At 43.6% G+C, this 71,741-nt stretch overlaps 2 protein-coding genes and 1 non-coding gene across 3 annotated transcripts; 2 read left to right on the top strand and 1 right to left on the bottom strand.

Annotated features, from left to right (window-relative positions):
* Positions 1-5,070: 5,070 nt before the first annotated feature.
* Positions 5,071-6,192, bottom strand: LOC124076517 (nucleophosmin-like). The gene has a single exon (XM_046420493.2). It carries the CDS (start codon positions 6,167-6,169, stop codon positions 5,390-5,392), a length of 780 nt encoding a protein of 259 aa, XP_046276449.1. The 5' UTR covers positions 6,170-6,192; the 3' UTR covers positions 5,071-5,389.
* Positions 6,193-18,301: 12,109 nt separating this feature from the next.
* B4galnt2 (beta-1,4-N-acetyl-galactosaminyltransferase 2) lies at positions 18,302-56,962 on the top strand. Its single transcript, XM_046420505.2, has 11 exons — positions 18,302-18,525; positions 28,964-29,143; positions 29,858-29,989; positions 34,789-34,895; positions 37,803-37,840; positions 41,207-41,387; positions 42,746-42,832; positions 48,172-48,359; positions 49,204-49,344; positions 53,198-53,417; positions 53,955-56,962. The coding sequence occupies exons 1-11, from the start codon at positions 18,512-18,514 to the stop codon at positions 54,158-54,160; spliced, it is 1,494 nt and encodes a 497-aa protein (XP_046276461.1). The 5' UTR covers positions 18,302-18,511; the 3' UTR covers positions 54,161-56,962.
* Positions 56,963-65,830: 8,868 nt separating this feature from the next.
* Trnaq-uug (transfer RNA glutamine (anticodon UUG)) lies at positions 65,831-65,902 on the top strand. The gene has a single exon. It is a non-coding gene; the product is annotated as a tRNA-Gln (tRNA).
* The last annotated feature ends 5,839 nt before the right edge of the window (positions 65,903-71,741 follow it).

The following is a 71,741-nucleotide window of genomic DNA, read 5'->3' as shown; positions in this document are numbered from 1 at the left end:
AAACTTGTACTGTCAATAGGAGAGGGGCCCTGCACCCTTGATTCTTGATGAACTTTGAGGTGACACCAGCTCCCTGTCTCTTTCACTGCAGGTATGCAGAGTCCCTCCTCCTGTCCTGGAGCATTAGCGTGCACCTGCGTGTCCCTCTGGACATTCAGCCCTATGAAGTTCATCAGAATAGGCTCAGGCATAACTGGACAAAGCCAACACTCGTCTTGTTCCTATCTTCTAGGCTAGTAGCTACGCCTCTGGTCTTGGAATCATCTACACATTCTCACAAACATGAATTTATTCTTCTTATCTTTATCCCAATTCTGAGTGTTGATGGGAGAAGAAGGAATAGACTTTAAGAGTCCCTGCATGGGGCTGGGGTTATGGCTCAGTGGTAGAGCGCTTAGCTACCATGTGTGAGGAACTGGGTTCGATCCTAGCACCACATAACAATCAATCAATCAATAAAATAAAGACATATATATATATATATATATATATATATATATATGTCTTTGCATATTATAGGGAAAGAATGGGGCCCCGAGAAGTGAAGTGGCCTGCCCAAGGACACACAGAGAGCTGGAGCTGGAGTCTGAATTGGGTCTCTCACATCTTGGCTTAGGACTCTGCCACACTTACTCTGCTGACACTGATCACTGATCGTCCCAATCAGAAACTGTGGAGGCTCCTGAACTCCTCTTTATACTTTACTCTTTCACTTACTTCATGTCTAGTGTGTCATCTACAGATGGATATCTAAGAGCTGGGCCAACTACAGGGTCATAAAAATGAAGTGCTTTTTTTTTTTTTACATCTACAATTAACACCTTGCTTAAATAGCTGAACAGCTGGGTCATTGATATGGGCTTTGCCTAAAGCTGGGGATACCTGTTCCTGGAAGGTGTGGTGACTCTCAGGAGAGCCAAGCTCAAGCTGTTCTCCCTCTGAAACACCCAGGCTGGTGTTTCTTTTCATCACATAATGGCTAAGGCAACAGGTCCCTAGATGGGGAGAGTGGGGGAGGGGCTCATCACCTCCACAGAGGCTGAGGGTCTCTCTTAATCTGGGAGAATCTTTCACTGGAGCCCCCAGCACACTTTCCCTAAGCTTCTCCCTAGCCTCAGGCCAAGCAACGTGGAAAAGTCTGGTCCAAAGAGAGGAGCCCTTTCTTTCAGCGAAAGTTTCAAGCTAGGATTCCAAACAATTTCAGGCATTCTGACCCAAGGTTAGAACTGTCAATGCTTGCTTCAAATGGAAAAAAATGATGTTGCCCGAATCCTGGAAGCCGCCTTCCTATTGTAAGGTCCTTGCTTAGCATCTGGACAGCCATCTTAAGTGACAGCTGACATTTTAAGAAGAATTTTGCTTCCCTGACCAAGGGCATTTCTGAGAAAGGCTCACCACCCCCTCATACCCAACCCTTCAGTGCCTGCATTAGGACCCACCCAGCTCTAATCCCAGAGCCTGCCCCTTAAAAGTCCCAAACTGCAAACCTGTTTTGCCTCTCTCCTTCTGGGGAGAGATGTGCCTTTATTTGACAGCTCTGACAAACTTGTGTGTCTCTGCCTGGTCTCCGTCTTTCATTTCTCACTCACCCATCTCCAGGTTCTTTGCTTTCCTTTCACCGAGGAAGATCTCATTCTTTGTTTAGAAATGAGTATTAGTAGAAAAATCTAGAATGATGTTATTCGAATCTGGGCCATTCAGCTCTTGTACTCTGTGATTCAAACCATAAACCTCATCTTACTCTGAGAAAATGCTTTTTCCAAGGTTGTGTAAGTCCAAGCATCTCCTAGGAGATGCAGGTTTGATCAGGTGCGTTCAGGCCTAGCAAGAAAGGGAAAAATGCACATTTAGAGACAGTATGAGAAAATGACATAAGAAGTGAATGAAATAGCTTTAAAGAAACTTTTAGAGATTAACAATATAAGTCTCCACGGAGGCTGAGGCAGCAGGATCCCAAGTTTAAGGCCAGCTTGGGTAACTTAATGAGACCCTGTCAAAATAAAATAAAAAGGACAGTGGTAGAGTCCCCACAAATTCAATTCCTAGTAGTGAAAGAGGGTGAGTCAACCAGGGAAAATCAAGTTTAACATTCCAGTCAAAAATTCCCAGGTCCTAGCATGTGGAAGGCCCTGGGTTCAATCCCCAGTACCATCAAAAGAAAAAAAAAAAATCTCCTTGGCTATAATAGGCAACTCAGACTGCAATGGCCAACCCAGGTATTGCTGGGCACAGAGAAATTTTTTTCTTAGTAATTAAGTTGATTTATCCCCAGGAGAGCATGGAGTTAAATATAGTGATGATAAATCAAATACATTGTACTAGTATTTCTTTGTCACATCCAAGGAATAATTTATTTATTTATTTATTTATTTTTAAAAAATATTTATTGTTTAGTTTTCGGCAAACACAACATCTTTGTTTGTATGTGGTGCTGAGCATCGAACCCGGGCCGCACGCATGCTAGGCGAGCGCGCTACCGCTTGAGCCACATCCCCAGCCCAAGGAATAATTTATGTATGAATAAGCAATAAAGTAATTGATGGACATTGAGAGCACTTTGCCCTATAAAAGTCATGACAACTGTCCTTATATTCTTTGAGCATCTGGATCAGCATCCATGTACTTTCAACAGGATCAGTAAATACTTTCTAAAAATTCTGAGAGATCCTCATTTGCTTCTTACTGGATTGATTGTACTTTGTAGAACTTCTCTGCTTAGGCACCCCTTTCCTTAATCCTTATTTTAATTCTAATAAAATAAGCATCATTTATCATGATCTAATTGAATCATCATCCCTCCATCTTTTGGGTTCCAATTAATGCTCTTAATGAAACAGCTCCTGAAGGTCTGGGTGTTCCTGTGGGATCTTCCTGATGGAGATTCTGTGCCTCTGCATTGGGCACATAAGGCTCATGTCTAACATGTGCCTTCTATAATTTGCAGTCAGTGAAACATTTAAAAGATCTTGGATATGCACCCAGGAAGGATGGTGAGTGGTCAAAGTAGAGATAAACAAATTGGTCATTTTCTGCGAATTACCTTTTTATTGTAGATTAGAATTTTTTCAATTTAACAGATCTGAAGTTGAGAATGGAGGGTAATTCTAATAAAATTCTGCTGGCTGGCTGGTCTGGTTCTATTCTCTGATGGGAGCCTGTCTTAGAGGATGTTGACCCGCCCTAAAATGGGATGCTCTCTGGCCAAACACAGTGTCCTGTTGAATCTTTTTTTTTTTTTTAAGTTATCCTCCATGTATACAATGTATGTAAAAATATATTCTATTGTCATGTTTAACTAAAAATAACAAAAAAATTTAAACATCAATTCACTCAACACAAAATATGACTCCTTTCCATACGCCTCAATAGGATCTGAAATTTCTCAATTTTCCCAGGCAAGAGAGGTGTTCCCAAGCAAGGGCAAGCCCTCAGCTGTGCAGGTCTGAGATACAGCTCAGGGTGCTGTGCTGAATACCTTACTCCATTCTTTTCATCTGGGGCTCTGGGAAATACAAATCTAGGTTTGTAGCTTCTCTGAGTGATGCATAATGCAAGGGAATTTTGGATTTGACTTCCTGTTCCATCATGCAGTTTCCTGAATGCTTATATCTTTAGCATTTTTGTCTTGCTATTTTAATTTCCATGTTTCCAATAGCTGTTTCTACGCATTGCAGAACAGGCCAAGCATGAATACACACTTAATGTATGTTTATCATCTTCTCACAACACTTACTGGTTGTTGACCAAGTCTCACTGAGAGAGTCTTTCTTGTGGTGTGACATCAGGATAATAGATGTGATCAGAAGGATCACTCCAGGGTCTTTGACAGAATGTCTTCACCTTGGAACACTTTTTTTTGTTGTTGTTGTTGGTGGTGGTGGTGTTGCTGGGGATTGAACCCAGGGCCTTGTGCATGCATTCGAGGCAAGCACTCCACCAACTGAGCTATAGCCCCAGCTAGAACACCCTCTTTTGTTCAATAAATCTATAGTAGTTCTGCCTTTAGGCTCTGGAGAGCATTCCTTATAAGAACTAGTTATGTGAATTTTCTTGCGGGGGTTACTAGGGATTTAACTCAAGGGCGCTCAACCACTGAGCCACATCCCCAGCCCTATTTTGTATTATATTAGAGACAAGGTCTCACTGAGTTGCTTACAGCCTCACTAAATTGCTGAGGCTGGCTTTGAACCTGAGATCCTCCTGCCTCAGCCTTCTGAGCTGCTGGGATTACAGGTGTGCACCACTGCACCTGGAGTTATGTGAATTTTTATGTAATGTAACTTTGTGTCCTGGGTTTAGTTGTTAAAAATAGGCTTTAGGTTTGAGGCTATAGCTCAGTTGGTAGAGTGCCTGCCTCTCAAGCACAAGGCCCTGGTTCAATCCCTAGCACCACACACACACACACACACACACAGACCTTAAAAGCACCCTTGTTGGGGCTGGCCTGTTGGGTCTTAAAAGGGGAGAACATTCCTGCCTCACAGTGGGATGGTCAAGGGATGCAGCTCCAGTGACCCACTCCTTGTCCATTGATCTTGTTGCACCATTTGGAGGGAGGCAGATTTAAAGCATTAAAAAACCAATTTCTTCATTTTCCATTTCCTCCTGAGTTTTACTATCTGGGAAGGGGAACTCTTTTCCCTTCCTATTTGAATAATCAATCTATTTCCTTCTTCATTGGAGTGCTCATTACGCAAAGCCATGAAAACTTGTACATAAGGGATTTCATACTATTTACCTGATCTTTTTTTAATATTTATTCTTTTAGTTTTAGATGAATACAATATCTTTATTTTGTTTTTATGTGGTGCTGAGGATCGAACCCAGTGGTTCACATGAGCTAGGTGAGCACTCTACCACTTGAGCCACAACCCCAGCCTCCTGATATTTTAAAATATGTTTTGATCTTTTAAAATATCTTTTAAAATATGGACACAATACTTTGTTTTATTTATTTTTATGTAGTGCTGAGGATCGAACCCAGCACCTCGAACGTGCTAGTCGAGCACTCTACTGCTGAGCCCCACCCCCAGCCCTACTTGCCTGATCTTTTTTTTTTTTTTTTTTGATTCATTCAAATATCTATTGAGCAGCTAAGGAGATACAAAGGTGATTAAAACATGGTCCAAGAGATGATGAGGCATATGCACAAGAGAGAGCAATATATAAGGTTCAACTGAATTCACAGCAGTCAAAAGTGCTTTAGGAAATCAAGAGATTGCTTCCAGCCTGCAAGTGGGTGTGGGTGGCAAATCAGGAAAGGGGATTGAGACTAAAATAGAAGACTTCAGCCTGGATTGTTGATGATACTCAGTATGGACTATATTTGTCTCTCCTTTTCCTTTCTCCCCATCTTTGGGCTTAATTTACCAGTAGTGCCCAGGGCTGTTCAATGTGCTTTTTCTATACTTGCTTGCATTTTTGCTTTAATGTCTTCTACAGAACTAGGTCCTTTTGGTGTTTTAGGAGTTTTTTCCTGTTTTTTGAAGGATTCTTGACCTTTTGATCTTGGTGTTGTTGGTTTTGAGTCTTTTCCATTCTGGTTCGCTTTTTGTGCATTTTTGGCTGGAGTATCTCGTATAGATTTCTTCACTGGAGCTTTTTCTTCAGTTTCCTCATCATCAAAATCATCATCATCATCATCTTCGTCATCATCATCATCATCTTCATCATCATCGACATCTTCATCAGCAGCAAGTTTTACTTTTTTCTGGGGAACCTTGCTACCACCTCCAGGGGCAGATTGCTTTCCAGATACACTTAAGAGTTTCACATCCTCCTCCTCTTCATCTTCTGACTCAGCATCTTCCTCCACAGCTACTAAGTGCTGGCCACTAATATGCACAGGCCCTGAACTGCACTTCAACCTTAAGACCACAGGTGGTGTGATTTCAAAGCCCCCAAGGGAAACCGTTGGCTGTACTGACATTTTCAATGTTGCCAGTGTTACTTTAATTGGACTGCCTTCATAATTCATTGCCTCTGCTTCAACAATGTGCAATTCATCCTTTGCACCAGCCCCTAAACTGACCGTTCTTAATGATAACTGGTGCTCATTTTCATCATTATCCACCTTAAAGTGATAATCTTTGTCAGCTTTTAGCTCACAACTGAAAAGGTAGTTCTGGGGCCTCAGGGGGCTCATGTCCATATCCATCGAATCTTCCATGGGGTGGTAGCACGCACTTAGGTGGGAGAAGGCGGACGGAAAAACGGGTGGCTGCTCTAAAGAGACGCGCAGGACGGAATCATGCCAGGCTTGCCTGATCTTTGACAGAACAATTCCTATTGTAAAATAGTATATAATCTGAAGATCCATGAAGCTGTCATTTTTTCATCAGAATCTAGCACATATGTGGGCCAAGCAGTGTTGCGATGGAGTTCCAATTCTTTTTAGTAAGAGGATTATAGCTATAAGTTGTTCAGTCAGCTAGCATGTGACCCAGAGGACAAGTGGTTATAAGACAAAAAAAGAGAAAAAGTCAAACAAAATAAAGGAATACTCTCCAAAAAAATACATTTCTCCCAAAGGAGAACCTGGGAATACAGTTCTTAGACTCTTATCTGACATCAACTGGTACTACAAATGACCCATGCATTGTCCAAATGGCTACTTAAGTCTCAACCAGGGGAGACAGAGGATTCCCAGTGTGCACACAGGTGTGATTTTCCCATCTTGTAATCCACTGACTTCCCCAAAAGATCACAGACTGTTCTCTTCCATTTATAGGTAGCTGGTGCCCTAAGGAAGAGAGAAGGGAAAACCCCTGAGATGAAAGACTCTCAAAAGTTGCTGGGAAGTCCCCACAATCCCAAATATGTGGTCCCCTTGTCACACATGAGCAGCTGAATTTTCATGAGCAATCATCATTCCTCGTCATAGAAACCAAGAAGGCTGTGCTGCTCAGGAGGCACCCTCCTGGTTGGCTCACCAAATTTGTTACTGAACCCAAGTCTGGAGGTCACCACTTAACAGATAATATTACGAAGACAAGAGTTGGTATGAAGGAAATCAGTTTTATTTAAGGGTTTGCATCCTAGGAGATGGAGAGGGCTGTCCTTTTTAAAGCTCCATTTTGTGGAACTTAGGAATATGAAAAGGATTTTATAGGGAGAGAAATAAAATGCAGAGGGTAGTGGGCAAGATTTTTGTCATCAGGGAATGTGTCTCCTTTTTTCCCCTTTCTCTGACTGGCATCCCAATGGACCTTGACCTCCTGGGGCTAGCCTGTAGTTCTTTAGGTGGAAGTATTACTTTTCTGCAAGCTGAACCTCAAAGCAATTTACATGCTTTCTGTTAGTGAATGCACAGAACTAAAGACTAAGGAGGGGTGTTATATATTGTACTGTAATCCAGATATTCTGGATCTGTCAAGCTAAAGAAAGACTGTTGAACTGTAAACATTCTCCTCATGTTGGTGTGATTAGTCTTTAGAATTTAGAATATCAGGAAGGGGAAGTAACCTTGCAAAAGGTAACTCACCAAGGAGTAGTCACTTGATATCATATGCAGGGGCAGGGATGGTCTGGTACAGGTGGTCAACTACTGACAACTACTCCTAAACTACTTTCTTTGGGAGCCAAAATTTGCCTTGGGAACTTACTAACCACACCCATTTGAAATCCTGCCTTTTATGTTTCTTTTTGTCTTCCTCTAAATAGGAGGGGGCAAATTAGTAGAGAGGCAAAGAAGGGATTAAAGATAGTTGGGAACTCTCTCTGGACAATGCTGCACCTTTAGCTGTAGCATGGGCTGCCTGGTTTTCCTTTATTATATCCTTTATTATTTCTTTTTTTAAAATTTCTTTTTGTAGTTGTAGATGGACAAATACCTTTGTTTTATTTATTTTTATGCAGTGCTAAGGATAGAACCCAGTGCCTCACACGTGGTAGGCAAGCATTCTACCACTGAGCCACAACCCCAGCCCCTCTCCTTTATTATTTCTGAATCTCCATTCTGATGTTCTTTAAAGTGTACAACATCTACCTTTTAGGGGTGTTTACTGCTTGAAGGATTCTGAGAATTTTCTTTTCATTTTTTTCCCTTGCTGGTATTGAAGATGCCTCTGTCTCTCTGTCTGCCCTTCTCTCTCTCTCTCTCTCTCTCTCTCTCTCCATATTGTTCCATGAACATGGATCACTGAGAAGGTATATCTAGATTCCGTATATACATTTAGTAGCTTTTCTTTTTCTAGTTCCAAGCCCCAAGTCAAAGCTATTATTTCTCCCTTTTGAGCAGAGATACAAGGGGGAAGGCTTCTTGCTTCCATGGTCCCATGGAGAGGTAGCACAGGGTAAGCAGCCCTCTGTGGCCATTTATTATGGAGTTACTTCTGTCTATAAACCATATGATTTCAACATTAGGCAGAGGCTCACTTGGTAGGTCTCTCCTGGAGCATACCTGACTGACCAGTTCTGAGCAGTCATATATTCATGGTTTATGGGATGCAGGCAGCAAGATGTTAGGGTTAAGTATCTGGCAAAGTTTTAGAGTTGGAGTGGGAGGAAGAGTCTAGCAATAGAGCCTGGTACTGTAACATTCTCTTCTCTGTCAACCAGGGTGACCCTTGGTCTCCAAGGTACTGTTGAGTTGGTGTGGGGCAAGGACCTGTCCCAAAGTCAGTTTTTATACTTCCTTAATAAGCAGGAAAATAGATGGCACTTCCCACAGGCAATCTGGTCATCCTTTGGCAACTGTATCTACTTATTTAGAAAAATAGGCTGTCACTCTCTTAAAGGGGTCCAGGGTTTGGGTTAGTACCCCCACTGCTGTCTCCTACTTCTTATTTACATACAAACCAAAAAGTGGAACTTCCACTGGCAAATCCTTCCTTCCTTTACTTATTTTTCAATCTGGAGATTGAACCCAGGGCCTTGTGCATGTCAGGCAAATACTCTACCACTAAGTCACGTCCCTAACCCTTAAAAGTCTGGATCTGATAGTTCATGCCACTCAAAGTAGTCAGCCTCTTTATTTATAATCTAAGGGTTTAGCTATTAAGCCAAAGTTAGAGACCCAGATGCAGCAGAAAACAGCCTTCCCCAAAAACCTCTTACCTACTTTCAGAGTTTTGGTGGTGACATTTGGCAATGATCAACTTTCTTTCCTACGTACGCTGAACTGTTCTTGTGAAATAATAAACCCTAGGTACCTGAGAGTTTCCTTAGGTGTCTCTGCCTTTTCTTTTGATACCTTTTACACTCTATCAGCCAAAGAGTTAAGAGCCTTGATTGTAGATATTTTTGGAAGACATTGTTAATGTACATTATCAACAAAGAATTTTCCGCCCAGAATATAATAAAAATGCCTATAAATCAATTAAGAAACAAAATGTCAAATAAACTTTAAAATATATTTAATTATTAAAAAACTGTAAATGAAAACCATAAATATATATTAATACATACTTACATCCTTACTAGGTTGACCAAATAATTCTTTTTTCTTTTTTCTTTTTTTTTTGTGTGTGTGTGGTGCTGGGGATTAAACCCAGGGCCTTGTACATAGGAGGCAAGCACTCTACCAACTGAGCTATATCCCCAGCCCTGATCAAAAGAATTCTTATTATGAATTTTTTTTTCAGTACTGGAGGTTTACTTTACTACTGAGCTACATCTCCGCCATCACCCCCTCTTTTTTTTTTTTTGTATCAGGGATTGAACTCAGGAGTACTAGATCAATCAACAGATCCCCAGCCCTATTTTGTATTTTATTTAGAGACAGGGTCTCACTGAGTTGCTTAGCACCTCACTCACTTTTGCTAAGGCTGGCTTTGAACTCTCAATCCTGTCTCAGCCTCCTGAGCCACTGGGAGTACAGGCGTGGGCCACTGTGCCTGGCCATCATCACCCCCTCTTTATTTATTTATTTTTTAAGAGAGAGAGAGAGAGAGAGAGAGAGAGAGAGAGAATTTTTTAATATTTATTTTTTAGTTTTTGGTGGACACAACATCTTTGTTTGTATGTGGTGCTGAGGATCGAACCTGGGCCTCACACATGCCAGGTGAGCGCGCTACCACTTGAGCCACATCCCCAGCCCAACACCCACTCTTTAAAAAAAAAATTTTGAGACAAGTTCTCACTAAGTTGTTTAGGGCCTCACTGAGTTACTGAGGCTAGCCTTGAACTTGCAATCCTGGCTCTGCCTCCCAAGCAGCTGGGACTTTAGACACTGACCACCATGCCCAGCTGGCCAAAAGCATTCTAATATTATCTTAATATGTTCAGGATGTTCAGTAATGAGAATTATCACATGATTTTAAGGTAAAATAATTTGGCAAATCCAATTAAGTTGAAGATACACATACCTTATAAACTTAACTTTCATAAATCACTTTCCCAAATTTCCCAAAGATAGTGGAGGAATTTTTAAAGCCCTGTGGTAGGACAGTCCAACAGTACTGTTGTCTCTGACACATCTTGAGGTCCTCCAATTTAAACATAAATAGCTCCTAAGACTTAGGATCTAAGGGAATCAAAAAAATCAACCCTTCAAGTTTATTACAGGATAAAATCTGCTTTCTCCAGGCAGGTTGGCTAGCAAAATATAAGGATTGGAAACCATGGGGTGTATGTCCCATGCCGTTCCCCTTCAGCTCTGAAATTCTGCACAAACTCATATTCCTCATTTTAGGCTTTTTTTCCTGGTAATATGGAGGTAATATAGGGGATCTGCAGGGTCTTGTTAATCTTCATGCCAGCAACCTGTGGATACAAGCAGAATGCCCTCAGTGACTTTGGGCTTGAAGGGTATTATTTTACCTGTGGCCATTTGTCTATGTGTTTTAAGCCTCACTGGTTGGATATTTATGGCTCAGCATGCTTGTCCCTGTGACCATATGTTGGGGTTAACTTTAGCCAAAATCTCCTTCAGTAAGTGGTGTAGGCCTCTATTCCCAGTGGCTTGGAAGGCTGAGGAAGGAGGACAGCGAGTTCAAAGCCAGCCTCAGCAATTTAGTGAGGCCCTAAGAAACTCAGTGAGACCCTGTCTGTAAATAAAATACAAAAAAAAAAAAAAAAAAAAAGAGCTAGGGATGTGTCTCAGTGGTTGAGTGCCCCTGGGTTCAATCCCCATTACTGCCCCAGCCATCTCCTTCAATATTAAGGATAGGGCTGAGAATTTCCTTTGCAGGAGGACCGTAAATTGCCTCCCCTGTTGGTAGGCACTTGTTTTTCTAACTTGTTATGTTGCAGGTTTACAGTAGCTTCTAATTTAACCAGCAAGTATCTTTTCAACATGGGATTGGTCACTCAGGCACATATAAAAAAGAGTGCTTTCATGTCCTAGTTCCCAGTTCACAGTTGCTCTACAAATCACTGGGTCTCTCCTCTTCCTGATACTTCTTTTATGTTACATCTCTTGTCAGTCAAAGAAGGCTTTCTGGTCACCATCACAGAATAAGTGACTCTTTTTTTTTTCTAAAGAGAGAGAGAATTTTTTTAAAGAGAGAGTGAGAGAGAGAGAGAATATTTTAATATTTATTTTTCAGTTATCGGTGGACACAACATCTTTGTTTGTATGTGGTGCTGAGGATCGAACCCGGGCCGCACGCATGCCAGGCGAGCGCGCTACCGCTTGAGCCACATCCTCAGCCCATAAGTGACTCTTATATTAGGCAAAAATTTAATTTTCTCTCTAGCTTTATCAAATTAAACTGGTTCTACTTGGGAGAGGTTATGATAGGTCTTAGTGAAACCACAAGTCCCCATCAGTCCTTTGGGTAGATCAGGGGCAACTGGTAAATATTAGGTCTGGCCCCTTCCTTCCCTTTCTGGGGGCAGTTTGGACACTTCCATTTCCATGTCCCTCTCGTTTACAGTAAGCACATTGGTGAGACCTCTAACTCTATGGTTTGGATCTAGGAATGTCCCCTGAAAAACTCATGTGTTAGGCAATGCCGCAGTGTTCAGAGGTGAAAAGATTGGATTATGGAGCTGTAACCTCATCAGTGAATGCATTCATTTGATGGATTAATAATCTGATTAGACTACTGGTTGGTAATTATAAGCAGGTGGGCATGGCTGGAGGAGGTAGGTCACTGGGTGTGAGCCCTTGGAGACTATATCTTGTTCCTGACCTCTCTCCCCCCCCCTCCTCTCTCCCTTTCTCTCCCTCCCAGCTGCCATGAGATGAGCAGCTCTCCTCTGCCATGTTTTTCTGCTATGATGTCTCTGCCTTGGATGAGGATGGAATCTCTGAAACTCTGAGTCAAAATAAACTTTTCCTCCTCTAAGTTGTTCTTTCCAGATATTTTGGTCACAGCCACAACAAACTAACACACCAAACTTGTTGGTGGTTCTCAGGTCCCACATTGGAGGCTAAGAGTATTCACCTAGGGCATCTTCCTGTCCCTTTCCGGAGTAATCTGGAGGCAACAGCCAGCAGGGAAGCCTGGTTTTTCATTTTTTAAAACTTCCTTTTTATCTTCAGTTATATTCCTGTTATGAAAACCTTTAAGGGCCACCTCTATCAATAGGGAAGAATCAATATCAGGCCCATGGACAACTTTTGCAGTTTCCTGCCGATATGTGGATCACTCAGAGATAGAAGCACCCAACTAGCTGAGGCACAAGGGTCCTGCTTGAGACACTCCCTTAATCTAAGAAGGCAGAAGAGTTTTCCTCCCTTGGTTTGCCCAAATTTACCCAAGATCTGCTTATTTTTCTCACAGCTCTGGGAAGTAGCCCTTTGTAATGTTCTCATAACTCCCTGTCTCCGGTCCCAGTTCCCTACTTTATCACTCTTGATTCCAGACTGTTGGCACACTTCATCGGTTAGTTTCTTAGCTGTTGCCGAAACTGCTGACATTTCCTCAGCCTTGAAGAGGGTCATCTAAAGCCTTTGGAGATCTGCCCAGATGGAGTTATGAATGGAAAAGATTTTATCGGAGCGATGAAGTCCTCAGGATTTGTTCTTGTTCCCTGGTCCGGGCTTTCCAATTGTATAGACCTCAGGTGGTGAAAGGCAAGTGCACTTTGATTAGATTTCTATCAGCATCCAGTATAAGTATCCCTCGTGCCTATTGTAGTTGTACTGTCAGGCAGGGGAGGGCTGGGGCAGTAAAGGATTAGGTTCTATCTGCATGGGAGTTAGGAGCTGTGGGTTTGACAGCAGAGTCTGGGGAATAGGTGGGGAAGATTTCCCCCGTACCACTTGTCTGTGGTAGTACTACAGGTGAGACAGAGGCTGATTCATGGGAATCAGAGATTTTTTTTTTCTTTTTTTGCCTCTGTCATATAAAAGCTCCTCCTTATTCACAAGGCTTTCTAGCATAGGAAGTTTAAACTCTGAGCTTAATAGCCCATTTTTTTTTCAACCTTGATTCTGATATATAGCCATGAAGCTCTATATAGAAGGGATCTTGATTCACTTTCCTGCCCTTTCATGGAGTAAATCAAGCTGAAATATATTATAGTTAAGAGATTAATTTTCTGATCATTAAAAAAAATTTTTTTTTCTGGAGAGTACTGTGACCAGGCTGTGATACAAAAGAAAATGATTTGCTTTCGGGTAACTGGGAGTACCTGAATATCTTCCAGTGTTGGAGGATATACCCCAGCAGGCTCTCCTTCAGATTCAATTGCATTTCCGACCCCCCCCCCCGACCCCCACCAGACTCCAGGGTCTCTGATTAGGGTTTATCTCCAACTACCTAGAGGAAATCTGACAAGGTTGGTGTTTATAATAATCTTACAATTCTTAGCTCAGATCTGGTTGGATGTACATCTGATTTGTAAGTTCAGCAACTGTATATGAATTCAGAGGTATATATTTTCTTAGTCTGTGAGCCAAATACCTGGGTATGTTCCAACCCATGTCAAAATGTCACAAAGCCTCATCCTGACTTCTTAGGCTACCCCTTTGCCTAACACTACCACTAAGCTACCTAGACCCCCAGGTCCCCTTAGATACCCTTCACAAGCCACAGATTTTTTTACCTGTACTTCCCAGAATACCTTCATTGGGTTTGACTAATTTGCTCCAGTGGCTCACACAACTCAGGGGAGCTTTTAACACTTGTAGGTTTATTATAAAGGATATTACAAAGGATACAGATGAAGAGATGTATAGGGCAGAGTGTGGGAGAAGGGCATGGAGATTTCATGCCTTCTCGGGGTGCAATACCCTCTAGGAATTTCCACATGGTTAGCTACCTGGGTTTCTCTCCTTTTGAGTTTTTAGGGAGAATTTACTACATATTCAACTCTAATAGATTGGGTGGGAAAAACCAGCAAGCCTGTCTGTTCAGATTCTTCTTGATCTCTCTGCATAGCATTTCTTATTCCTGGGAATGGGACAGAATCCCTTTGGAAATGGGGGTCTTATCTACTATCAGACAAAGTAGACCAGAAAAAGGGAGGAAAGATAATGTTTCTAGAAGTCTCTATAGGAAAAATAAATTTGAATCTCAATCACCTGCCTTGGGAGGAAGTTATGAGCGAGGAACTGTGAACAAAACTAAAAAAATATATATACATCATAAAATCAGATGTTGGGGCTGGGGTTGTGGCTCAGCAGTAGAGCGTTTACCTAGCCCGTACGAGGTGCTGGGTTTAATCCTCAACATCACATAAAAATAAATAAATAAAATAAACGTATTTAATTTTTTTTTTCTGGAGAGTATTGTGACCAGGCTGTGACGCAAAAGAAAATGATTTGCTTTCAGGTAACTGGGAGTACCTGAATACTTTCCAACTACAACTAAAAATAAAAATTAAAAAAGTTAATCTTCTAAAAAAAATCAAATGCTATTTGTACCGCACATCCATAGCTTAATCATTATCCTTGAGCAAGTGACATTGCTTCCTTTTCTTAAGGATTATCACAAGTCAGGGCATTTTGTCCTTCAGTCCTCTGAAGAACATACCCTTGATGAAAAACATCACCCTGTTTTTTCTTTCAACATACATTATTGAGCATCAGCAAGGACTGGATTTGGGGAAGAAGAAGGGTTAAAGACTATGTGTTAAGAAAACAACCCCATCACTCCTGGCAGTTATTCATTCAGTCAATCAATAAATGGTGCCCACTCTGAGTCAGATCTGTGCAAGTCTCTTGGAGTTGAACATTGACTCAGAAACGTCCCACTCTCGGGCCTGGAGATGTGGCTCAAGCGGTAGCGCGCTCGCCTGGCATGCGTGCGGCCCGGGTTCGATCCTCAGCACCACATACAAACAAAGATGTTGTGTCCGCTGAGAACTAAAAAATAAATATTAAAAATTCTCTCTCTCTGAAAAAAGAAAAAAGAAACGCCCCACTCTGGACTGAGGATATAGCTCAGTAGAGTGCTCGCCTCCCATGCACAAGGCACTGGGCTCAATCCCCAGCACCACAAAAAAACAAAAATAAAACAAACAAAACTCTTTGGTGGTATGGCAAAAATCATTTGACTTCCCTTTTTCCGCCCAAACACTTTTCTTGGTAGAAAGTGCTATCTTAACTGGACTGGAATGCAAAGCTAGTTTATTTGATCTTCCAAGAACACCTGTCAGAAAACTCAGTCACAACACCAGGATCTGCTAGATGGATCTGAGTACCATGCAGGCCACTCGAAGTTTCTCCCACAGGAACAAGAAGACAGGAGCCCAGCTGTGAAAGACAAGGTGTTTGACCTTACTAGGCATGGTGGCTCATGCCTGTAGCTTCAGCTACTCAGGCAGCTGAGGCAGGAGGATCCCAGGAGTTTGAGACCAGTCTGGGCAACTTAGTGGGGCAACATTTCTTAAAAAATAAAAAACTGAAAAAAAAAAAAAAGAAAGAAAGAAAAAAGAAAAAAAGAAAAGAACAGAGTTTGCCCTTTAACCTAGCAAGATCAATGTTAGAGGCAGGTGTTCTGGGCCCTGGGAGTAGCTGAAATTACCCAGGCAATTTTCCAATTACTTAAGAATTTGTCAGTTTGCCAAGGTGAGAGCCAGAAATGCCCACAGCCTTGCAGAAGTGGAAGTCTTGTTATGGTGATACATTACTACCAGCTATAGCGATAAGGAAGCCACTGAGAGAGGCTACCTGTGGGCTGATCCCAGAGAGTGACTAACGGGATGTGCACAGACATGGCAGGTTTGGGGCTCCAAGTGGTCTTGAAGCCACTCTAGTCCTCAGAGCAGCAGCAGTAGATACTGCCTGGCTCTGGGAGGGCAACTGGCTCTGTCATGGAGAACAGATGCAGAGTCCCTGTTCAGGCAGAAAAAGAACAACCTCACTTGACCTTCACTTTCTCTTCTTCCCTGGAGCAGGAAGAGACTTTGAGGTAGAAGTTTAGAGTTGAATTAACCCCTTCCCCACTTCCAAGTCACAAGAAGAGGTGATAGGGCAAAGAGCTTTTCTGTTTTGACAGTGCTGAGCCAACACTGGTTGCCCTTTACTGGCCAACACTGGTCCCTTCACTGGCCACAAAAATCCAAATGAATCTTACAATCTCTCACAGGTTGGGTCTTCCCTGGCAGCATTATTAGGTGTGTTGAATAACAAATAATGTTAGGGAAAGCCTTTGTAAGCAAGGAGGTCTTGCACGAACATTCTTTATTTAATGCACATGGTCAGTACAACATTTTGCTGATTGCTCTTGTCAAAGAGAGAATAACATTCCTCTTTCAGTCCAGAGCCGCGAAATTACTTATCTGCAACTAGGACTTCCAACTCCCTTCTAGCTGGATATCTTGTCTGCTGGCTAAAGAGAAATTCCCAAGGGATTCTGGAACTCACTGGCACCAAGGTTTAGATCATTCTGGGAACTTTTCTATTGCACTCATTCCAGACTTGGTTAACTTATTGATTGCCATTTTTATCTTTTAGTTACACTACCTTGTATTTTATGTTTCATCTTACATCCTTTTTGGGACACTGGCAAGGTATAATTAAATATACACATGGGAGCATGGCAATGTTGCATACCATCATTGTATCTACTTGAAAAACAATCCTGTTTTCCACTTAGCTGAGTCAGAGTAAAATACAGAACAGTCACAGTAGAGATGGCTTTTGGAACCCCCAACACTGAGCTGGCTTATGAAAAGGGTCCTGAAAATGCTCATTTATTTTTAATACATTTTATTTGTTTTAATTAGTTATACATGACAGTATAATGCATTTTAATACATCATACATAAGTGGAGTATAACTTCTCATTCATCTTGTTGTACACGATGTAGAGTTACACGGGCATGTAATCATATCTACACCTAGGGTAATAATGTCTGATTCGTTCTACTATCATTCCTACCCCATGTCCCCTCCCCTCCCTTCACTCACATCTGTCTAGTCCAAAATACCTCTATTCTTCACCCCTGCACCCCCGCTTATTGTAAATGAGAAAATGCTAATTTCATCTAAGATTCATCACTCACTCTTGCAGGCATATAGGCATTATGTGGCTGCACAGGTCCCTTTTAGAAGGATTCCAACGCACTTCAGTTTTCCACTCGGAGTGTCTTTTGCCCAGATAGCTTCCGTGGAGTGTAGGGCGAAGAGGGTGGAGGTAGGGCAAAGGACGAATTTGGGCTGTGGGCGAGGCTGAGAGATGGGTGGGCCACGGACCCAGCCTAGCCAGTAAGGACAGGTAGGCGCCGCAGGGCAGGGAAACTAGGAGTGTGTGCCGGAATTGTTTCTTTGTAAAGTGGAAAGGGAAACCCATTGACCCGTAGATAACGAAGCCTCTGGTAGATACGGGGTCAGGCAGAGTAGTCACCGAGAAGTGGGGTCAGGCAGAGTAGTCCCCCGAGAAGTGAGGAAGCTGCATAGGCGCGGGCGTTAACCGCTGGGTGCGACTGGCTCCCGAAGCCTGGGGCAAACGCCTAGAAGCAACAAAAGAAGGAAGGTGACTTGTGGGAAGTGGGGACCGGACCGTGCTGCCTACCCAGTCTCACCCTGTTCCTCTCGATCCTGAGGTTTGGGAAATACTTGGAAAACACGCGGTCCCCAGCAGAGAGTCCCCGAACTTTCCACTCAGACCACTAAGCAGAGTGAAGGCGTCTTGTTTTCTTAGCCCTGGGTCCGAGGGACAGAAAGGGCTCGGCTTGCGGGCTTCAGGGTCACCCAGATTCGGTTTAATCCCACTTACTATCCGGTTATCCCACGTAGCCTTAATTCCCTCAAATGAAAAATGGGGCTAACATCTGTCCTCACCGGTTAGGGCTGTTGTAATGAATAACTGACAAGTGGACAAAGTTTTTAGGGCCCTGTCCACTACTGTCTAGTAAATAGCAGAAACAAGGTCAGCGATCATCGTCATTACCTTATGGAGTTCTGTCGGGCGTGGGCCAGTGACGGCTCTTTGCACCGGGAAGTCCAGCAGAACCAATCCAAACAAGCACAAAGATGTTTCCACGAGCCAGGGAACAACCTGGGCGCACAGGAAGATCCAGGACCTGGGCGTGCACCGCCCCAAGCTCCGGCGGCTTCCGACACCTGCCGGGCCTCCGGAGAACCTGCTTGAGTCTGTACCAGCCCTGGGCGGTCGGTGGAGTAGCTGCCTAGCCCCACGATCTCGGCCATCGGAGAGCGGCGTGATTCGGGATGACTTTAAGCAAGTGAGTGTCCCCGAAGCAGAGAAAAGTGGGTGCACTGCGTCGGAAGGAGCAGACTTGGGCGCAGCAGGCGCCGGGCAGTCAGCGGGGAATTGGTGTTAAGTCCAACGCGTCTCGGGGGTAGGTGGCAGCCTCAGTAACAGGGGACCGCGCGTTTGGAAGCGGTTGCAGTCCAGGTTGGGTCCCCAACGCGGCTCCCGCAGGAACGAATAGGGAACTGATTTTTCCGTGAGAAAATTCGATATGGAGGTAACCTCTCATGGCCAGGAACGCATTGTGGAGGAATTAGAGCATGGCATTCGGCCTTGGAGGCACTGGCTACCCGGCTCGCAGCCTGGAACCCACAAGCGTTGACCTGGGCTGGGGCTTCTTTCCGGTGCCGAGGACCAAGTGGCGATCAGAGGGATACAGTCCCTGGGCGCGCGGGCTCTGGGCAGTCCAGGAGCTGGTTTTGTCCCTTCTGCAGCTTTTGAAAGCATTTTGCTCAGAACCTGGGATTTTGAAAAATCGGTTTTCAGATCCAGGCGCACATCCACAAGACAGATTGAGAGTCTGCTCTGTAGCTGGAGCGCTAACCCGTCTTTAAGAATTAGCATAATAATTAACGCAGAAAACTAGTCTTGGAAGTGTAAATTAGTTTTATAGACTGTGAAGAAGTCGTTTGCGGGTTTTTGTTTTTCCCCAAAGCATACTTTCTTTATATTTCTCAAAACTTTAGAACAATCATTAAACACGGACAAGGAAGTCATCTTGTGAAAATGCAAAAAAACGCGTTCGTGAGGTGACATTTTACAAACATTAGAAAGAAGCACACGTTGAACACAGGATGTGGGGAATGAGGGAAGGAAGGCAGCGGTTGCATTTACTCATGTTCCTGGCTAACTTTCATTCTAACATTCCCCCAACATTTACCACGTCCCATTCCTAAATTGGTGACTGAGGAGGAAGCTGGCACTCAATGCCCCAGGCTCCAAACTCAAACTGATGCCAACGAATCAGTTTATGAACAGTTGGAATCAGGCACAAAAATCTGCAGGGGGATGGCACAAAAGGGCCTCTTTACCACTACATCCCCAGCTTATTTATTTATTTTAAAGCTTTGGGACAGGGTCTCCCTAAGTTGCTAAGGCTAGCCTCAAACTTGTGATCCTCCTGCCTCAGCCTCCTGACTCGCTGGGATTACAAGCATGTGCAACAGAGATAGACTCCTTTCGTTGTTAGACAATTAACAATTAAAAATAAATTACAATACTGGGCCCATGGATAAGACCTGTACTTCCAGTGGCTCTGGAGGCTGAGGCAGGAGGACTGGGAGTTCTAAGCCAGTCTCAGCATTTTAGTGAGGCCCTAAGCAATGCACTGAAAGCTATCTCTAAATAAAATATATATATTTTTTAAAAAGTTGGGGGATGTGGCTCAATGGTTAAACACCGTGAGTTCAATCCTTGGTACCAAAAAACAAAAACAAAATCAAACCAAACCATGAAGTGCAGTGACACTTTCTCATGTTATCTGAAGGTTTCCAGGATGCTCTGGTTCTATAAATCTAATGAAAGAGATTTAGCAATTAACCTCTTAACCATGTAGGTGTGTCTTCTCTTTAGAATTAGGAGAGGACATCAAAAGGATTAGAAATGGAAACAAATGAAGAGGAAGTCAAAATAACGTTGCCAAGGACAACTCCCAAATGATTGTTCATTGTTACTGGAAAGTGCCACCGAAAAGGAAGCTTTGTGCCTTTTATTGTCTAATTTTAAAAATGGCATATACTATGTGCATGTTGGTAACAAAGGCTAAGGGCCACACAAAGGTGTGAATCCCTGGAGGCAGAGCTCTTTGGGAGCCTCCTTGGAGGCTGCCCCCCCTCACCTCAACTATCTTGGTAGCCTTCTGATACCTTCACAGGTTATGTGTGTATGTGTGTGTGCACGTGCACACTTGTGCATGTTCCAGCTTTTCTAGTTGTCATCAGTGAGGACATTGGTCTGCATTGCCTGGTTTACTGTGACTGGAAGCAGAAGGTCCCCTTAACTCCTAAGGCTCTCAGATTGTAACAGTGCTCCACTCGGTGCTGTGAATATAGTCCTTGCTGCTCTGCCACTGTGACTTGTTTTAAAATAGACATGCTTCTTTCTCCTCCTCTCTCCCTGCTTCTCCCTAATCTCTCCCCTTCCCTAATCTCAGGGGAAACTGGATTACCTTTCTTCCCCAACCCAGGCAGAGTTATTTGTCCCTGAGTACACATTCACCATAGGAATTAGGTAATCCAGACTTTGGGGGTGATACCACAAGATATCAGAAATGACTATCTCCCAAATTAACAAGTGAATGACAACTCCAACAGAGAATGCTTGTGGAATGTAGCCTTTGAGTCACCTCTTAAAAAACCCCTGTTCCTGCTGATAGGCAGAATCACAGCCTCTGGGACAGGAGTCCCCTGTGTTTCTCCTTTGCTAGCAAAGCAATAAACCTTCTCTTTCCTTTTTCTCAAAACCATGGCCTCATTATTGGATTGGCTCTGGGAACAAGGACCAAGCTTCCAGAAACAAATTTGGTATCCCAGGTGAGAACCGAGAGCAGCCTCCACTCCAGCTTTCTTGGGCAGGCCTGTCTCTCCAAGGAACCCCACTTCCATGCTGAGCGTGCTGGTGAACTTGTTGAGAGTCAACTGCAAGAGTTAGGAGATGGGTGAGTTTGCCTCAGGTGGAACCAGAGGAGCTGTTCCTGTGAGCAAAGGAGGGACTGGGGGACCATCCCAGCAGCTGCCAAAGCTCCTTTTGCCTTGGGGAATGCCTGCCTTCTCTCCCTAAACAGTACAGTTTTCTCCCTCATGGTCCACTTTGAGAAAAAGGAAACTAAACTCAAGAAAGTCACACCCTTGGCCATTTGATGTGTCCTGGTGTACACGCCAAGACCCCTGATTCCACACATCTGGTCCCTCTTTCTGGGAACATTTGTGTATGTTCACACATCTACACGTCCACTAGAGTAGGAGAACCCACACCAGTAGGTAGTACTTCTTTCTGGTCTGTTCTAGGTTCTCATGTGTTTGTTGGCCTTGAGTTTGGGAATTCTATGATGGTCTATGTTTTTGTTTTATTTGTATCTGTTACTACCCCTTTTAAAACATGGCTAATACTGCATTGATCCTATAGGTAGACTTGGAAAAGATCTTGGCTGCTCAATTTAAAAGTTCCCATCTGTCCGGCCATGGTTTTGGGGGTTCCTCTCTGGTTGTATCTCTCAGTGTTTCTCTTTTGTACAATCTTGAAATTGGAGTTGCTCAGAGGTAAGGTGAGTTGAAGAAAGGGCCAGCTAAAGGTACAAGCCTGTCTAAGACAATATTTTACTGTAAGGATCTGGCTTTTGAATAGCTTTCTGGATTATTTTACAATGTTGTAGTTGGAGTTGGTCTATCAAAAGTAAAGCAAGTAGCGGGGTAGCGGTGGTGCATGCCTGTAATCACAGTGGCTTGAAAGGCTGAGACAGGAGGATTGTGAGTTGTGAGATCCTGTCTCTAAATAAAATACAAAATAGGGCTGGGGATGTGGCTCAGTGGTTGGGTGCCCCTGAGTTCAATCCCCAGTACCAAAAAAAAAAAAAAAAAAAAAAAAAAGTAAAGTAAATAGAAGAAATTTGTATCTGCAGGTCTGTTTTAAAGTTTCCTATCTGTCAGCCCTGGTTTGGACGATCCTCTCTCATCTGAGTAATTTTTTATTTTTTTTCAGCTGTTACTGTCTCTTTAAGACACGGGTCATGCTACATTGATTTTTAAAAAATATTTTGTTTTACTTGTAGTTGGACACAATACCTTTAATTTATTTTTATGTGGTGCTGAGGATTGAATTCAGTGCCCCACATATGCTAGGTGAGTGCTTTACCGCTGAGCCACAACCCCAACCCGTGCATTGATTTACCAGTAGTCTCTTGAGCAGAGGGATCTTGGCTGAATGGGCCACCTAAAGGCATAAGCCAGTCTAGAGAGAGACGGTTTGCTGTAACACAGTCTGGCCTTTAAATGGTTTTTCTGGATCACATTGCACAATCTTGACATTGAAGTTGGTGTGTCAGGGGTCAAGTATATGGAAGAGAGTCTGTGTGTACAGGTACTTATGCAGTTGCGTGATAAGGGGTCTGATGTCAGGAGCTAAGCTGAAGGTGCCCAATGACACTACCTATGGTGTGCAAGGATAGCAGGACACCAGAAGAAAGGGTTACAGAGATTTAAATCTCTTCAACCCAGTGCTGGTGCTCCCAGCACCGATTCTCAGCCTGGTCCCAGGCAGCCGCAGATCAACTCACTGTGGTCCAGGACATCAGCCCTAAACTGGAAAAAAAAAAAAAAAATCCTAGAAAAGTTTCCTGGGATGTAGAAAATGGCTAAAGAAAACCTGGTGTCACTGTCAGGGGCAGGAGGTGCCTGGCAGGTGGCCGGGGGCTTGGTGCAGCCATTGGCTGGGGCACACTGCTACAGTGTGGGTGTGTTTCTGATTGGCTGTTCCTCACCATCCTGCCTTGTGTGGCACAGTATGGGCAGTGCCCAGCCTTCTTTCTTACCTGAATGTGGTGGGCAGGTGAGGGTGAACTTTTGGTGCAACAGGAAAAATAACACATATGCAAAAACCCTCCCCACAGAGCTTCACCAGTGGGTCCTGATGTCAAGGCTTTTCTGTCTCGTGGCCTCTGGGCTGTGCCGAGCCCTGTCTCCCAGGATGCAGAGTGGGGCATGTTCAGGGCAACCCTGCCTGGGCCTCTGGTTTGCCCAGGCCTGGCTTGGCTCAGCTCTGCCCAGCCCTACTTGAATGTAACCCTCAGCATCCACAGAGGTGATGTGGGTCAGTGGTACTCACAGTATGGGTTCAAAGATCATATGCCCCATGTATAAAAATGTATGGTTTTCCTTGCAGTACTTGAAATGTCACCACTGTTCTCGGACATATGAGAAAACACCCCACCCTGGTCTCTCTCATTGCCCCTTGGCTTCCCTTCTGCATGTCATGTGTTAGTATTTATTGCTTTATGCCGACTGGAATCCAGAGCCAAGGCAGACTGGTGCGCGGGAGGCCTCACCCTGCTTGCTGGTTCATCCTGGCACTCACAGTAGTGGCTGCATGTGCTGTGAGCAGATGCTGTTTCCTTGAGGTGGTGCTCAGGCCTGTGTCTTGTTAAGGTTAATGTGAGTCTGCCTCTCACCTTGTGTCCTGTGCATTGAGGGAAGTCAATTTTTGGAATTACTGGAAAAAAAAAAAAAAAAGAACCTGGCCTTTGCCCTGCCTTCCAGGCCCTCTTGCCTGTGGAAGGTCAAGGCTGCTGGCCACAAATGATGTGGCAGAGGGTTTCAGCACTGTTAGTTTATGACCTGGGGAAAGGAGCAGTCTCCCCTCTTAAGATGTGACAGGATACCCCATTTGACCAAGGGATATCCATCACTGGGGCAAAACAGTTCTTGCTGTTAATAGTATCCCATCAAACTTAATTCCTGGGGAGATTGGCAGAATAAATAAGTGCACCCAGAAAAGGAAAAGACAAAAACTAAGGCCAATCTGTGTTTTGTAGGCAGCCTCTGCATGTCAATGTACCTATATAAGAAAAAGGCAAAGGAGCCTTTGTGTACAATTGAGAGTGGGGAACTCACTTAAGTTGATGGCATCATGATACTGGTAAGGCAGACAGGTCAGCCTCAAAAATATCTTGTGCTCCATCCCCAACCCCTTGAAAGCCATCAGGGAGAAAAAAAAAAAAGATTAAGGCATGGTTTTTGTAAGTACCAGATTGTCTGATCCCTCTCCTGTGATGAAATTTGTTGTGGAAATTACATGCACAGATAACATTCATAAGGATTGTTTCAGGCTATAAATTATAGAAAGAGTCCGAAACTAAAAAAGATAGAAGAAAGTTATAGGTATGGAAATATTTTAGTATGGGAAGTTAGAAGGTAAAAGACATGTTTCTAGATGAGAAAGTATTTCATCTGGTAATATTGTGCTAAAGTCCAAGACGAAAGATAGAACAAAACTAAGGATGTAAAGAAGTTATGATTGTGGGAGACCAACCTTACACGTGACCCGGGCTAGGTGCTGAGGCCTTCAGTCGCAGAAATGTGGCGGAGCTTTCCCCACCCTTCTTTTTTTTTTTTTAAAGAGAGAGAGAGAGAATTTTTAATATTTATTTTTTAGTTATTGGCGGACACAACATCTTTGTATGTGGTGCTGAGGATCGAACCCGGGCCGCACACATGCCAGGCAAGCGCGCTACCACTTGAGCCACATCCCCAGCCCTCCCCACCCTTCTTGGGTTCTAGGGTCGAACACATGCCAGGCGAGCGCGCTACCGCTTGAGCCACATCCCCAGCCCATGTGGCGCTGAGAATCGAACCCAGTGCCTTACACATGCTAAGCAAACACTCTACCACTGAGCCAAACCCCAGCCCTGAAGTTGTGAATGTTTAAGTTGCATAAGACATAGAAGCATCTTGCCACTTTTTCCACAAAAAGAAAGTGAAAAGCTCTCTTAGTTTTTGTTTGATTCATGTTTTAGATGTAATGTTGTAGTGTGCTATCTGTCAAGAGCCCCGCCTTACCTGAGATAAGACTATGCCTCCCACCTTACTCCATGTTAGAATGGCTCCAAAATAGGCTAGACTTGAGCTCATTTAGAGTTGTATTCAAAAGAACAAATTTTGTTATAAAGATTACTGAGATCTCAGAATACAAAGGGCATATAATATATAATGAAGTAAAGTTTAAGATTATAAAAATCATTTTTCTTGGTTCATAGTTATTACACAAGTATTTTTTTTCTCTGTTAATTTCATTTTATATTGTTAAGGCAAGATTGCAATATGTCACCAAGTCGATCTTAAAGCAGGAGACAGAAACTGTATTCACCAGTGTGTGGTCTGGACCTACCAGCTGGTGGTTCAAGGGGTAGGCTGCAAGTCTACACCCTTCGACCCCTTCTCGGGGTTTGAGTATACCTTTTATAGTTCAAAACCACATTTATTATAAGTGGCTGTTATTGTGATTCAAAACCATAAACAAACATCATGAGATCTAAAATCATAAGCAGAAAAGGGGCCAAAATGTCCCTAATTGAGTACAAGTTAAAGAATGGTTACTGGGCTGGGGATGTGGCTTAAGTGGTAGCGCACTCGCCTAGCATGCGTGGGGAACTGGGTTCGATTCTCAGCACCATATAAATGTGAAATAAAGATACTGTGTCCACCTAAAACCTAAAGAAATAAATATTAAAAAAATAAATATTAAAAAAAAAGAATGGTTACCAACATCTAGACAATCAATCTCTGACAGGGTACATAGTCCAAGAAAAATGGGAAACAGAGAGAACACTTTTACATTGTATAAGAATTGCCATTTTGTGTTGTCAAACATGCTATGCTAAGCAACTGATGATGGGTACAGAGGCAGGGCTTTCCCATGGGAGAAGCATTTCTTATGTGGCATGGAGTCTCAGCAAAATGGAGTCTGTTGGTCATTGCCCATAATAGTATTTTCCTTGTACATTTTAGAACTGTTGCCTACTTCTTCTCCCAGCCCCCGATGCCCAAGACAGAGACCTATGACTCATGGTCAACTCCTCCGACTCCAGAGACTCTGCCCCCACCTGAAACCCTCCCTGACCCCTTGCATGAGATTCTGGTGTGTAGTGTGGTCTTTGGACTTTGTGTGGACTCTACAAGTGTCCTTTCAATGGGTAACTGTAAAACCATAGATATTGAAGTCATAACCTGTTACTCCCACTTTAAGAATGGTGAAACTAACCTGCTGGGTGTTTAAAACCAAACACTTGGAGACCAAAGTCAAGGAAGTAAAAGGACTGAGGAAAATGCAGCCAACATTTTGGGCCTTGCCCTTACTTTGGCCCTAAGCCAGAATTCAGAAAATGAAGGAACCCCTCTTTGGGCCCTGCAACTCTCATGAGTCACCCAATCTGCTGATCCGGAGGACCCTAGAGAAAAAAATAGAAAAACAATTGAAAAGATATCTTCCCCCCCAAAAAAGGAAGGGACCATGGAAGCCAACCAGTGCACATTCTGCAAAGAAGACTGTCATTGGAGATGGAAGTGTCATTGATGCTTCCAAGAGAAGTCACTTATGGTTAACAAGACACTGACTCATCCTGGAAGATGGCACCACTGGTTAAAGGAGCCAAGAGACTTCTCACACATTCCCAAGAGTAATCTCTGAGGAATCTCACTGACTCTTTTTTTTTAATATTTATTTTTTAGTTGTAGTTGGATATAGTAACTTTATTTTATTTATTTATTTTTTATGTGGACCTGAGGATCAAACCCAGGGCCTCATGCGTGCTAGGTGAGCATTCTACTGCTGAGTCACAACCCCAGCCCTCAGCTGACTCTTAAGGGTAGATAGGAACAAGGTCAGTTTTGACCAACCTGGTCTTAAACACCTGACAGGAGAGTACAGGCTGAGCACAGTCCTACATGGACATTTCAAAGGAAAAACAATGTTTTGTTTGTTTTTTAATGTAACTTAAGAGGTACACTTGTGTCAGTCCTACCAAAAGTAAGTGGTAATGACTATCTCCCAAATTAACAAGTGAATTACAACTCCAACAGAGAACAAGTAGAATGTAGCCTTTGAATCATCTCTTTAAAATCCCCCTATTCCTGCTGTTGGGCAGAATCACAGCCTCTGGGACAGAAGTCTTCTGTAAAACAATAAACCTTCTTGTTCCTTTTTCTCAAAACCGTGTCCTGGTTATTGAATTGGCATTGGAGACAGGGACCAAGATTTTGGCAACATTACTCTTTTTTACTTCAGAGTTATTTTTCACCATGCAGATATCTTTAAAAGTTCTGATGCATATTTAAACATCTAGACTTCCCTATTGAAGGGAAAGGGAGAAAGTGGGAAATGGGCGAGCAAGTAATGAAACACGGAGACCAGCCAGAGATACACATGAGAGAGTTTATTTGTCAGAGCTGACAAATAAAAGCAACATCCCTCCATAGTAGAGACAGGCAGCACAAGCTTGAGTTCTGGGACTTGTTTTTTTTTTTTTTTTAATATTTTGTCTCTAGTTGGGTTGGACCCAATGCCTTTATTAAAAATATGTGGTGCTGAGGAGCCAGCCCAGCGCCCTGCATGGGCTATTCGAGCCCTCTACTGCTGAGTCATACCCCAGCTCCAAGTTCTGGGACTTTTATGAGAGAGGCTCAGGCATTAGAGCCAGGTGGGTCTGAATGTGGGTGATTAAGGGTGAGGTTGGTTTGAGGAAGTGGTAACATTCCCTTGGGCAGGAAAATGGGGGCTGTTACTTAGGATGGCCACCCAGATGCTAAGCAAGGACCTCACACCTATTAAAGGTGTTTCTTTTCCTTCCTCCTCCTCCTCCTCCTTCTTCTGACTGGAGGTCTCGCTGTGTTGATCTTGAACCTCATTCTCTCTGGTAGCGAGCTGGGATTACAGGTGTGCATCACCACACCCAATTCCATTGTAGATGTATCTGTGCTGTCAAAGTGTCATAAATCATAAAATGAATATAGTGACAAAACACACAATCAGAAGGTATCTTTGTTTTTCTTTGTGCTGGGAATCAAATCTAGGGCTTTGCACGTATTAGGCGAGTATTACCAAAAGCTTGCTTCTTGTCCCTGATGCCCATGCAATAACAAGGACAAGGTTTTGCGTAAAAGGAAAAAGAAGTCTTATTGCTTTGCTAGCAAAGGAGGAACACAGGGAACTCCTGTCCCAGGGCCTGTGATTCTGCCCATCCAGGGGAGCAGGCAGTTTTTAAAGAGGTGACGCAAAGGCTACAGACCATATGTTCTCTGTTGGAGTTGTAATTCACTTGTTGATTTGGGAGACAGTCATTTCTGAGAACTTCTGGTTCCATCCCTAAGCCTGAATTACATTGGTCCTGTGGCATGTGTGTGTGTACAGATAATTCTGCCTAGGATGGGGAAGAAAGATAATCCTGTTTGCCCATGGGATTAGGGAGGATCTAGAGAGGAACAGAAAGAAACATGTCCATTTAAAAAATAAGTTAGAGTGTCAGAGCAGCAAGGGCTATATTCACAGTATAAAGTGGACCACTGTTATATTTTTTTCTTCATTTTTTGGAGACAGTTTTATTCACTTTTATTTGAAATGTTTCTGAATACTTTTATTGCAACTTGATTCTTTCACTCTCTATCAGAAACCAATTTTGGTGATCAGTATAAGAAGAAGGTTCAACTTGCATTTTTCCTCAAGTTACTGTTCTCATTTATATCATGTAACCATGCCATTTATTATGAAGTTTAAAAAAAAGAGATTTTAATGAGTCTGGGGATGTAGCAAGAGCAGAGTCCCTGGGTTCCATCCCTAGCCGCCCAGAATAGAAAATGGAAGTGGAAGAGGAGGAGGAGGAAGAGTTGTTAAAGTGTTTTGCTTTTTTATATTTCCATCATCTCTAGATATTTGTGGCTCCTCAAGGCGTCAGCCTTCATCTTGGTACTCAGCATTGTCCTAGTTGTATTCAGAAGTGTGTCCCTTCCAGTAGCATTCGGCAGCTTCAAGCCAGAGCATGAACACCTGCCGCTGAAACTTCTTCCTGAGGAGCACCTCCGGAAACTGTTTTCCTATGATGGAATCTGGTGAGCCATTGAGTGTTCTCTCTCCACCCTCGCCCTCCTGCTCTCTTCCTTGCCTCTCATATGGGCAGAGCCCCGCTATGCCCAGTGTACAGACAGCTCCCTGCCTTCCTGAACCTCTGCTGATCTGCTAAAGTGATTCCTAGTTGTAGGAGCCAGGAGAGAGCCTGGTCTACAGAGCACAATCTCTGTTCTCTGTAGCACTCAGCAAAATCCCTTAATACTTGGAGGACCCAATGGGCCAAGACTAAAGGGAGACATTTCGTTCCTATTGCTTTGCCCTCCCCTCCTCATGGGACTGGGACATTGCTGAGGTTCCTGTGGCTCTCAGGATGAAAGAGGCCAGGTGAAGGGGACAATTCAAGAGAGGGAAAGCCAGATGCTGAGGTTCATGCCTGTAATACCAGTGACTTGGGAGGTTGAGGCATGAGGATTGCAAGCCCAGCCTGGGATGGATGGGGATATATATATATATATATATATATATATATATATATAGAGAGAGAGAGAGAGAGAGAGAGAGAGATCAATGTCAATATCATGAGAGAGAGGAGGGAATCTTCAATCCTCCCTTCCCTCCCTACCTGTGTCTCGGCTGGAGGATTCCAGGATCTCGAGGGTGTGATAAAGGAGATCCTTAGGGCTAAGGACACACTGAATTGGACCTCAGGTTCCCTCCCACCCAACCCAAGTTTACAGCCCTCTTGCTTCCTCTAGGCTGTTTCCTAAAAAGCAGTGCAAATGTGAAGGACGGCAAGGAGGTTATAACTTTCAGGATGCCTATAATCAAAGCGAACTCCCAGCGGTGAAGGCAAGGAGACAGGCTGAATTTGAACACTTTCAGAGGAGGTAATGCGGGCCGGGGGGATCATGGGTCTGGGGAGAGTTGGAGTGGGTCTTAAGAGAAAAACCAGGATTTCCTTCTCTTGGCAGGAGCTATCGGGAATAAATGAGAAGGGAATTGAGGACATGGTCCTTAAGAGAAGTTTTATAGAACATGCATAAAATATTTCATAACAGAAGAAGAAAAAGGAATGGAGGTATTTTGAAACTAGTTGTTAGGGTGATGGTGGGAGAGCCTCCATGCACCCAGGCATCTCAGCGGGTCGCTCTGTACTCATCACCAAGTTGCATTATTTTATTCATTTGTATATTGGGAACATACAGTTCACCTGCCATATGTGAAAAGGGGCATGTCACTTTTTTTTTTTTAATTACAAGAGGTGCAAACACTCAGTGCGTGTATCAACCAAGACTATTAGTTGAAAAGGGAAGAAATTGATTCTCTGGCTGATATCAAGAGGGAATTGGTGGGAAGGATTCTGGGGTTTCATCAAATCCCTAGATGGTAAGATGGGCAGGCTGGAAGCTGGACAAGAGCCAAGGGGACACTAAAGGTCTGGTCAGGCCCCAGAGCCATCTGGTGCCTATGTTGTCATTAACTCTGCAATATACTGTCCCCAGGTCATTGCCTTAGTGTTCTGTTGACTGAGCCAAAGTCATGAATCAAAAGTAAGAGAAGGACCCAGTCAAATCCCTCTGTGTTTGATTTTTGGAGTGAGCCACTATCCCCAAATCACATGCAAGTAGAGGAGTCCCTGGGAGAGAGATTCAGGCACCAGTAGGAAGGGAGTGCTGAAAACCACATAGCCAATGGGATACACAGGTGATTCTGCCATGGATTTGAACCTGGCACATCTGACTATGTGCAAAGCAATGGGGCTGGGGCATGGGAGGCAGGCCAGCTGCACTCAGGTCCTATAGCCTCCACCTTCTGCTAGCGACCTTGGACAATCTGCTTAGCCTTCTCTGTAACACAAAAATGGTACTTAGCTCTTAGGGTCATCCTAAGGATCTAAGGAGTTGATAGATGGAAAGGGCTTAAAACTGTATCTGCTTTGTAATATGATTGAACACCTTCATCATGATCATCCTGTTCTCTGTGAGATTATAGGACAGTGGGGAGATACGAAAAGGGCTGAAGATACAGCTTAGTGGTGGGGCACACACCTCGCATATGTAAGGCCTGAGTTCTATTATCAGTACTGCAAAATAAATAAATAAACAAATAATAACAATCTAAGTATAGAGATGGCCATACATTGGTGTGACAAGTTCTCACCTTGAGACCATTTGTCTGATCGTCTCCCAGTTTCTCTCTGGCACTGATTCATGACATTTCTGTACACAGAGACTCCAGACCTGAGACAGTGGCTGACACAAAGAAAGACTCTGTAAACATGCATCAAATAAGAGAATGGTGTAAGGGGAGGCACAGGGGACATGCTCCTATGGTTAGTCAGCTTCTGTCTCCACCCTGGGAACTGTTGGTTGTCACCAGGAGGGAATATCTCAGGTGGAGAAGGAAAGAAAAGAGAAAGGTATTTGAAGAGTCCCAGGGGGGTGAGATGGGGAGAGCCAGGGGAAGGTTAAGGGGTCCTGGGTGGAGTGCTAGGGTGGAGGGAGCTGGGCAGAGGAATTATCAGAAGAGACTGATTCCAAGCAGGGAATGCTATGGAGCTGGAGAAGTTCCTGGGCATGTCCGCATCTTCCCCTTCTCCCCCTGTGGAAATGCCCAGTGTTCTTGGGATTATACTAGACAATATAGGAATGAACAAAAGCCAACAGAGCCCAATAATAATGGTTGACTTGGATGGTGGTGAAGACAGGTATGCATCAAGCAAAGCCTAAGTGGTCAACAGAGGGATAGAAATAAGGCTGTAGGAGACATATCTGTGACAGAGGAGAAACAGACACATTGCTTAATACATTTAAATATACCGAGAGACTTATACTATTGGCTCAGACTTCCAAGGTCAAGTATCAATGACGTACAGAAAGCTTTTAGGCAAACAAGGAAGTATAAGTTTGGCAAAGAAAATGTAGCAATTGGCAAAAAAACAATCTATGGCTTATTCATGATTAATGTGAACATAGTTACAATAATATACACAATAAATATTATTCTATACCAAAATCATGATGTAATTATTATGTGAGGAAAGAAAGTAAAAATTAGCTGGGCAGAGAGATGCTCAGTTCAGCTCCTCCATGATGTTCCTCACATCTTTCTTTCTTTTCTTTTTTGGTTCTGGGGATTGAATTCAGGGGCACTCGGCCACTGAGACACATCCCCAACCCTATTTTGTATTTTAATTTAGAAAAAGGGTCTCACTGAGTGGCTTAGGGCCTTACTTTTGCTGAGGCTGACTTTGAACTCAGGATCCTCCTACCTCAGCCTCCTGAGCCGCTGGGATTACAGATGTGTGCCACCACACTCAGCTCCTCACATCTTTCTTATTTAACTCCTGAAATACAGTGAATGCCTGCTTTGAGCAAGGTGTGAGTTAGGTATAGAGATAAATCTAATGCAGACCCTGCACTCAATGAGCTTATGATAGTAAGTGCATCCTAATCCATAATCAAGTGTCTATTCACATTAACACTCCCTGTGTGCCCCTATAGCGACAGAGTGACGGAACCCAGTGTTGAATTGTGAGTGAATGTGAACAGTCAGTGGTCCATGGAATGTATTTAACAAGCTGGGTGGAAGCTCAAGAGTTCAACTCAAAGCTCAGTGTTATCATAGTAGTGAGAGGGAGTGACATGGAAGATCTTGGGAGGGAGAATGGATTCCATATCTGATAATTGACAAAAGAATATTCGAGAACAAGGTTCAGTCAAAGCCCAGCTTTCTCTTTGTTATTGAAAAGATGGCTTAGTATTCTCATTATTGGCATCTGGGCCTGGGTCTGAGTTCCCATTCTTCCAGGAAAGGGGCTTCGTGTATTTCTGTGACTCCAGTTTAGCACAGGCCTGGCAGACAGGACGCTATTAAATAATGTGGGACTCTGGGCAGAACTCTTAAGTGTGGTTCACTTCCAGCACAGAGGAGCAATTCTGAGGACAAAAGTTTCAGGTAGTAAAAGGAATTTGGTAAATCTAGATGCATTGGTAGGGAACAGAGCTCTATTAGGTCAAAAAAAGCAAGATGTAAGAAGATTGCATAGTATACCATCATTTGTGCTTTTAAAAGTGTAGAGGATATTCATGAGTGTGAGTGTTATTTCTTGAGGGTGTTGTTAAATGGCCTCCAAGCAGGGCCACCCTGATTTGGAGTGTTTGCCAGGTTCTCTGGTGGAAAAATACCCATACCATAGCTGATTTTAAGTTACCAGTGTGACATTACTGGATGTGGAGTTGGAAAGAGACATCTAGTAGGTCACAATTCTAAAATATCTCCACTGTACAGAAAGAGTTTCAAGATCAGAGTTAATAGTAAAATACTTAAGAAGTGATGAGCTTTGAGTATTTGTTACCATTTTCTCATTACACTGTATTCATTTTTATTTATTTATTTTGGCACCCAGGATTGAACCCAGGGGCCCTTAACCACTGAACCACATCCCCAGTCCTTTTTTTTTTTTTTTTTTGAGAGAGAGAGAGAGAGAGAGAGAGAGAGAGAGAGAGAGAGAGAGAGAGAATTTTTTAATATTTATTTTTCAGTTCTCAGCGGACACAACATCTTTGTTTGTATGTGGTGCTGAGGATCGAACCCGGGCTGCACACATGCCAGGCGAGCACGCTACCGCTTGAGCCACATCCCCAGCCACTGCTTTTACCATTTTAAAACTTCAATTTGAAAAGTATTTCATTATTTTTATTTATTTATTTATTTTTGCGGGGGTACCGGGGATTGAACTCAGGGGCACTCAACAACTGAGCCACATCCCTAGCCCTTTTTTGGATTTTATTTAGAGACAGGGTCTCACTGAGTTGTTTAGGACCTTGCTAAATTGCTGAGGCTGGCTTTGAACCTGCGATCCTCCTGCCTCAGTCTCCTGAGCCACTGGGATTACAAGCTTCATTATTTTTTAAATACACATTTCTTGATTGATATGGAAGTGAAGCATGTTTCACATGTTTATTGTCATTTGCCTATTTATGCCCTTTTTCATTTAAAAATTTTATCCTTTTCTTATTTGCATGCATATTCGCTGGAATGGTCTAATTTTTCCCAAGGTAATTTAAGTGATATGCTTAGTTAACTGGATCCCTCAAAGTTACATTTTAACCACAGTTTTGTCCCTCAAAGACTCATTCTTCCTGGATTGGTATGCTTTTGCCATTGACTGAAGGATATCAACAACTATAGCAAACCATAAAAATAGTTACTGGGTTTGCTCTACAAATATTGAGATAACAACCACTCACAATCAAGTTTCTTGTGATATAGCTAATTTTTTAGTTTTGGAGAAAGTTTCCTTCCCTTCCAGAATGGATCTGCATCTCCCTGTTGATAATAAGGACAGTGTACTTTCAATCACTTTATACCTGGCTACCAGGAAGTTCAGATATGACCTTGGTTTTCAGCTACTGCAGGAGGGTTGACCCCCATGGTCTGATAATTTCATTTTTTTGTTATGATTTTTAATATTTATATGCTTTGTTGTGTACTGCCCCAGTACCTTTGTGGAATAGAGCTTGAGGAGAGGAGTGAAAATAAAGATATGGGGGAGGGTGACAGGAACAATCTACTTTTGATTTCTCAACATTGGAAAGGCAAGGCTGTGTGTACAGGGACCACTTTGAGGACCAACCACAGGACCAGCATCAGGGCAGCTGCTCATGTTTGCATTCTCCTACAGAGAAGGGCTGCCACGCCCACCACCCCTGCTGGCCCAGCCCAACATCCCCTTTGGGTACCCAGTCCACGGAGTAGAGGTGATGCCCCTGCACACGATTCTCATCCCAGGTAGGTATACCAGCATCCTAGAGGCTGCAGACATTATTCTTACTCTCCTAGGGAAAAAGGAGGGAGAAGAAGGAGTCACTCATTGAGTGCCAGCTGTATACACAGCACAACTCAAGAAGCTTGGTGTGATGTCATTTAATGTTAACCTCCCTGGTTCCACAACTGGCAATCTCCCTTAGTGGCTGTGATCTTTCTGGGGAACAAAGAAAATATAGAAGAGGACAGAGAGCTGTGTGTCTCTAAGAATCTTAGGGCAAAGTTGACTCTTGGGAGTATTTTAGCATGAAGGGCAAAGACAACACATGAGCTAGTCTCCAGGGAGGGCATTTTGAAAAGCTTATTTCTGCTGGTTAGAACTTCCTCCATGGCAGATTTTTACACATCCCTGTAGTTCAGCATCACATCCCTTTTCAAAGCCAAGTGCAGTGTTACCAGAAGAGACAAGAAGCATGAGCCTGCATGTGCACATGTCTTCCCCCAGTGCAGAGACGATGGATTCAGTGGGCTGGGCTGATGGACTCTTCTGCTCTGGGATCTTGAGGCAAACAGCCCCACCATGAACTCTTCAAGTATGTGCTGGGTGGCAATGACAGCTGGGATGGGGCATGTCTCCTGGAGCCAGATGAGCCCTCTTTAGGTCCTGTATCAATGAGCAAGAGCCAAATTACCTAAAGTCACAAGTCAAACAGGGAACAATGAGTAAGTGCCACAGGCAGGTACCAGAGCTGGGGCTGAGCCTCCCAGATGGGACAAAGGGAAGAGAGAAGCAGGGCCGAGCCTCAGCCCCTCCTTCAGGTGAGCCGGCTCCCTTCATTTCTGTTCCTGCCCTCTTGCTTTTCAAACGCTCTACCGCTGAAATACAACCCCAGCCCTGAAATAAACTCTATCTATATTGCCAATTCTCTAGACGGTAAGAGTCTAGTAAGCTTACTCAGGCCACATAAAGAAGGTGTGTCTGAATTACAATTAAACATATTATAAAAATAGAGATTTTAAAGTAAATACATTTGGAGTGAATTGATAATGGATTTGAATAGTTTTTTTTTGTTGTTGTTGTTATTGTTGTTTTTTGTTTTTTTGGTGCTGGGGATTGAACCCAAGGTCTCCCATATGCTGAACAAGTGCTTTAACTCTGAGTTGCAACCCCAGGCCTTTTTATTTATTTTGAGTCAGGGTCTCATCAAGTTGCCCAGGCTGGACTTGAACTTCAGATCTTCCTGCCTTAACCTTCCAAGTAGATGGGATTTCAAGTGTGTGCCATCATCCCCAGCTTTTGAATTTGGGATGATACTTTTTATTATGGTAAAATATGTACAACACAAACTATCATTTTGACCATTTTTTTAGAAGATAACCTTTTTTTTTTTTTGGTGCTGAGGATTGAACTCAGGGCCTAGTGCATGCGGGTCAAGCACTCTACCAACTGAGCTATATCCCCAGCCCCAGAAGATAACTTTTTAAAATATATCTTCATTTTATTTATTTTTTATATGGTGCTGAAGATTGAACCCAGTGCCTCACACATGAGAGGCAAGCACTCTACCACTGAGCTACAACCATGACCCTCATTTTGACCATTTTTAAGCATATAGTTCAGTGGCATTGAGTATATTCACACTGTTGTACAACCATCACCCATCTCTAGACATCTCTAGAACTTCTTCACAATTCCCAACTGAAACTTTTTATTTTATTTTTATTTTCCACAGTGCTGGGGATGGAACTCAAGGCCTTGCACATGCTCAGTAAGCACTCTACCATTGAGCCACACCTCCAGCCCTCCAATTGGTACTTTTTTTTTTTTTTGGTACTAGAGATTGAACCTAGGGACACTCAACCACTAAGCCACATCCTCAATCCATTTTTCATATTCTATTTAAGACAGGCTTTTGCTGAGTTGTTTAGAGCCTTGATAAGTTGCTGACGCTGACTTTGAACTCAGGATCCTCCTTTCTCAGGCTCCGGAGCCTCTGGGATTACAGGCATGCACCATCATACCCAGCTACTGCCGGGTTTCTGTTCTCGCGACTAAAAGGCTCAGGGGTCACTCTAGTTAAACTGGGCTAACTGGGCTGCACAAAATAACCACACAAGAGACACAAATACCTTTTTCTTTGGGGTCGCTGTGACGGCTCCTCTGACCTTAAGGGTCCACAGAAAGAGAGAGAGCGAGAGCATGCGCTGACCCCTTTTATTGAGGAGAAGCTATTCAAATGAGGCAAGGGGTCAGGTTTCAGGGGGCTGAGTCTATCTTCATGATGTCCACTGTCAGCAGGTTGACTGACACCTGGGTAGGCCACACCCAAGAGCACAGTAAGAGGAGGGGACACACACAAGGCACTTCCATGGAAGATTCTATCCTAAACAGGACAAGGGGTTATATTACAAAGGAATAGGTGAGCATAGCTTCACCCATGGGGCTATAGCAAGACACACCCATTTCTGTGACTGAGCGCCTCAGCACCCAGCTGGGGAGTGTAACTCAGTCACCCATAAGGTTGGCCTCCCACAAGCTACAATTGGTACTATATACCCATTTAACAACAACTCCTCATTCCCAGCCTCTGGCAATCCCCGTTCTCCTTTCTATCTCTATGAATTTTACAAATCCAGATCCCTTGTCTAAGGATGTCTCCATTGCTGCCTTCCCTTCAGTACCAGGAAGGAGTTGAGTGAATTCCCAGCATCCAAAGCTGAGGAAGGGCCCTGGAGGCCTTAGAACCACTTGGGTTTGTGAAAGACTGTGACACCACCTGACAGATTTGGAGAGAAGAGGTTTGTCAGCCAACATTCTGGAAAGCTGGTGACACTTAGAGTCTCTCAAGGATGTGTAGTTAGGGGAGAGCATCAGGGATCCTTGGCATCCTCTCAGATGGCACTTTTTGTCCTTTTCCCTGTGTCCTCCAGGTCTCCAGTTTGAAGGTCCAGATGCCCCAGTCTATGAGGTAAGATTCCCCTTCCTAGCATTGCACTGGGCATCCTGCCGTTACTGCCCTTATCCAGATGAAATAGCCCGTGAGCCCAAGGTGGGCCATGAGGAGGATGGGTGTAGAAGCATGATCTTCTCAGCCTTGGGGGTGGCTGGAGTTGTGGGGAGAATTCCCAAGGCCACACAAAGCACTGGGCCACCACGGTAGCTGCTATTTCTGCTGCAAAGAAAGCTGCTAGCTTGTGTGGCCTCTGGCTTGTGTGGCCTCTGTTGAGGTCAGGGCTGGCAGGACAACAGTGCTCAGTGTCCTTCTTTCCCTACTGAATGCTCCAAGTCGAGATCTTTTGAAGGGATATCTGATTGGTGGGATATACCCTGGGTGAAATGTAACTTTTGTTTTCCTACCTCTGCATGCCAGATAGAAGCTGGAATGGTGATGAGTGAGCTAATTCTGTCCTCCGTGGGTCTTCTCTGGTTCCCCCACCCCTTGAGCACATCCCCAACCTTGTTACTGTCACTTTCTTGTTGCACTGGTTTTTTTTTGTTGTTGTTGTTTTTGTGGTGCTGGGGATTGAACCCAGGGCCTGTGTATGCAAGGTAAGCACTCTACCAACTGAGCTGTATCCCCAGCCCCTTTTGTTTTGTTTTATTTTTACATTTTTTGCTTGCAGTGCTGGGGATGGAATCCAGGGACTCATGAAAGGTGTTCTACCCATGAGCTATGCCCCAGTTCCTTCTGCTACCTTCTTCATGGTCCTTATCTGTAGCTGAGTAACTGTGTGTGGCTCTGTGCTGGTTGATGTCTTCCTCACTGGAATACCGTATTCATTCTCAGAGAGTATCTGTTGATTAAATCATATTTTCAGCAGGAGTGACAATCCAGTTGATGTTTTTTTTTTTGTACTAGGGATCGAAACCAAGGGCTCTCAAATACTGAGCTTTATCCCTAGGCCCCTTTTGTATTTTATTTAGAGATAGGATCTTGCTGAGTTGCTTAAGGCCTTGCTAAGTTGCTGAGGCTGGCTTTGAACTCAGGATCCTCCTGTCTCAGCCTCCCAAGCTGCTGGGATTACAGTTTATTCTTTGTGTGTGTGTGTGTGTGTGTGTGTGTGTGTGTGATGCTGGGGATTGAACCCAGGTCCTTGTGCATGCAAAGCAAGTACTCTACCAACTGAGCTATATCCTCAGCCCCTACAGTTGATTTTTTACTTGTTATTTTTAATTATACATGACAGTAGAGTATATTTTGACATATTTATACAAACATGGAGTACATCTTATTCTAATTAGGATCCTAGTCTTGTGGTTGTAAATAATATTCACTGTGGTATATTCATATATGTACCTAGGAATCTTATGTCAGATTCATTCTGCTGTCTTTTCTATTCCTGTCCCCCCTCACTTTTTTTCATTCCCCTTTGTCTAATCCAATGAACTTCTATTTCCCCCACACACACCTTGTTGTATGTCCACAGATCAGAGAGAACATTCAACCTTTGGTTTGGGGGATTGGCTTATTTCATTTAGCATAATAGTCTCCATATCCATCCATTTACTGGAAAAAAGTCATAAAGTCATTCTTTTTTATGACTGAGTAATATCCCATTGTGTATATATACCACATTTTCTTTATCCATTCATCTGTTGAGGGGCTCCTAGGTTGGTTCCATAGCTTAGCTCTTATGAATTGAGTTGCTGTCAACATTGATGTGGCTATGTCACTGCAGTATGCTGACTTTAAATCCTTTGGGTATTTTCATAAAGATACCTGACTATGACTGGGTGTGATGACACACAACTGTAATCCCAGCAATTCAGGAGGCAGAAACAGGAGGTTCACAAGTTCAAGACCAGCCTCAGTAATTTAATAATGCCCTAATCAACTTAGTGAGACTCTGTCTCAAAATACAATATAAAAAGGGCTGGGGATGTGGCTCAGTGGTAAAGTGACTCTGGGTTCCATCCCCAGCACCAAAACCAAACAAATCTACTTGATTATTGCAGAAGACAAGAGCAGAGAGTAGCATGGAGGGTGGCAGTGGGGGTGGAGAGAAGAGGTGTACAGCTAGCTGCATGTCTAAGATAGAGCTGGCAGGGCTTGCCCACAATGGGCTGTAGGCGAGAGGAGAAGAAGCGAACAAGAAAAACTTCCTTTGGGGGGCTTGAGCAGGTGAGTGGACAAAGTGCCATTCACTAAGCAGGGAGAAAGGGGGTGAGTGGGCAATGGGTATCTATCCAGTAGTTTCTATCAGTATCAAAACCATCAGTAATTCGGTGTCTAAGACACTGAGTTGGAGTTGCTTGGGAAATTTCCTAGCAGGACCACCAACCAGGCAGCTAGATCACCAAAAGACATGAGCTGGTTTTGAAACCATTCATAAATAATTGTTTCTTTAAAGTAATAAGAATGGATGAAATCCTTTAGCAGGAAAGTATGAAGTAAGAAGGGAAAAGGGTCTCCAACCAAGTCCTAAAAATCTCCCTTTGGAGGTTAGAGTGAGGATGAGATGGCAAATAGTCAAAAACAGCAGTAAGATCAGGCATGGTAGCCCATGCCTATAATCCCAGTAGCTCAGGAGGCTGAGGCAGGAGGATTGTGAGTTCAAAGCCAACCTCACAATTTAGCAAGACCCTAAGCAACTCAGAGAGACCCTGTCTCTAAATAAAATACAAAAAAAGGGCTGGGGATGTACAGTAATTAAGCACCCAGTACAAAACAAAACAAACAAAAAAACCTCAAAAACAAAACAACAACAACCACAAAAAATCACCAGCCCCCCCCCCCCAAAAAGTGTGTGTATATAAAAAATAATAAAATAAAAATGTACTCTTAAAACAAAACAAACAAACAAACAAAAAACCCCAGGAGTAGGGCTGGGGGTGTGACTCAGTGGTAGAATACTCTCCTAGCATGTGTGAAGTCCTAAGTTTGATCTCAGTAACACAGAATAATAGCAAGAACAAATCTAGTAAGAATAAGAAGAAATCTTGCAAGCCAAGAAATACCCTATGTTTGCAGAAACAGTTCCTTAAACACACAGGAGTCCTAATACTTAGTCTAGGACTTAGTGGGTGGAGAGGATACAGCTGCAGCAGCCATTCCCTGCAAAACTAGAACTACAATGTCCTTCAGCCCTCCTGTGGTCTTTAGCTCTTCTGTGCTCTGCCCCCTGCTGGTCATCCTGTGCATGTGCTTTTCCTGAGAAAAGATACTTTCCTATCCTGGCATTTAGCATCTTTCTGCCAGGGGCCAGGGCCCTGGGGAGGGAAAAATGGGAAGTTATAGTTAAATGGATACAAAGAATCAGTTGGGATTGGTGAAGAAGTTATAGAAATGGATGATGATTGCATAATAATGTGAATAAACTTAATACTACCCCAGGTCACCCTGACAGCTTCTCTGGGGACATTCAACACTCTCGCTGATGTCCCAGATGATATTGTGCAGGGCAGAGGCCAGAAGCAGCTGATCATTTCAACCAGTAGCCGGGAGCTTTTGAAGTTCATTCTCCAGCATATGACATATACCAGCACAGGGTACCAGCACCACAAAGTGGACACGGGTGAGAACCTGTCTTTGGACCACAAATGTCTAAGGAACTAGAAAATACCACTGGGATTCCTCTTCAGTCTTCTTTCTCCAGGAAGCCTGCCTGTGTTTAAGATTCTTCATTTGCATTTATGTCTAATGCCAGACTTCCCAATTACTGTATCCAATACTATTCCTACATTGTCATTGATCCCGTAGGGTGACTCAAGGACAGAACAAACCATTCATGAGGCTCCCATCACACAACAGTGGGCTCGCTGAGGAAACCACCTCTATTAGTGTTTTGTCATAACAAATACCTGAAATGATCAACTTATAAAGAGGAAAGGTTTATCATGGCCCACAGCTTTGGAGGTTTCAGTCCATGATTGGTTGGGCCTTTGCTTTGGGTCTGTGGGGAGGCAGCACATCATGGCATGGAGCCTATGGAAGCAAAAGAGAACAGAAGAGGCAGAGGCTAGGGTCCCACCATCCCCTCAGGGGCTCACCTGCAGTGATCTGAAGACCTCCCCATGCCCCGCCTCCTAAAGGCTCCTCCCCTTCCGGTGGTGCCACACTGGTAAGCAAGCCTTCAGCACATTTCCTTTGGGAGAGACTTACCCGAACCAAAGCACCATCCATTCTGTCTCCCATTCCCCAGGTCGCAAAGCTCACTCTTCAGCTTTGAGAGGAGAGAGGAGGGAGCCAGTCTGTACATCAATATACTGGCCTGGGCTCTAACAGAAAGAGGACATGTGGGGGAACTCTCAGTTCTAAGTGACTTTGTCTCCTCTCCCCGCTCCAGAAACCTCGGGAGAACAGTTCCTGCCATCTTCAAGGCAGCCTCGGTTTCCTTCTGGATCAGTTAAAATCACCCTTTTCTCTTCACTAGCCACACAGGATGCATTCCCAGGACACCAACAGAAGACAAATGCAACATGGGACAGATCACTCATCACCCCTAGCTAAAAAGATAGTTCTTCCCACCTTCAAGTTTTAAAACGTTTCCCTTCAGAAAATGACCCTGTGAGGTGAAACAGAGCAGGTACTGTTATCCTGGTTTTGTAGGCAGAGAAGGCAGTGAAGTAATTTCTTCAAGGTGTCTCAGAGAGTACACAGCACAATCTTAATCCAGACTCTGGGATCCATAGCCCACTCCCCCCAGCACAGTCTCACAGGGGGAGAATGAGAGCTTCGGAGGCATTCATCAGGTTGTCCTAGGGACAAGTCAGGAGCCCACACGCCATAGGCTCTGTGGAGTCCTCAATCTTGTCCCTGCTAGGACTCACCCCACCACCTTCACCTGAGCCCATCAAGTCAGCTTCCTGGGGCAGCGTGGAGTTCCACCCAGAAGTGGTGCTACTCAGTCTTTGACCTCTTTTCTCCCTTCAGTGATTCTGACATCCAAATCCTCAGTGGCCAAGTTCCCAGTGACCATCCGCCATCCGGTCATACCCAAGTTATATGACCCCGGACCAGGTAAGGCCCTTGTCCTTGGAGCTCCACTGTGGTATCTTATAGAGCTACTGGTTGAAATTTGGAGGAGATATCTCTCATATGGAGAACTGATCACAACCACAGGGCTGGTGGGATTCTTGAGCACAAGTTTTGTTCAAGGGAAAAAAAATTTAGAACACATTCCCCTAGTATTGCTTCACTGTATTTACTTACTATGTGGTTTCTGCTTATTTTGAAAAAGAAAATTATACCTTTTTAATTTTTTTTTTGTACTGGGAATTGAACTCTAGGGCAATTAACTACTGAGCCACATTCTCCCTCATTTTTAAAAAAAAATTTTTTTTAGTTGTAGATGGACACAATATCTTTATTTATTTATTTGTTGCAAGTAACATAATTTTTAAAAATTATATAATTTATTTTACAGTAGATTGCATTTTGACACATAGTACACAAATAGAGTACAGCTTCTCATTCCTTTGGCTATACATGTTTTATTTATTTATTTATTTACTTATTTTAAGTTATACATGGGCACGATCTATATTTTGTTTGTTTATTTATTGTGGTGCCCTGGATCGAACACAATTACTCACGTAATCAAGCTAAGTGCTCTGCCACTGAGCCACAATGTCAGCCCTGTTTATTGATTTTTATGTGGTGCTGAGAATCAAAGCCAGTGACTCACACATGCTAGGCAAGCACTCTACTGAACTATACCCTAGTCCTCCCCACGATGTTTTAAAACATTTTTTATATTTTGAGACAGGGTCTCACTAAGTTGCATAGAGCCTTGCTAAGTTGCTGAGTCTGTCCTTGAAGTTGTCATCCTCCTGTCTCAGCCTCCTGAGCCATGGCGATTTTAGGTGTGAGCGACTGTCTGGTGATTTATAACATTTTAATAAGTAATAGTAATAAAAATAGTGGTACTGGAGAATGAATAGATACACTTTGGAATAAAATTGGAAACCCAGAAATAGACCCAATACATGTTGGAATTTCACAGTGTGATAAAGGTAGCTTTTCAAATTAAGTGGGGCAAATTAACAATTTAAAGATGGATTAGTCAAGAAATTATGTGGGATCACTGTGTAGCTATGTGAAAGGTAAAAAGTTGAATCTATATCACAACTCATAGCAAGATAAATTTCAAATAGATCACATATCTGAGTATTTTTAAATGACTAAAAAATAACCCATAGAGTTTAAAAAGTAATGTTGGCATGTAAGGCATGACACAAAGCCTAGAGACTAAAACCATAAGATATATAACATTTTAGCCAGGCACAGTGGCCCACACCTGTAATCCCAGTGGCTCAGGAGTCTGAGACAGGAGGATCATGAGTTCAAAGCCAGCCTCAGCAAAAAGTGAGGTACTAAGCTGCCGCAGTCCGGCTGGCTGCAGCAAAATAACCGGGGGGTGACGAATAACTTGTGTACGTTGATACAGCAGGAGTGGGAGCCGTTTATTGCAGGACAGGAGCAGTATTTATACATTCCACACAGCTTATCTAATTAGCATAAATTAGATACATCAGTCAACCAATAAGGAATCTCCACACTTAATGGCTTGTTTTTGTTACTTCTCAAACCACTCCCTCTGGCATTTTGCTAGGCACCATCCAGACTTGTTTACGAACTCTAACATTCCCCTGGCAAAATGCCAGGTGTTATTTTGACTTGTTTACAGACTCTTAACACTAAGCAACTCAGTGAGACCTTGTCTCTAAATAAAATATAAAATAGGGCTGGGGATGTGGCTCAGTGTTCAAGTGCCCCTGAGTTCAATCACTGGTACCCCCCCCCCCCCAAAAGATATATAACATTTTAGAATGTTTTTATGGCAGAAGCCCACCATAAGCAAAGTCAAATGACAATGGACACATGGGGGAAATGAACATCTTCAACACACATTAAAGTCTAATTTTACTTAAGGACACCTATAAATTAATAAGGAAAGAACATCCAATAGGGCTTTGGTAAAGCACTCAGTTCACAAAAAAAATATATTCCACAATATTTTTAGTGATTAAAATATATGCTTTAACTGGGTGCAGAAACACATGCCTCTAATCCCTATGACTCAGGAGGCCGAGGCAGGAGGATTGCTAGTTCAAAGCCAATTTAGCAAGGCCTTAAACCACTCAGCAAGACTCTGTCTCTAAATAAAACACAAAAAAGGGCTGGGGATGTGGCTAGTGGTTAAGTGCCCCTGAGTTCAATCCCTGGTACCAAAAAAAAAAAGTTCAATCCAGATGTGCTGGCACAAGCCTGTGATCTCAGAGACTCCAGAGGCTGAGACAGGAGGATCACAACTTCAAAGCCAGGCCCTGTGCACCTTAGAGAGACCCAGTCTCAAAAAAAAAAAAAAAAATTAAAAATTAAAAATTAAAAAATTAAAGGGCTGGGGATATGGCTCAGTGGTTAAGCACCCCAGGGTTCAATCTCTAGTATCAAAAAATATTAAATAAATAAATAAATGGATAGATAGATTGATTAAAATATTTGATGCTAAAAAAAAAGTGCATATGGGGGGCTGGGGAAGTAGCTCGGGGGTAGAGTGCTCATCTAGAATGACCAAAACCCTGGGTTCAATCCTTAGTACAAAGGAAGGAAGGAAGGACGGACGGAAGGAAGGAAGGAAAGAAAGAAAGAGGAAGGAAAAGAGGGATTCATTGTATACAAATGGAGCACAACTTTCATTTCTCTGGTGGTACATGATGTAGAGTCACACCATAGGTGCAGTCATACATGTACCTAAGGTAATTATCATTCCACCATCTTACTTACCCCCATGCCCACTCCCTTTCCCTCTCCTTGCTCTCCTTTGCCCAGTTGAAGTTCCTCCATTCTTCACATGCCCCCCTCCCCCATTATGGATCAGCATCCACTTATCAGGGAGAACATTCTGGCCTTTGGTTTTTTGTGATTGGCTAACTTCACTTAGCATGATATTCTCCAACTCTATCCATTGACCTGCAAATGCCATAATTTTATTCTCTTATAATGCTGAGTAATATTGCATCATGTACATATACCACACTCTCTTTACCCATTCGTCTGTTGAAGGACATCTAGGTTGGTAAAAAAGGAAAAAAAAAAATTAAAGACTTTAAAGGGGGTAGCAGGGAGGATTAGTTCAGCAGGGTCTTGAGGACAATTTTTTTTTTTCTTTTTTAGTATGGGGTGGGAGGATAAAACCTAGGGGCACTTAACCCACTGAGCTGCCACAGTCTGGCTGGGCACAAATGCCGCAGTCTGGCTGGGCACACAATCACGAGCCACCACACAGCTTGTAGATTCAAACAGCAACTCTTTATTCCCGAACTCACACCAGCCGTCTACAATCACGTTCTGGGGAAATCCACGTTCTCTTCCCAAATCCACGTTCTCTGCCCAAATCCACGTTCTCTGCCCAAATTCACCTCCACTGGGCTTCTATCTCCCAAAATACTGTCTGAATCCCGTGAGAACTCAAGGGGAACTCAGGCAGCAGGATACGCCCTATTCCCAGCAGGAATAATCTTAAACCTTAAACCTGGAACCTAAACTGGGAACGCCCTAAACAGGATTATCTTAAAACCGGGAACACCCTAATCTGCCTTGGTCCTTGAGCAAGGTCACGTACATTCAATGTCACTGCAACATGTCAGCAACATGGGGTACGCTGGCAAGGAAATTGTCATACCTACTTGGCTAATGGCTCCCAGCACTGAGCCACATCCCCAGCCCTTTTTAAATATTTTATTTAGAGACAGGGTCTCACTGAGTGGCTTAGGGCCTTGCTAAATTGCTGAGGCTAGCCTTGAATTCCCCATCCTCCAGCCTCAGCCTCCATAGTGAATGGGATTTCAGGATTGTGCTACCATCCCCAGCTTGAGGACACTTTACTTGCCTCTTTCCACCCGTCTCTTTTCCCCTTCATCAGATTCACTAGGAGCTGAAGTAAAGGTGCAAGACAAAAAAAAAAAAAAATTAAAGAGAGAGAGGGAGAATTTTTTAATATTTATTTTTTAGTTCTCGGCAGACACAACATCTTTGTTTGTATATGGTACTGAGGATCGAACCTGGGCCGCACGCATGCCAGGCGAGCACACTACCACTTGAGCCACATCCCCAGCCCAAGACAAATTTTTTAAGGGGACTCTGGAATGACTTCTGATTTCTGTCATTCTGAGAAAGAGGCTCTGCCTGGGGTTATGCACGCTCACCTACCGACAGTAGTAGGGTGTGGCTTTCAGCGGGAGCTAACTCCACCCACACCAGCCCTGCTGACATCCCCAAATTCAGCTGGGGGGTAGGGCTCCACCTCCACTGGCTGACTCCAGACCACCTACCGGCTCCAGTTGTTTTATCATGGGATCTTCTCCTTGGAAAAGCTGACCTTTCCCCAGTCTTTTAAGTCACGTGCCTCAGAATGGACAATTTAATCCAGGCCTTGCAGTCTCCAAATGGACCTCCTTCCCTCCATATCTTCCTGAGGAGAATGACCAGGTAGGCTTCTCCTAGGGCTTGGATCTGATGGCAGGAACAGATGTCAATTTCTTAAGACCTGGGTTCTGTGACTCTCCTCCTTGGACCTCTTGAGTGGTGAAGCTCTGAGCACATTAACTTCTAGTATTAAGATGGAAGCAGGGGGGCTGGGGATGTGGCTCAAGCGGTAGCGCGCTCGCCTGGCATGAGTGCGGCCCGGGTTCGATCCTCAGCACCACGTACAAACAAAGATGTTATGTCAGCCAAGAACTAAAAAATAAATATTAAAAAAAAAAAAAAAAAAAAAGATGGAAGCAGGGTGCCTGTAAAATGCTAAAGAGTGAGTGGAAAGAAAAAAAAAGGAAGCATTGTAACAGACAGTAGGAAGATGGCATAGCAGAGCTCACAGAACCAGGAAAAGGAAAAGATGTAAAATTTCAGCAAACTGGGTGTTGTCAATGCCTTCAGTTTCCAATCAAGTGACATGTGGCATGAAGAATCCCTCAGGGCAGGCGCCTGATGGAGTACACCTGTAATACCAGGGGCTCTGGAGACTGAAACAGGAGGATTGTGAGTTCAAAGCCAGCCTCAGCAATTTAACGGGATCTTTTCTTCAAATAAAATATAAAAAAGGGCTAGGGATGTGGCTCAGGGGTTAAGGGCCCCTAGATTCAATCCCCAGTACCAAAAAAAAAAAAAAAAAAAGGAAGAAGAAGCCCTCAGGAGGCTGGGGTGTGGCTCAGTGGTAGAACACTTACCTAGTGTGTAAGGCCCTGGGTTCAATTCCCAGCACTGGTAAAATAAAACCAAGCAACATCAGAGAGCAAGTCAAGACAGTGAGGTTTCCTGCAAGACAAAACTCTGGCATCTACTCTTTTTTTGTTCAGAGAAGAAGCTCAGAAATCTGGTGACCATTGCCACCAAGACTTTCCTTCGTCCCCACAAGCTTAAAGTCCTACTCCAGAGTATTCGAGAGTATTACCCAGATGTGACTGTGATCGTGGCTGATGATGGCAAGAAGCCCCTGGAAATTAAAGATGACTATGTGGAGTATTATACAATGCCCTTTGGGAAGGTATGTCCCTCTCAGATCTGGGGGAACTTTGCTCCTTGGACAAGAGGGCCCCAGAGTCAAGTTCTGCCCTGATGGGGCTACTATAGTGGTCTCCAAAGACAAGAGGAGTCCTGGAGTGGGAGGGCCTGGGGTCTCTCCCTGAGTCCATTTGCTAACTCCAGATTCAGAAAGAAATCTGGTCACCCTCATATTTCTGCATTAAGAAGTGGTTATTTCATTTTCCTTCATATTTGGTGTGGAAATGACAAGGGGTCCTTATAAATAACTTGCCGTCTCTGACATCCCAAGGATTCTTGAAGTGTAGCCCCAACAGCAGAGAATTCTCTCTTCCCCACATGCCTTCCTGCATGGGTAAAGGAGGAAATGATTATAGTACTTTTCAGATGTCCCCCAAACTTGACATCTCTTAGGAGGTAGAAAAAGAATCACAGGAATTCTGTGAGATGAAAAAGTTCTTCTGTCCATTCATGGAGTCCACAAGGCCAGTGAAGACTTTTTAAAAATATCTTTATCTTGTTTATTTATTTTTATGTGGTGCTGAGGATCGAACCCAGTGCCTTACATGTGTGAGGCAAACACTCTGCCACTGAGCCACAACCCCAACCTCCCAATGAAGACTTTCTAACTTTTCTTTGTCCAGAAAGTCACTGTCTCTTACTGTGTTTCCCTGAGACATGGGCTCCCTTTGCCCAGCTTTTCAACCTTGGCCGTGTATTGGCTTCACCCCCACAGATTCTGACATAATCCATGAGGGGGTACAGCGTGGTTATTGGGAAGCATCCCCAGCGATTCTCCTTGTTAGCCAAGGTGGGCAACTGCTGATCTAAGTTTGTGCCACTTACAGGGTTGGTTTGCTGGTAGAAACCTGGCCATATCTCAGGTCACCACCAAATATGTTCTCTGGGTAGACGATGACTTTGTCTTCAACAACAAGACCAAGATTGAGATGCTGGTGGATGTCCTGGAGAAAACCGAGTTGGATGTGGTAAGGGACAGTTACCAATTTTACCCCCGCCCCAGCAATCTGTAGTGGCAGCGAAGGGGAGGGCTGGAGAAAAAGAGAGGAAAGGGCACCGAGAGGGAGGGAGGGAGAGAAGCTGATGCTACAGGTGACAGATGAATAAGTCCGCACAGCTCTGGGCCTGAGAGTACTGCACAAGGAACCAAGGAACCAGGAGATGTGAGTTCTGCTTTTGCCTCCACACTTGTTTTTCTTTGAGCAAATACACCCTCCCCTTAAAATTCACAGTTGTTCTACTTTTATTTTTTATTCATTTTTTTAAAGAAAGAGAGAGAGAGAATTTTAATATTTATTTTGTTTTTAGTTATCGGCAGACACAACATCTTTGTTTGTATGTGGTGCTAAGGATCGAACCCGGGCCGCACACATGCCAGGCAAGCGCGCTACCGCTTGAGCCACATCCCTGGCCCCACTTGTTCTACTTTTAAAATGGTGTGTTTGTGCATCACTTCCAACTCCCTCAGAGGACCTATGGGAGATTAAAAAGATCCGTGCTTTGGTTCTGTCACAGAACATTTTTTTTTTTAAAACAGGGTAAAGCCACCCTTATCTAAATGCTTGAGACCAGAAGTGCTTTGTAATTTGGATTTTTAAAACTTTTGGAATATTTGTTTGGTGGTGTTGGGGATTGAACCCAGGGCCTGGTGCATGTGAGGCAAGCACTCTACCAACTGAGTTATACCCCAACCCCAACTTTTTTTTTTTTTTTTTAAAGAGAGAGAGAGAGGGAGAGAATTTTTTGTATGTGGTGCTGAGGATTGAACCCGGGCCACACGCATGCCAGGCGAGGGCACTACCACTTGAGCCACATCTCCAGCCCCCAGCCCCAACTTTTTGAATAGTTGTATATACACAGTGAGATATCTTGGATGGGACCCAGATCTAAACGTGAAATCCATTTGTTTCATATATACCTTATACACATATCCTGAAGATAATTTTATATACTATTTTGGGAGTGGGGGTACCAGGGATTGAACTCAGGGCCACATCCCCAGCCCTATTTTGTATTTTATTTAGAGACAGGGTCTCACTGAGTTGCTTAGTGCCTTGCTTTTTGCTGAGGCTGGCTTAGAACTCGAGATCTTCCTGACTCAGCCTCCCAAGCTGCTGGGATTACAGGCATGCACCACCATGCTGGCAATTTTATACACTATTTTAAATAATTTTGTGCATGAGGCAAAGTTTCCTGGTATAGAATTTACCATTTGTAGGGTCATGTTGCCTTTCAAAATGTTTTGGGTTGTGGACCATTTAGGATTTCAGATTTCAGTATTAGGAAAGCTTAACTTGTAGTACAAATTTTAAAAGCCACATGAGCCCAGTGGCATTTTAAAAAGAGGAAAATAATGAAAACATCAAAAGTCAATTAACTAGCCAGGCACAGTGGTGCACACCTGTAATCCCAGCGGCTCTGGAGGCTGAGGCAGGAGGATCTTGAGTTCAAAGCCAGCCTCAGCAACTTAGCAAGGCATTGAGCAACTCAGTGAGACCCTGTCTCTAAATAAAATATAAAAGGGATTGAGGATATGGCTCAGTGGTTGAGTGCCCCTGAGTTCAATCCCCCGGTACCAAAAACAAACAAACAAACAAAAAGTCAATTAGCTGAGCTGGGCACAGTGGCACACACCTATAATACCAGCAATTTGGGAGGCTGAGGCAGGAGGATCTCAAGTTCAAAGCCAGCCTCAGCAGATTAGCAAGGCACAGAGCAACTCAGTGAGACCCTGTCTTTAAATAAAATATAAAAAAAGGTTGGAGGGCTGAGGATGTGGCTCAGCGGTAGAATGTTTGCCTTGCATGTGCGAGGCACTGGGTTAGATCCTCAGCCCCACATAGAAATAAATAAAACAAAATTAAAGGTATTGTATCAATTTACAACTACAAAAAATATATTTTAAAAAGGGCTGGGGATGTGGTTCAGTGATTAAGCCGTTCAATCCCCGGTACCAAAAAAAAAAAAAAATGTTTTTCAATTAAGTATAGAAAAGAGAAGAAGACAAGGAAATGTATCCTAAGGTAAGGTAGCATGACCACAGTAGAAAATCCCCAGGGCATCTGAATGAACTCAGACATGTTGGTTTCCCCATACCAACAAGTCACAGTAGCTTACACAAGAGGGAAGGTGTAGTTTCTGCTCTTTTGAAACTCCATGCTGGCAGTTTGGTCAGCTTCCAAGAGCATCCTAGACAACTGCTTCCTCTTGTCACCCCTTGATCCCCCTACCCCACCCTCGAAGGCCAGAAACAAGGGGGAGAAGGAAGTCCAGGGCAAACAGGTTTCTGTTTCTTTTCTTTCTGGGTTTTTTTTTTTTTTTTTTTTTTTGTGTGTGTGTGTGTGTGTACCAGGAATTGAACCCAGGCGCGCTTAACCACTGAGCCACATCCCCAGCCTCTTAATTTTTTTTTTTTTTTAATTTGAGACAAAGTCTTGCTAAGCTCCATAAGGTCTCACTAATTGCTGGGGCTGGCTTTGAACCTTGATCCTTGATCCTCCTGCATTAGCCTGGGAAGCCTCTGGGATTATAGGTGTGCATCACCACGCCTGGCCTGCAAAGGTTTCTTTTAAGGACATGAGCTAGATGTTGCACACACTAGTTCTAAATCATATCCCTCCAGTCAGAATTTAGCCACCAGATTAAACTTTGATGCCAGGGGGTGTGGGAAATGTCATCTTTAGTTGGCTAATTGACTTTAACTTAATTTATTCCACTTAAAAACTCAGAGGGTTCATTTATAAAAAGGAAGGAAGAAGGAAAAGATGAGAAGGAACAATGAGTAGACCTCATTGTGTCACCTTTAAATGATGGTGATTGTTTCAGGACTAGATATACAGTCTGCCCCTGGTATTGGTGAGTTCTATAACAGAGGACCTACTCAACCTCTGATCAAAAATGGCATGGGGTGGAGTTATCTTGTTGCTGACATGTACTAGGTAGTTAGACCACTTGAGGGTCACGACTATACTGAATCTGTACAAGTTTTCATTTCTTATCATTATTCCCTAAACAATACAGTGTAACAACTACATTGTGTTAGGTGCCATAAGAAATCCAGAGATGATTTTTTTTTTTCCAGTGCTAGGGATGGAACCCAGGACCTCAGCTAGGCAAGTGCTTTACCATTGAGCTACACCTCCAGCCCTAGAGAAAATGTAAAGTATACAGGAAGATGTGCTTAGGTTATTTGCAGAAATTGTGCCGTTTCATACAAGGGACTTGAGCATCTGTATCTGCAGAGGGTCTGAGAACTGGCTCTCCATGGATACCAAGGATGATGGTACTTGCTCATCCTGTTTTGCTGAAGCTCAAACATTTAAATGCATTTATCTCCCATGGGTGCATGGACAGGCAGCATAGAGAAGTAAGCCAAGATCAGTCAAAAAGGGAGGAAGGCGACTTAGGTACATCGCCTTCTGCAAGGAGATCTGGCAAATGCACACTTCACAAATGGACCATTGAGAATAGGCAGCCTCTTGCCTAAACTAAGATAACGGAAAGGAGTGCTGAGAGATCTTGCAGGACAGGAGAGCTCGTGCCCCTGTGATCAGAACATAAGGTAGCAGTTGCCTGACTTTTGGATTTGGGAAATGCTGTTCACATCAAGGAGATCGGGGAAGGCAGGAATTCAAAGCTCCAAAGGGCCCGCAGCAGTATGTTACAAACTGTGGTCGCAGAGCAAGAAGAGAATAACTGAGGGGTGGTTTGAAGGGCAAATCCAGAACGGGTGCGATTCTCATCACACGGGGGTGTAGTCCAGTGGGGCTTCCTGGAAGAGGCAGGGTGCTCTCAAACCACATCTCTGTGCCCTCTGGCTAGGTGGGTGGCAGCGTGATGGGGAACGTGTTCCAGTTCAAGCTGTTGCTGGAACAGAGTGAGGCTGTTGACTGTCTTCACAAGAGGAACGGATGGTTCCAGCGCCTGGACGGCTTCCCCCACTGTGTGGTGACCAGTGGCGTTGTCAACTTCTTCCTGGCCCACACGGAGCGACTCCTTAGAGTTGGCTTTGATCCCCGCCTGCAACGTGTGGCGCATTCAGGTGGGAGGCTGGAGAAGCGGGGAAGGGAGCCGGGCTGGGTATACCCCTCCGCAGCGCGTTCTCACCAGTGGGTCTCCTTCCTCTTTCACCCCAAACTAGGGAGCTCATGATCTTTCTTGCCTCCCTCTCTCTTCACCTGTCTTCCACTTCCGTGCCTCTCCCAGGCTGTCCCTGCCCATCTGAGATGCCTCTCCCCTTCATTCCTCTACAGCTCTGTTCTGCTTTGCGGTCTCTTTTCCCCGGAAGTCCTCTTCTATTAAAGCGCTGCTGGTAACTGCCCCTGCCTCTCTCTCTCAATCCTTCCAAACGGGAGCCCACAGTTCTGTTCCGTAGAAGCCTGATCATGCCTCTCTGCCTGAGAAATGAGTTTATTGCCTCCCAACACATCGGGACAGGCAGGTTCCTGGAGTTCGGGGTGTGGCTTTACACGGAGCTGGACCTCTCTAGCTTCTCCCTTGGCCGCCCTCGCAGAGCTGCATGCAGGAGGCTCTCTGGCGGCAGCTCTCATTTCTTCTCCCGCTCTCCCTCTCTTCACAGAGTTTTTTATTGATGGGCTGGGGAGTCTGCTGGTGGGCTCATGCACAGATGTGGTTGTCGGTCACCAGCCCCGCAGTCCATCGGAGGACTCGGAGTTGGCCGCCCAGGAGAAGACCTACAGCATATACAGGACCAACACCAGGGCTGGGGTCCAGTTCAAACTGGCTCTCCACTACTTCAAGAACCATCTCCAGTGCTCCACATAAAGGTGCAGAGCGCAGGAAAAGCTCTAGACTGACTGGTTGTGGGTATCGAGAACAATGGAACTGGCAAGGGCTACCGGAAGGCGGACTCCTAACAAGATGATCAGCGAATTTGCTTGTGGATAGGGCAAGTTGGATGTCTCAATCAAAGGTTAAGGGTCATTGTCAATGATCAGGGCAACGGAGACTACATTAATAACAGTAATTATTTGTATGATGCCTTCCCTTTTATGAAGCATTTTCACATAGGAGTATATTACAATATTACAACATCACATCTGATTTCACACAAAAGAATATATTGGTTGTTTGTTGGTGTCCTCGGTCAAGAGAACAATTGCTGGATCCTTGAGGATTATTCGATGCAAATCATATGACAATCAGAAATATCATGTGTGTGTGTGTGGGGGGGGTAAAGTTCATTGGATTAGACAAAGAGGAATAAAGAGAAGGGAAGGGGGATGGGAATAGGAAAGACAATAGAATGAATCAGACATACTTTCTTATGTTCATATGTGAATACACAGCCAGCGTAACTCCACATCATGTACAACCACAAGAATGGGAGTTATACTCCATGTATGTATAATATGTCAAAATACACTCTACTATATATCTAAAAAGAATGTTAAAAGAAAGAAACGTTATATCCAGCATCACCGTCATCCACACACCTTCTTATTTGGTTCTATCTTGTGGACTCCAAAAAGTGAATGACCAGCAGCCTTGCCTTGGGGAGTTTGTAGCCTGGTTCAGGTGGCAGTGGACCTAGTGGTTAGAGCTGCCAAAAATCAACTCCTAATAAGATGCACCAGCTGGTGGGTAAGAACTGTGAGTGTGTGTAGGTGTAGATGTATCATTCATGAGGTATGACACCAAACTTGACATTGGCAATCAGATGGTTGTTGAATGCTATTCAAGCAGGATACCAGGCCTGAAGAATTCCTGCACAAACAAAACCGACTGGATCTTAAAGACGGCCATAACGCTGCTTACACTGCAAAATACAAGTGAAACTTCTGTCATTTCTGGTAAATGCTTACATTAGACAGAAACAAAACTTAACCTTGGCTAACCACAAGCAGCCAACGAACATATGATTATGTGAATTGCTTCTTCTTCAAATAAACTTTAAATTTTTTGTTGTGCCTTAGATTTTCTTCTACAAGGTAAAATTACAATAATCTTATTTTTATAAAAATATTTTAATAATTTTCTTTTTAAGTAGATTTAAGATGTTATTCAAGTAATTTGGGGGGTGTACTGGGGATTTAACTCAGGGGCACTCGACCACTGAGCCACATCCCCAGCCCTATTTTGTATTTTATTTAGAGACAGAGTCTCACTGAGTTGCTTAGTGCCTCGCTTTTGCTGAAACTGGCTTTGAACTCATAATCCTCCTGCCTCAGCCTCCTGAGCCGCTAGGATTATAGGCGTGCACCACTGCACCTGGCTTCAAGTAATTTAGATTTTTAAATGTGATATTTGTTCATTGTAAATTCTTTTAATGGATAACTTTGAATATTCTAGAAGAAAAATAATTTCTAAAAATGTAAAAAGGAATGCTAAGTTTTAAATTTACTAGAGTTGCTTCAATTAACCCTCAAGGTCAATACTCCTATGTGAAAATGCTTCATAAAAGGGAAGGCATCATAGGACCATAGTTACACTTAATTTTTTAATTCCTTAGATATTTATTGCTCAGTGCTGGTCCACAGGAGATAAGAAACCCCTGTCCAAATTAATCAGTATATAGCTTCCTTCATCAAGAAAGTCTTCCATGAAAAAATGTCAGCTCAACTAAGAGTTGTGCTTACAGATGTATGGTGGGGCTCCTTATCAGAGTTTTTGCTTTCTATGTTTACTTGCAGTCTGAAAATAATTGCTAAGAGCAGTGAGAAATTAAGATACTTAGAAAGCACATTTACTTTTATTACAGTATGTCATTATAACTGTTCTATTTTATTACTAGCTATCATTGTTAATCTCTTTCTGAGTTCTATTAATAAATTAAACTTATCATAGATATTTATGTATAAGAAAAAGCATAGTATATGAAGGATTTGGTACTAACCACAGTTTCTGGCGTCCCCTGGGGTCTTGGAACATATTCCCTACTGACATTCAGCTTCACAGCTCAGAGATCATACCAGTGACCATACTTTGACTAGCCTTGCTTTTGGTTAGGGGGTCAGGAAACATTTTTGTAAGGGACCAGATAATAAATATTTTAGGCTTTCTGAGCCACATAAGCTGTCTTATGTTATTGTTTTTTTTTATTTTTTTATTGGTTGTTCAAAACATTACAAAGCTCTTGACATATCATATTTCATACATTAGATTCAAGTGGGTTATGAACTCCCATTTTTACCCCAAATACAGATTGCAGAATCATATCGGTTACACATCCACATTTTTACATAATGCCCTATTAGTAACTGTTGTATTCTGCTACCTTTCCTATCCTCTACTATCCCCCCTCCCCTCCCCTCCCATCTTCTCCCTCTACCCCATCTCCTGTAATTCATTTCTCTCCTTGTTTATTTTCCCATTCCCCTCACAACCTTATGTTATTGTTAAAACATTGTAAAACCCATTCTGAGAGCTCTAGGGGCCATCCAAAGACAAGCCACAGGCTGTCTGCGGCCATGGGCTGTGGTTTTTGCTTTAGACTAGAACTATTTTTAGAGTACAAGTTATGTGAAAAAAAATCTTGATTATAAAAATATAATTATGGATGTTGCTGAAATGAAAGCAAGGAAGTTAAACTGAGTGGGATAAATATATGATCATTTATAAATTTTACATATGTGTATATGTGTGTTGTTCTTACTCATCTAAACATCAACAGCCCATCAATTAAACCCCCAGATATGCACAATAATAATTAAATTCTATTGCCTACTTTTGATCACCTAAACCACAGATTTAAAATATTTTCTATTTCAGCTGGGCATGGTGGGGACACCTGTAATCACAGCCATTCAGGAGACTAAGGCAGGAGGATCCCAAATTGAAGGCTGGCCACAGCAATTTATAAAGGCTCTGTCTCAAAAATAAAAAATAAAAAAGGGCTGAGGAGATAGCTTAGTGATAAGAGTGCCCCTGGGTTCGATCCCCAGTACAGAATTTTTTTTTTCCCATTTTACCACAAAGGTAAGAGGATAGAACATAAATTTTAATAGCTTCTTAGCTTCATTTTTTATAGATTTAAATATTTAAACATAAGGGTGTGGGTTTTCATTTATCCCAAGCCTAGTTCCATAATAAATGTCTGCTTCCTGATTACTCACATTCTTGACTTAGGTGATAACCTTGTGCCCTTTATGGCAATTATACCTTCTCCAACATCTCCCAATAGGGCCCTTTGACATGCTGTAGTTAACGTATCAGCGTGTTCAGACACATTTTCCTCTCTATCCCAAGATCTGGTCGAGAGGAATAGTCAAAATGGAGCTGCCTATCCTGTGAGCCAATAATCCCCCCTCCAGGAAGCTACCATGAACTGTGTGACTCACTCCTCAGCTCCAACGTATATGACAAGAGAGGCACAATCCTGATCCTGTGTCTGAGCAGATGGTCTTTTCTTGGAATTGGAGTTGAGTCTGAGAAACACCACATCTGGCTGGTGGGTGGTTGCACTGGAGACATTACACCTAGAAGCTGCAGAGCATTGGGCACTGTGTGGACTGAGGGGCAGAGGTGCTATTCTGCGGCTAGAGAAGAATTCAGCAGCTGTACTGAGAGCAGCAGGGATGAGGTCCGCCTACCCACTTTTTTTGACTTTCAAATGGAAGGATCTTACTGCCCTAGGGTTTTGGAAGACACCATGCCCTTTCGTTTCTTTTTGCTTACCCTAACTTGAGTTGGCTCCTTTTGCAAATAACCAGTGTCCGAAATAACACAGCTTTTCTGATGTGTGCCTGTTTTCAAAACAAAAGAACAAAAGATTTTTTCCTCAAGTGGTTTGGAAGCAAAAATCAGGTCACAGTAACAGCCACAAAAGCCTTGAATTTCAGATACAACCAACAGTTTGGACCAAACTGATGACAGAAGTGTCCTTCTACTAAACTCCAAATTCCAAGACAAATTAGGTACAAATATCCAAATGATTGTGTGGGCCTCCAAGAGAGCTCAGGCCTGCCCTCTCTGTTCCTGACTACTCTTTTTTTTTTTTTTCTTTTTTTCCAGTTACTTTGATCTTCAAAGAGAGGAATCTTACTGGCTACGGGGTTATGGTCTTTTTCTTTTTTTCTCCTTCATATCTTTATTCCTTCTTCCCCTTTCCTTCTCTCTTCCCTCCCCTTTTTTGAAAGAGAGTTGGGGGAATCTTGCTCTGTTACCCAGGCTGATCTCTAGCTCCTGGGCTCAAGTGATCCTCCTGCCTCAGCCTCCTCAGTGCTGGAATTATAAATGTGTGTCACTATGCCCAGCTTGGGATTTTTGTGGCACCAAGAACTGAACCAGGGGCACTCTACCACTAAGCTACATCCCCCCCCCCTTTTTTTTTGAGATCAGGTCCCACTAAGTGCCCAGGCTGGCATTCTCCTGTCTCCTGAGTTGCTGGGATTATAGGCATGTATGTGCCTCCATACCATATGGTTTTTTATTTTTTTTAGTGTTTTATTGTTTTTATTTGTTCTTTTTAGACATACATGACAGTAGAATCTATTTTGATATATTTATACAAACATGATTGTTTTATTTATTTTTTTTAATTTTTATTCTAATTTGTTATATATGACAGCAGAATGCATTACAATTAACATGGTTGTTTTTTATTTTGAGGAGGGGAGTTACATGGGATTGAACTCAGGAGCATTGAACCACTGAGCCACATCCCCAGCCCTATTTTGTATTTTATTTAGAGACAGGGTCTCACTGAGTTGCTTAGGGCCTTGATTTTCTGAGACTGGCTTTGAACTTGCAATCCTCTTGCCTCAGCCTCTGGGGTTATAGGCATGTACCACTGTGCCCGCAGTTTTTTGATTTTTGATAGATACAAAATACAAAATGCTACCACAATAAGTTTATCTTTGAGAATGTTTTCACCTTCAATCACCAGAAACTTGGCCCAAACTGTCTTAAACTATCTCAAATAATTTGAAACCCAGAGGTGAGGCAGATGGCAATGTCCTATGATCCACAGGGAAGGAAGGGATTTCAAGCGTTGGCAGTGGAGCGGTGGCTTGCCAGTCCACCTGGCAGGTCCAGGTTCTCCCTGGGAAGCGCTCCCTTGATCTTCACCTTTCAGGTCCACATCTGGTGGGCATTGGGCAGATTGACCTTTCTGAGTCCTATAGCCACCTATCTCCTTCCTGTTAGTGATGTTGAAGGGCCTGGAAGTGACAGAAGGAGTAAAAACTCACTATAATTAGGTTATTGAGGAAGCTGAAGATTCCCTGTCATTTTCAGTCAATTCCGGACATTTGTGCACTTCCGAGACTGGAATATCTATCTGTTCTTATAACCACAGGCATGACCTATGCTCAGTTGAATGGCCTCTGTCTTGTACTCTTTGCCCCGTTTTTCCTCTTTGTGGACAGAAAATGTTTCAGACATTGCAATCAGCAGGCTGGTCTCTTGCTTAAATTATTCTCCTGTGAAGTCCCCTGTCTCTGCTGGTGCTAACTTTCTCTTGAAGCAGAGTCAGTTTTTGCAGTCTGCAAGACTCAGTTATAAGCCTGCCAGGAAACTGGTATTTCAGGGCACTCTGAGCAGAATTAAAACCTTAAAAGACGGGGCTGGGGATGTGGCTCAAGCGGTAGCGCGCTCGCCTGGTGTGCCTGCGGCCCGGGTTCGATCCTCAGCACCACATACAAACAAAGATGTTGTGTCCGCCAAAAAATAAATAAATTAAAAAAAAAAAAACAAAAAAAAAACCTTAAAAGAGGACACCTTCAGCACAAAGTCTGTCTCTCTTACAGGACCATTCTAAACACTGCATGGAATCACTGATACATACGGTTATTCTGGTTTTTTCCCTACTGTTGCAGGGCATGGGGACTTTTGCCAATCGGAGGCAGCACAAAAAGCCCTCCTTCATCCTAATTTTTGCAATCATGTCAAGAAGATTTCAGATGTCTCTCAGAGTGAAAGGCATGAGTTTCTGAGAGGGGATAGGACAGGGGCAAAGGGGACACTCAAGAAAGAGAGTGAGTCCTCTCAAAGTAAAGAGAGACAGTTTGCCTCTCTTACCCTCCAGTTTTTATTGGGGGTCCCAAGAAAATTTCCAGAGCCCCACCCAGGTTCATCTCTTGACTTTTTTTTTTTTTTTTTTTGGTGGGGGTTTCCAGGGATTGAACTCAGGGTTACTCAACCACTGAGCCACATCCCCAGCCCTATTTTGTATTTTATTTAGAGACAGGGTCTCACTGACTTGCTTAGTGCCTTGATGGTGCTGAGGCTACCTTTGAACCCACGATCCTACTGCCTCAGTTTCCCAAGCTGCTGGGATTACAGGCGTGTGCCACAGCACTTGACCCCATCTCTTGACTTTTGACAGACAGTAGGATGACATCAGACTTTAAAATCCCTACTACCATGACAATTCTAGGTCACTTTGGCCCATGATGACCAGTTTTAATTAGAACCAGTCCTGGACTAGGGATACAACTCAACGGTATAGTGCTTGCCTAGCATGCATGAGTCCCTGGGTTTAATCCCCAGGGCCCAAAAAATAAAATAAATGAGTAATAGAACCTGTTCTTACAGATTTTTTAATGGTGAAGAAGGATTATTCCTATTTCCCTGAGTTCTGGGATCTGGTCTGTGGAAGGGTTGCAAAAGTCCCAAAGTCCCTCACTTTAGGGTAACTTGGATTTTTCTTATCAAGCTTTTGGAGCTTGCAATTCCTGCTGATTACAGGTAGTTTGCTGAGGAATGTAACATATCCTGCAGGCAGGGCTGCGGTAAATTGCATTTTAAAAGTAAAAGTACGTGTGAGTCAGCATAGTATACCCAGTTTATAGAATTATGCCCTTAACCTCATGCTCCTGCCAGTCACATATCTGAAAGGCCAAGGTTCGTAGTCGGAGATTAAAATGCGAACACACAGATAACAGTGACAAAGAAGAAGCACCTTATTGCAAGCTGGTGTTAGCTTAGAAAGTGAGAGTCAGTTATCTTAAACCAGGAAGCTCCCGGAGCCAATCATAGTAAAGGTCAGGTCATCACGTACGGTGGACACCTCCGCCCTGCATAAGATTCATGGGGGACACGAGCTGTCCACTATCACGGAAGACTGGAGGACCAATTGGAAAATTTTCAAAACAACTTGTTATCCGCCAACTGGCAACTTGCCTGCCGCCATGTTGCATTAGGGGGTCCTTATCTGAAAGGCCCAGGGAGTTCTTGTTATCTTCCCACTAGCAATTTGCCCACCGCCATGTTTGAAAGGCCCGGGGAGTTCTCAGGGAGACTCCCAACAATATCTCTGTTCCCTCTCATTACCATATCCCATAATTCAACAGTCCTTTTAAAATATTTATTCTTTAGTTGTAGTTGGACACAATACCTTTAGTTTATTGATTTATATGTGCTGCTGAGGGTGGAACCCAGGGCCCCGCAAGTGCCAGACAAGCGCTCTATCGCTGAGCCACAACCCTCACCCCAAATTCAACAGTCTTGATAGACTTACTCTCCGTGTTCCAGATATTAGCAACAGTTTCAGGATCATTAACATTCCAAGAGGTCCCTAACCCTCCACCCTACCTCTTCCACTTAGCCCTATTTCTGTTTAATGGCCTTCATAGAGGATTCACGTTGACACACAGCTCTTTTATTATCATTTTTTTTGTATGTGTGTGTGGGGGTACCAGGGATTGAACTCAAGGGTACTCAACCACTGAGCCACATCCCCAGCCCTATTTTGTATTTTATTTAGAGACAGGGTCTCACTGAGTTGCTTAGTGTCTCAACGTTAGGCACTAATTCTAATTCTCTCGTCTTTAAATTTTGCCAAGAGATAATCAAGATTTTCATAATGTAACTGAGTAATCTGTATAATTGCATATGTCCCCTTGCTGTGCCTTTGTGCTTGCAAAGATCTCAGCTCTCTAGACAAAGAGGCAGATATGCCTTTCTGCATTTTCTGCTTTTACCATTATAAATGTTTCACCTTTATAATCTAAAAAGATAACATAATTTTTTAAAAGAATTTTTATTTATTTATTTTTTTTGCACCAATGGAGCACAACTTTTCATTTCTCTGGTTGTACATGGCATAGAGTTACACCACTCGTGCATTCATATCCAAACATAGGGGTAATAATGTCCATCTCATTCTACCATCTCTCCCCATACACACTCCCCCCCTCCCCAACATAATTATTTTTAAAAGATAAAGTGAAAACATTTAAGAAAATGAAATGTGGATTCATGCTTTGTTAAAAAAAAAAAAAAAAAAAGAGTAAGCCAGGCTGTCCAGGAAGACTCAGAGCGTCCCTTTGTCACCAAGCACAAGGAGGCACCGTTGGCTTGTCTAGTTCAAACAGGGCTCTAAGAGGGAAATAGGGTGATTTGTAGTATATATCACCTAACCTGGGTGGTGAGGACATAGAGCAGGATAGGTTGAGAGTAAGTCAATAGGAATACTTCAACTATTCCAAAGTGGAATTTTATCGAGCAAGAAACTTGGTAGAATTTTGCTTTTTCCTTGGGTGGTGCTGGGAATTAACCCAGTACCTTGTGCATACAAGGCAAGCACTCTACAACTGCACTTCATCTCCAGCCCTTAACAGAATATTTTAAAAATTGCTAATCCCAGGAATATTCTGCCATCTCTAGGATGTCATACACTATGGATTTATGTTCAAGTAAACTAGCTATGCTAGGGAAAGAAGATTAGAGTTTGTTTTTATATTTTCCATGTTATTTAAAATTAATTAATGTGATGTAAAAGGTCTCTGAACCCCAAAACTGGAAGGCTTCTGCTTGCCCCCAGATTCCGGAATCCCTAAGGAGTGATTCAGTGACCAAGACTGGAAAGGCACCAGCCACATTCAAAGACCAATAAACCCTAGAGCCAGCCCCTAAGAATTCACAGCCCTGCAATGTGGAGAGGGAGGAAGGTTGGCAGGGACAGCCTTGTTGTTTACACAATTACCTATAACTCCAGCGAGTAAAGACAAAAATCTAAGGGAGGTGATCTTTTTATGCTACCTGGAGAATGCACGATGGGGAATCTCAGTGATTATCTCACTTGAGCTGGGAAGATTTTTTTTCAAGCTGAGAAAGAAGGTGGGGGGAAGGCAAAGGAAGAACTAGGGCAAGTGAGTAGGTAAAAAAGTGAGCATGGGGGCATCTTTAAATATGATAAATATGTCTTATACATTGTCAAAGGATATAATCCTGGCTCTTTAGGATTTCTTTTTTTTAATTTGTTCTTTTTAGTTATACATGACAGTAGAATCTATTTTGATATATTTTACAAACACGAAATATATCTTATTCTAATTAGGATCCAGTTCTGTGGATGTACACGATGTTGAGATTCACTGTGGTATATTCATACATGTACATGGGAAAGTTATGTCAGATTCATTGCACTGTCTTTTATATCCCTATCCCCCACTCTTCCCTTCATTCTCCTTTATCTAATCCATTCATTTTCTATTCTTCCCCCACCCCAGGATTTCTACAGTAGCTTCTGAGAAATTAATGGTAATGCACTCTCACTTGTACTCACAGAGGCTTTGTAAGAAAGAAATAAACCATCAGGAGAGCTGAGCTTCAGAGAAGGTAGACATTCCCCGCTAGTCTTTTTTTTTTAATATTTATTTTTTAGTTGGAGTTGGACACAATATTTTATTTATTCTTATTTTATTTATTCTTATGTTGTGCTGAGGATTGAACCCAGGGCTTTGCACATGCTAGGTGAGTGCTCCACCGCTGAGCCACAACCCCAGCCCTCAACCCCGGTCTTAATAGAACACTCCTTGCTATAGATTTTTTTTTGGGGGGGTGGTGGTGGTGGTGGATGTTCCTCTAAAGGAAAAATCCTTAATGTTTATTTTGATAGTATATAAGTTATAAGAATGTTTTCAATCATACAACATAAAGACCCTCATAAATTTACTCCCCAGAGATAACTATCGTCAACAGAGCTTTTCAGATTTGGGCTAACTGGGTTCTTGACTAAAGGTCATAATAAAGAATTATGCAGAAAAGGGATTTATTAGAAAGATATCAGATCACTCATAACCATCAGAGGAAGACTGAAAAAACAAATTCAGGAAAATGGGCAAGAATTCAGGGGACCCAGGCAGCCAGGAACCTCCCAGCTAAGGTCAGGATACTGGGCAGTCTCCTAAGAATGCCAACTTGTTACCAGTGGACTTGGCATGGCTGCTCACACTGCCCTGTGGACGTTGGGTGCACAGCCATCATCACCAGCAGAACAAGTTCTAAAATACCCCTACTTCTAGGCATCAGGATTACAAATCCGGGTGGCTCACACTAAGGACATGCACTTCTGCTGTGAGTGCCAGAAGCCCAGAGAGTGGGGCATAGCCCTGCTGTCTCCTAGACCCACACAAAGTCAGATTCTTCCAGAAAGTGAGTCAGATGTCATACAGCAAAATAAATGGCAGGTTTTCGTTACACATGTGTATAGCCTTTCTGTTTCTACATAAGTGGGATTTTATTATATATGCTAATCGGTAAATAGATTTTTTGTTTTGTCTGGTTTGTTTAGGCACGTATGTCTTTCATGTCAATACAATAAAATATTCCCTAAAATTCACACAGTGTTTATTGCATATATATTTTCATTATTTACCAATTGACACTACACTATAATGAACACCATAGTTGAGAAGATCCTTGAACGTATATCTTGGCACTAGTCTTACTATGCCAATAGGATCAAGTCCAAAGGTGAAATTGTTGAGTCAAATGGCACACGAAATTCTATCGGCTGCCAGACTGATCTGCAGAAACGTGTTACATCTCAGTCAACTTAAAGGAGAGGCCAGAGGGGGGAGTGTCTTCTTCAACTGATCTTGTCGTAGCCTAAGCGATTAAAGCCAGGTCGCCCATCAGGTGAGCATTTTGGGGGGCGGGGGGGCCGGGCAAGAGTTCCTCTGAGCGACTCTGAAAGCGCAAGCAAAAGTGGAGAAGGCGCATAAATGCAAATCTTGTTAACTTTATCCTGGCGTCGCGCTACTAGCCCAGGAGCCAGAAGCCGGGGCGCACTACTCAAGTCTCCGCTTGTCCATCTTCTGGGGTTTGAACCGCTGTCCCACTAACGTGCCAGTCCGCTTCCCTCCTCGCTGGGCCAAAACGTCCCGCGCACAGAGCTCGCAATGTAAATAAATAAATAAATGAATAAATAAACAAGTACGAAGACCAAACTGCGTGTGCCGCTCCTTCGGCCAGGGACTTTCTCCTGACCCAGTCCGACCCAGCGCCGCCGCCAACTCACGGCCTCCGGACTCTTGGGACGCAGGGCCTGATCCCTGAAGGAATGCAGGAAGAGCAGCGGGAAAAGATGACACTCCCGGATCAGGAACGCCTGGAACTCGAGGGACGTGGAAGGTTTCCCTGCTGCGCTTCTGTTCGCCAGTCTGGCCCTGGCCCAGCACCTAGCCACCTAGGCGGTGGCACTTTGGAAAAGCCGCCTAGCAGGCCACGTGGCTTGAGAAGACTCCCGGCCGCCTAAAGCAGCCAGCAGGTCCCATGGTGTAATGGTTAGCACTCTGGACTTTGAATCCAGCGATCCGAGTTCAAATCTCGGTGGGACCTCAGCAAACCTTTTGGTCTTTAACAGTTTCTGTTTTGGGGACCGCAGGTAGCAGCGACTACCTCGGGCTTTGCCCTGCTCTCCCAGACTTGGTGGACCTCTGTTTAGGGTCACACCCCGCCCCCTCAACACACTTTCATTTCAGGGCCATCATTGGTGTTACAGTGCGCAGGCGCGAGAATCGGGCTTGAAAAATAAACGTGTTGATCGGAGACTGAACGTGACTTTGCCCTGGAGGGGAATAGCCGAAAGAACCCGAAAGATCCCGAAGCTGCAGCTCCGGGCGGGGCCTTGCAGCAATCAGCGCGCCTAAAGGCCCTCTCTTCCGCGAGAGCCGCCGGACTCCTCCTCCTATTGGCTACTGTGCAAGTTCTATACGCGAGTGCTCTGTCAGCCGCCAATCAAGTGGCCGGATAGAGCCAGAGGCGGGGAAACGGCGCTTGCGGGACTCCAATTGGTCACAAGCAATAACCAGGCTCTGGTTCCACAAAGCTGTGTGTACCGTGGTGTGGGGAGACAGTGTTCACCTAGTTTGACCCTGCTCAGCCTGCGAGGTTGTCTGTGTCGTTCAGTTGTAACGCAGGTCCGTAGGGAATGAGCTCACCCCGTCTTACCCCGTCAGGATGTCCCTGGTGGCCGGTCTCACATCCATGGGATGTTTCTCCCTAGCGGAGGACGGGAATCTCTAAAGGATTCCCAGCCGGGTCCGGCACACCTGTAGGCGAATCTGTTCGGGAGCGGAATTGAGGATGCGCACATGGCGCATGTAATTTGCGGGAAAGAGCGTACCTCTAGGTCAGTGTGAAAGAGATGTAATGGAGTATTGTCTTCTTTGGATTAGTAACTGGGTTTTGAAAAGTGTTCGTCCCTGCGGGATAAGTGACAAGGGAGCTGGTTGACGCATTTATGATCTCCCTCCAGGGTGATTGGCACTGTGGTTATATGTTCCCACCCCTTGGGAGGATGCCATGGAAACAGAGGATCCTTGGTCTCCCATCTCTCCCCTGAGCACCCCTCCTCCCCACCCGACCCACACACTCCTTAAACGTTTGAATGGATCTGCGTATATGAGCCATCCCAGCTTAAGAAATATCTAAGCATGATTGGTGGGTGGATTTGTTGTGCCAGAGAGTATATCAACTGTATACCATAGGAATTAAGATAGTGTGATATTCGTGTAACATAGACAGACATACCAATGGAACAGAATAGAAGAGAATCAAGATACAGCCCTGCCTAGTTGGACAATTGATTTATTTAAAAGGTGGCACAACCGAGAAATGGGGGAAAGGACCTGGTTTTAAATAGATGGTTCTAGGACAATTGTGCCCATATGAAATCAGATTCCTCCATAACTTGTACTAAACACAGCAATAAATCCCAGAAAAGTATAGATTTTAATTCCAAGAAAAAGCAAAAAGCTTTTGAAAGACAAGGTATGTGAATATCTTTATGATCTCAGGGTAAAAAAAGGCTTTGTAAAAGATACCGAAGGTTCTGAAGGCTTTCTAAACTTCATCATATTAGAGTGATACTCTATGTTCTTATCAAAAGAAAGTGAAAAAAGCTGGGGATGGACGTTGGTGGTAGAGCATGCAAGCTACCGGAAGCCTGGACTCAACCCCCAGTGCATGTATATATACACACACACAAAATTGAAAAGATAAAACACAGAATAGGGAAAGATATTTTTAATGCATAACTTATAAAGAAGTCCTTAAAATGAATAAGAAAAAAGATCTACAGAAAAATAGTAAAACTAAGAGAAAAGTAACAAAAGGTTTGAATGGGCTTCACTGTTAGAAACCCCAAATAACCAAAATACATATTAAAAGATGCAGGGCTAGGAATATAGCTCAGTTGGTAGAGTGCTTGCCTCACATGCACAAGGCCCTGGGTCCAATCCTCAACACCACACACACACAAAAAAAAAAAAAAAAATGCAAAAGATCATTCATCAACACAAAAATGCAAATTAAAAGTTCAATCAGATACCACTACACACTCACCAGGTTACAACTTGAAGGTTATCAAGAACATGGAATAATTTGAATCCTCACAAGAGTATATTGGTGAGAAACACTTCAACATTTACTACTAAAGTTGGAGATGCCCATACCCTATGTCCTAGAATTTCATTCCAGTCCAAATACAGAAATATGTGTACATGTCCACCTAGAGGCATGTTTAAGAATGTTATTGGCAAGATAAAAACCAAAAATTAGAAAAGAATTTAAATGTCCTTAAGTAGCAGAATGCCTATGCATAAATTGATATTATATAACAACAAAAACAAATGAACAACTACATGCAATAAAATAGATGAATTTTGGTTTGGAGTGGAAGTTTGAGGGGCAAATAGGAAGAATTTTCTAACAATTCAAGTTGTCCATCAACACATCAGTCTTGAGAAATACTGGGTTTCTAGTGATTGGAAATCTTCCGGGGAGGCTCAAAGAAACACTTTGTCAGTGTGCCTGTAGGAAAATTTCTGTTCTCAGGTGGAAATTGGGCTCCATAAAAGATATGGATATGTTGCCTTCTTGCTAAGTTCCTTTCTGTTGTGACTTCTCACCCCCAGCTCCGGGCTTTCCTCAACATGAGCTTTTTCATCATTTCTTTCTCCCAGGACTTTCACCATTTTGTTTGTTTGTTCATTTGCACCAAAACCCTCAATAAGATCATCTATTTCATCTCACAAGCCTGTACACACGTATATACACACAGACAAAACAGAAATAAAAGTTTAAGAAAATAATATATGCCCTTACACATGTAATATTATATATATCATAGATCTCACAATTTACCAAATTGATTTTATAGCTCACAGTTTGCAAAACATTTGGGAGCTCACTCTCATCCCCACTGTTCTCTTCCTCCTAGTTCCAGATTATCTGAAGCTCTCATTTCCTTTTTCTATCCCCAATAGCTGAGAGGAGAACACACCCCTCTCTCTCCTTCCCTCCCTCCTTCCTTCCTTCTCCCTCTCCCACTACCTTTCCCTCTCTCCCCTTTCTTTTCCTCTTTTCCTCAGACAGTCCCTTCCAAAGGAGCCCCTTCCAAAGGTTTTATTTTGGTTAGGAGCCCCAGGGGTTGACGTTTTCTAGAAAGTAGTACCCTAAAGTAAGTCGTCCCTGATCAGAGTCACCAGCAGAGGGCAGCACCTGACATCCAAGACCAACAGCCCAGCCAGGTCTGTGCCTTGTCTGGACTCTCCCTTCTGCTGGGTTCCCAGTGCTGTCCAGTTTTCATCTTCTTTGTTTACTCATTTGGACATGAGATAATGTATGTACAACACTCACACTTCCTGGTGCACAGTGCCAGAGGGCAGGGTGAGTTACAGAATGCTGTTTCACGCCAGTTAGCCAAGCACCCACCAGGTTTGAGGAAATACAAAATAAAGCAAGACTTGATCCCTGCCCTCAAGGAACTTGAAATCTTTTTATTTGTTTATTTTTCTTTCTTTTTTTTTTATGTGGTGCTGAGGATTGAACCCAGTGCCTCACACCTGGGAGACGAGTATTCTACCACTGAACCACAAGCCTAGCCCAAGGAACTTGAAATCTTGATCAAAAAGAAAGACTAACATACAGCGTACAACGGTAGGTTCAGGAGTATATGTGGGCACAAATGTAGGTGAAATCCAGCCAGGTGAGCTTTCAAAAAGGAAACCTCCACAAAATCTCAGAATAGCATATAAGTGTGCTATTTGTATAGCGAGTGTTTCTCTGGATGGCTTATGTTTGCACAAAACATCTCTGGAAGGTTACAGCAGAATCTGGAAATATCAGCTTCTCTAGGGATGAAACCAGAAGGAGAGAGAAGAGAAAGAGACTGTCTGTGGCACCTCCTCCAGACATTTTTTTTTTAAAAACTGGAAATTGAACCCAGGGGTGCTTAACCACTGATCCATATCCCCAACCCTTTTTTATATTTTATTTAGAGACAGGGTCTCACTAAGTTGCTTAGGGCCTCACTAATTTGCTGAGGCTGGCTTTGAACTTGCAATCCTCCTGGTCTCAGTCTCTTGAGCCGCTGGGGTTACAGGTGTGCACCACTGTGTCTGGCTACTGCATCCTTTTTGCACCTCTTGAATTTGGAACCATCTACCATTTGAGTTCCTCTATTCAGTCACAAAGTCTCAGGTATTCAGGGAGCCAGAGGAAGCTCACAGAGATGCTTAACTTAGCTGTGACCTACTATGTGAATTAGCCAGATAAAGAAAAGTCACAGGATTAAGGGTATTTAAGTCATGAATCTGCCAAGGAATTGAAAGGCGCTCCATGTTAATGAGTGGAGGCCAGGGGTTAGGGTGAGCAGAGGCCCCACTGGGTAGGGCCTGTATGTCCTTGGTCCCTAGGAGCCTTGACTTGATCTTATAGAGTGGAAAGTCAAGAAGGGAGCCACCAGGTGGAGAGCAGGCAGCAGCTGGCTGGGCCAGAGGGGCATTCTCAGGAGGCTCTGGAACCATGAGTGGGGTTGGGAGCTGGTCATGGATCTTTAAGGGCAAGGCAGAGGGAGCAAAATGATAAACAGGTAAATGTGTGAGAGCTTTAGAAGGTAGAATCAACAGGAATTAGTGTGGTTTGGAATTAGCATGATTAGGTGGGGGCAGGGGCCAGGAAGAGCCAAATCCTCGTGAGGCTCTTCATTGCTCTCTGCTCTCCTGGCCTCCTAGTTCCTAATTCCTCAGCCCTGCCGCTGTCGAGGATGAGTCATGCACCCCTTCCATTCCCTGGTCTGTGGAGAGTCAGAAATCAGAGGGGCCCATGGGGTATCTGCCTCCCCACTCCTCTCTCTCCCAGGAAACTGTCAGGAATGCTGGAGGAGACCAGGAGCAGGGTCATTTTCATGCTGACCAGAAGTCCCCCTTATACCCAGCCCCTGGATAAGCATCCCGCCACCTCCATCCACCTGGGGTATCTATCTCCCCTACGTAGGACCAGACATATCATATACTATATTATATTATATTATATAGTTATATACTTTATATAATATGTAAGGTCCTTATTCAAAAATTATTGAGAATTTCAAGACAGTGACAGTAGAACATTTTCCACCCCCCTCTAGCACAGGCCCCTCTAAGCATGGGGCCCTGTGTAACTCCACAGCTGGAATACACATGAGGTTGGTCTTGTCCCAGGCATCAAGCTCAGGTAGAGAATCGGGGAGGAGGGGCAGAGGGCAACAACGGACCTTCTTCAGGCCTGGTGTCATGGTGGGTTAATCATCCTCTGCCCACAGCACCAAGGTGCCACACAGACACAGTCCTGTCCCACGAACAAGAAATGTTACTTCCTAACATTTTACATCTCTCCCCTTCCAGCTTCCTAGGTGAGACTGCCTCATCGTGCATGAGCTGAGACCATTCTAACCACTCTGCTGTCCCTCTCCCCTCCTTGACACTGAGGATCTATCCTGGGAGTCCCCAGTGGGGTGTGGAAGGAAGGTAATAGGGAATTTGAAACTTGGCTCTGTATTATTTGACCAGGAGCTCCAGAGTTCAAGAGCATTCCTTCCTTTTTCCTCCTTCCTCCTGGCTTGACATCATTTTACTGACCAGGATCATCTAAATGTCAATTATTGGGTCTCTGCTTGGCTCACTCACACCTCCGGCCCTCCCATCTTGGTCCTCTTCATCTTCTTTCCTCCTCCACCCAGCCTCAGCCGCTGGGTTTCCTTCAAATTCTATTCTTGGCCCCTGTCACACACATAGCCCTCTTGAGCAATCTCGGATACTCTCACAATGCCAGCTACCACCTCTCAGTGATTCTCAATGGGGGCCCTAGGGGAGGGAGGAGAAGCCAAGGGAGGCACAGAGAATCACCTGGTGGG

Source organism: Marmota monax, unplaced genomic scaffold (assembly GCF_021218885.2).
Source record: "Marmota monax isolate L192 unplaced genomic scaffold, Marmota_monax_Labrador192_F-V1.1 WCK01_AAM20220418_F8-fsc00064, whole genome shotgun sequence".
NCBI lineage: Eukaryota > Metazoa > Chordata > Mammalia > Rodentia > Sciuridae > Marmota > Marmota monax.
This window is presented reverse-complemented; position numbering and strand designations above follow the sequence as displayed.

Excerpts from the sequence above, each read along its gene's own strand:
- B4galnt2 (XM_046420505.2), top strand. Across the intron at positions 29,144-29,857 it reads TTTTCCTATGATGGAATCTG|GCTGTTTCCTAAAAAGCAGT; the intron begins GTGAGCCATTGA and ends TGCTTCCTCTAG. Across the intron at positions 37,841-41,206 it reads CAGATGCCCCAGTCTATGAG|GTCACCCTGACAGCTTCTCT; the intron begins GTAAGATTCCCC and ends ATACTACCCCAG.
- LOC124076517 (XM_046420493.2), bottom strand. The coding sequence starts at position 6,169 with ATGGAAGATTCGATGGATATGGACATGAGCCCCCTGAGGCCCCAGAAC.